Here is a 72,089-nt window from a genome sequence, read left to right as displayed (position 1 = left end):
GTCTGACTTTTATTTAACCGAAACGTTTTAATTTCCGGCAGCGGAACTGGTTATTTTGTACCACACGGAACAAGTAGCGTTGGGGACGGAAACCAAATCTGTAAACAAACGTAACGTTTGTTCGCTAGCAACAGTTTTAGTTGGAAGACGTAAACACGTGCTAACTACTGTGGACTAAGCTCAGACAAGATGTTTAAAAACACGTTTCAAAGCGGATTCTTGTCCATTTTATACAGCATTGGCAGCAAACCACTTCAGATATGGGATAAAAAGGTGAGTAGCGATTCAGAATGAATGCTATGATGTAGCTTCCTTAGCTAGTCGTGCTAAAGCTATCTAGCGTTATGTGTCCCAATGTGTCTGATGTGTCTGGGGCTTAACATTAAAGCGGATGATATTAGAACTCATCTCTGGTTAAGTGTTTTGGATGCAGTGTTCAAACAGCTGCTTGAGCTTGTGTTAGTTAACGTTACATAATATTACATTGTTAATGTGATAAGTGGGGTTAATCTGCTCCAGCAAAGAATAAATTAAGGTAAACTCCCTGATTAAGTTATTAAATGACGTTACGCCAGCTCTCTTCCCAGTTTACTTTACCATTTCCTGTTGTTGATGTTTTGAAACTAAACACAGGTTACCGTAGTGATCAAAACACCAGTATTGATCTGGATGGAATATAGGGGACTTATGGCGCTGATAGAATATGGAAATGTGTGCCTTTTCAATTTAGAAAGCACCGAGTTCTCACTGATTTTTAAATATAACGTTAGCGTTAACTATAGCAGGATACTCGGTGGGCCGAAATGCGCTGTTGCCAAGCAACAGGTACACAGTAGTAACAGTTGGAGGATAACATTTGTTTAAGACTGTTTGTCAAAAGTGTGAGGCTCGTTAACACCAACCAGACAACAAGATGTAAAATGTTTTGGCTTTATTCCATATATATATATAATATACTATATAGACCAATACTAATAATATTATGTTAAAGATTAAAAATATGATCAGCTGATAGTCATTTGTAACATAAACGCATTACATAATTGACCAGGACATTTTACAGTCAGAAAATAAACTGCTAAAAAAACAACAACAACAACAACAACAAAAAAACAGCTATTTCTTGTTATTTTTGGCCAACATATACACCAATACAAATCTATCTGCATAATAGGTCATCATTGATTATATCTTTGACGTTTAATGATGGGGACAGCCCTCCTTTACCAGTGAGATATAGCTTGATTTCTTCGTATAAACCTTAAGAAAAACAATATTTCTGTGTGTCCTTAGGTGAGGAATGGGCATATCAAGAGAATCACAGACAATGACATCCACTCACTGGTGTTGGAAGTTGAGGGGACAAACGTCAGGTGAGTTTGTGTCTGTTTAACTGATTCTTCAGCTCAGGTGAACTCATTTAAGCTCCAGTCACCCTCATTCATCCCCCTTGACTTTTTATTTCTTCTACTCCCTGCAGTACCACGTATATAACATGTCCCGCAGACCCCAAGAAGACATTGGGCATCAAGCTTCCTTTTCTCGTTATGATAATCAAAAATCTCAAGAAGTATTTCACCTTTGAAGTCCAGGTAGGGTAGGCATTCCTGCAGATACAAACGTGTACTCATGCGTATATGCACACAACATCCAGTACATTTGTGTTAGGATTCATGGTCACTCATGCTTTCTTCCAATCGTTTTCAACTTTCAGGTGTTAGATGATAAAAATGTTCGCCGGCGGTTTCGGGCGAGTAACTATCAAAGCACGACTCGAGTGAAGCCATTTATCTGCACAATGCCTATGAGGCTGGATGATGGCTGGAACCAGATTCAGTTCAACCTGTCGGACTTCACCAGGAGGGCCTACGGGACCAATTACATCGAGACGCTGCGTGTACAGGTTAGTGCACAGAGCTGTCACCAGATGCTACTTGCACTAGTTAACTCAAAGATCCCCTATACTAAAGATGGCACATTTCAAGCAGCGCCAATAGTATGAAACGGTACACACTTCTGTCTCCTAAAGGGGCGTGGCCTCGTTTGAAAGTGTAGTGAACGTTGTGTGGATGGATGGATGAAAAGTTGTATTTGTATAATTTATTAGTAATTTCTTTTGCTAACGTGAGATATTTACACAGCTAAAAGACATATTTAGCATCACAGAGATTAGTTTTGTTTGGGCGTTCACGAACGTTAGCTTATCTGTGTTGCCAGATCTGACGAGAGTTTGGTACTGAGACAGAAATAGGCCTGGAACAAAGTACATTTTCTTCTGATGTGTCCGTTTTGAAAAATGCCATTTTAGTGTCAGAATGTTCTGGAGATCTGTGGCTTGTGAAAAATGGGTCCAATATTTACTTTTTGGTTAATATGGGGCAAAATAATCGCTCATAATCTACGTTCACTTCTCCCATTGGAATCAATACACTCAGGACCTGCCGCCAGTCTCCTAAAGAGGCGTGGTTGTGGCGGAGCCCATGTGACACAGATACAGGAAACTACCCTGAGTTGGGGCGTCTCGGTTCTAAACCGTCTCTGGTTAATTGTAATCTCTACAGTGAACTTCTAAGACTGTAACCACTTTCTGTTGCTTATGTTTGACCTCTTTTTTCTCAGATCCACGCTAACTGTCGAATAAGGAGAGTGTATTTCTCAGACAGACTGTACGCTGAGGACGAGCTCCCAGCCGAGTTTAAACTTTACCTGCCTGTCCAGAACCAGAAAGCGAAGGTGAACGCAAACATGCACTACATATAACCACATAATTATGTTGCACGATACAGTATTTTTTACAAATGGAAATATTCTATCTTTGATAGATATTTGCCTAACACTTGTCCGTTTGTGTGTGTTTCTTGCAGCAGTAGAGATTCTCACCCTGCACTGTTCCCCCAGACCTGATGTGGAGTTTAGCTTTCAGATTCTCTGTGTGTAGACATACGATGAACTTTAAAACTTTGCAATATTGTAATTTTGAAACTATGGCTTTTGAGTGCTGTTTTATGTTGCTCTCTGCACAGTACATTTTTTTTTTTTAATGGACTTCTCTGTCCTCAGTTTTCAATGCCGACTGAAGGGGTTTAAAGATGATAGAATCCGTTTTCTAGACACAATAGTGTGCAATAATATGTGCCCAGGGAATTCAGGATACTCCTCTGTTACCTGCTAATAAAAATGAAGGTGTTTTTTTTTTTTTTAAATATAAAGAAAAATAGACGAGTCATTCATCAAATATAAATAATCTTTATCAATTGACACAAATCAAGTGAAAGGCTATAAAAGTGATTTGCATTCCCAAAACAATGTTTTACTTTGGATTGCTGTGCACAGTATGAACAGATCAGTAATACATTCATTTTACTACATGTTGCATCACACAATCACCCCAAAACAACTAAAGACAGTTCAACTTTTAAGGCTGCATCTTAAGCATTTTTAACTCGTATTCCAATAGCAGACACAGTGCAGTAATATGTGAAAACAGGAAGTACTAGGCTTCAGACGAATAAAATAAAATAACACAAAACAAATGAACCAGGAGATGCAACATATTCTCAGAGGAGTTTTAATAGTCCCATCTCAAGCTGAGGTGATGATGCTTCAACAGAAAAAGTATTGCTTTAAAGTTAATATTGCATTTAACTGCGAGCAGTAAGTTTTCAGTTGCCAAGTATTTTAAAATTCAATATAAATGCATTGTGAATCTATTTGCTACATAGAATAAGGTTAAGGAAGTATTTGGCCTCTGTCTTTTTCATGTAAAACAATTGGTATATGTTTTACATTTTGAGTTTAAACTTATTTTTACAGCAGGCACTTGTACATTTCAATAAGGAATGCCAACACATTCTTCTTGATAACTGGTGTTATTCTTTAACAACAATGTTTTCCCTGAAATGTGATCAATAAGGGGGAAAAAAATGAAAAGGCTCCAATTTATCATGATCAGTCTAACTGCCACTGTATTTGGAAAGCAGATCAACACATAAAAAAGTAAAATAACACAGTCTAACTATTATATGGCAATAATCATATTGGCATCTTTTAAATCAGGTCAAACCAAGAAATCTAGAATTGATATACTGAAAAAACCTGTGGCATGAAAAGGTTGTTTTAAAACTCATTACCACCGCAGCTGCTTTGAATCAAACAGCTCAATTTCAGAATTGAGCTAACCTTATACAACAACAAAATGTCAACAAGGTAATTACAAAACATACAAATTATTTTAACAATCATATTTTCCTTACACGATTGATATAACTTAAACGAATACATTCATAGAACTCTATTGCTTTAGTCAACAGCATGCATCTCTTTAAAGTGCAAAAAACATTCATTGGTTCAAATCAGTAAATCAACTATTGCATTAAATCATTGATATAAAAATAAAACACAGCATAAATTATAATTTGGCACAGCATAACTGCAGACAGAGTATAAAATACACCATCTGATAAGTCAAATCAGAACACAATAAAGACACTAAAGCAAATAACAGACAAATAACGCACATGTAGCATGTCCTGTTACACTAAGAGCTTGCATTGATGATGTTTGGAGTTGAGAGACAGAAGAGGAGAGGCTGCCTGGAGGTCCACGACTGTACAAATAAGGTCACAGACTTTTGCAGTTCCTAAACTTTTTTGCTTATTTTCCTTCAGTTTCCTGTTTTTAACTATTTTTGTTTACATATCCTTTTATTATAAATTTCTTTATACTGAAGAACTGCGCTGCATCAAAAAGAGGGATACAGGATACATATGCAGAATGTACGTTTAAAAAACTCTGTGGTCAATTTGAAGACCTGGAGACAACCTAAATTGCCATTTTTAAGCCTTAGCTCAGAGAAACAAACTGTCTGGCTTCATTATTTCTTTGTTGTCTTTGGATACATGAAGAAAAGAAAAAGACTTCACAACCACTGTTATAGGAAGAACATTTTCACATCAGCTCTGTGGAGGCAGGATCCTCTTCTCGGCAGTGGTTCACATTTGTTGCACGAAAGGGTGCACATTTCCCAGAACTTGAGAAGTGCTCAGTTACACGCAGTGTTTCCACTTTTGAATGCAGTGAATTGCTTTTAAAGTTGAGGAAATTGCACCTAACCTTTGTTTGAGCTCATGAATCATCAACCACCAATATTGACCACTTTAGGAAACCTTAGCACCACACATTTACTTTTGTTTAGCTTAATTTGCTTAAGATAAAATCATACTTCTAACAAGAGGGATCAATTCCAATAACAAAGATCCAAATGCTATTTCACTTTGGGTCCAGGATCGTTTGAAGTTGAAACGTCCAATGCTAGAAACTGATATTAAGAGTGTGTGGTGATGGTGGATCTCGAGGCTTGCTAATACAGGAGGCTGACTACATAGGTATGTTTGTCCTGTTAAAGTGGAATACCACTTTAACCCTTGTGTTGACCTCGGGTCACATTGACCCGTTTTAAATTGTTGTTTTATATCAGAAAATATGGGACGTAGAAATTAAAACGTTGGAAAAAGCAAAAACAAAATGTTTTTTTCAAGGTTGAAGGGAAGACAACACAAGGGTTAAAGAAAGCACTTCTTATGTTACAATCATTTCCTGACAATACTATGGTTAATTTCTCTTTAGTGCAAAAATCAACAAGTCAAATTCCTGCTGTTGCTGCTTTTCACTGACAGGATCATATTAGCAGGGCTTTCTATTAAAGTCACTTTAACTTGCTCGCCATTCACTTATTAAGTCGTCCTGCAGGCTGGTGTGTGTGGTGGTATACAACATGACTTGTACATGTTTGTGTGTGACTGTGGGAACGTGTGAGTTTGTCCGGTACTACGTAGTGCTCCCATAATGAATGACATAGTAGTCATGGACGTACATCAACACAGCGACAGGCTGGCCAATGATGAGTGACATCCACACAGCGGCATTGCCATAGTTGCCATTCAGGAAACGACCCACAAACCAAGCCAGAGGAACCTGAAGAGAAGTTCAGAGGTCAAAGTGTGTTTGTCTACAGCAGAGGAGAGAAAATGGACGGTTCAATATGTCTTACCTGAGCCATCATTCCCATAAAGGCCCACAGTCGGAACATCTTCAGAGGAACACTCACCAGGTACTGAGGAAGAAAGACAGAAATACAATGAATCAGACACAGAACTTTTAAAAAAAATATATTCAAAATGTGTAAATGTAAGGAGGGAAGAGCTGCACACTCATAAACCAGATGCAATCTTTTTATTTTTAGCTTCAGCAATCAATTTTTTTGACTTAGATTGTTTACCTGCAAGCCAGCACCTCACAGCTGTCAGCTAATAACTGTCCAACAGGCCACTTAATGTACAGACATTAATTAAAAATGACAGCTGTTTTGAGGTTGAATTAGCAGATATGTAGACTTTAGTAGTTGTTTCGTGTCTCATAGGAAGACTTAATGCTTTTGGTTTACCTCGTGGAAGAAGGCAGACATCAAGAAGACGGCGGTTTGAGCCAGAAACTTGTTGACCCCCTTCCTCAACATCGGCTTATAAAAGTGTCTGTAACACACAATAACACAGTCCGCACTTTGATTCATTGATCATTGTACTTTGGATTTTATTTCATATAGACTACAATGAAAATGTGAAGCCAAAACATCAAATGGTGTCAATGCTGAAAAAATAAAAATGTGGTGCTCACCTCAGACACCACTTGTGAACTGGGATATTCCAGTTGGCCCAGAAATATGTGACAGTCTCAGAGTTCCTGAAATGAACAAAAATGGTACAGTTTGAGAATTTGACTTCAAGACCACCGGGTGTTCTGAATCATGACTACATATTTAAATAAATACACTTTTATTCCTGTTTGATTTGTGACACATGGTCTGCTTAAATTAGGGGGGATCACAGCTGTAAATGTGTTTTTTGTGTAAATTACCCTGCAGCTTAAATGGGACACCCTCAACATGTGTGCCTGTTTTTATTAGTTGTGATCCAAATGTTTAGCTGTGTTTCTTTACATGTGTGCATACTGTATTTGTGTGTGCAACTGCACATGAATGGCATGTGATTAAATGTTCCTTCTACTCACCACCAGTCTTTGTAGAACTCTCTGTCTCCAAACTGCAGCAGCTCTGCCACAAAGTTCATAGAAGAGTGGAAAAACCAATAGAAGAATATTAACCATATCAGATGGTTAGGGACCTGGGAGAGAGAGAGAGAGAGAGAGAGAGAGAGAGAGAGAGAGAGAGTGTCAAGGTAGATTTTAGGAAAGTTGTCCAGGTTGGTAAGGTCATACTATGGTTGCCATGTTGCTACCTCCCCTCTAATAGGCTACACAAAGTCCTGATACATGAGACAGTTATCGGGAGACAACTTCATAGTTCAACATGCAATAATAATAATAACATGCAATTTTTCATTTTCTTTATTTATGTTTCATTATAAGGTTATTGTAACCCATATCGAATATGCTGTCACTAAAGGGTTAACTATTTGAGTGTCAAATTATATAATGCCAGCAGAGGGCGGGCTAGCGCGGTTGTTAATCCGTCATGAGAGATTCTTCGTAGTATGAAGTTGCATTAGAAAAAAGCTCTAATTCATGTGGCGAAAATAGATCGAAATAAAGCGAGATATCTAGTCAATTCTTATCAGGAGTTGTGTGGATAAGATAATATTTTACTAGTAACATGAGGACTGTATTGTGGGAGACGTTTTTTTTTTCTGTTGTGTTCCACCTTGTTTTCCTGCTGAACCCTCAGGTGAGTTTCTGTTGTCTCAACGTGCTCATTAACTTACCGTATTGCTAGCTAACCTGAGGTGATGCTATCACTGAACAATTTTAGGTTTTAAGATCTCATGCTACTTAAAAAAAACAATCGGAGTGACATGAGAGTATTGTAAGATGTTTATATATTGCACTTGGTTCATAAATCATTATGTGTGATTTTTATGTTTTGCTGAAGAGAGTATTTATAAGTACTGTGTTCTAAATGTGTTTTTTAGTGAAGTGAACATTCATTTCATGTTTAATAGCATACATTTCCTCATATGTTATGATGTAAAAAATGCATTAATCCTTTAAGAAACATCATTTATTGTAAGAAAAGAAATGTGGAAATGCTATCGTTTAATTTTGTACCATGTTTTGTCTTTGCCAAGGCAAACTATGGTTTCTAGTCAAACAGACTTGTATGGAGCATAGTTGTAATGTGATTTGAACAGTTCTCTAAACCATAGCTAATGGTTTTAAATGTGTAACTGGTTTATTGAGAAAAGAAAAGTAAATGAGGTACCATATATGGAAAATGAGATAGAAATGATTATTATTGTTTGTTTTTTAATCTATTCTGTGCTGTTATGAACAGATTGTGTTTTGATCATGGATTTAGTTTGGTTCCAAACCATGCCGACTTCGATGGCGAGCCTGTCCCAGTGAGCAACATTCTGCTGTGTCGGATTCTCTTCTGCGGAGTGACTGAACTGATTCGCATCCGGATTTCGAATACTGGATTCCAGATAAGGAACACTTGAATGTGTTTTTGGTTTACTACCCGGGTAGATTGACTTTTTCTATTTTTCAAGGACAATTTATTTCAGTTTTCCTATTTATTTTTTACGAAACGAAAGAGCTTTATTTTATTTTGCAGTATTTTCTAATGCAAGGTAGAAATATGTTTGTGAATAGTGTGTTCCAGTGATTGTGAACCTGCCAGCCGTTCCGTTTCAAAAGTAACTCTACATTACATTACTACATTACGACTGGACATAATTGTGTCTAGTGTAGCTAGAGAACGTCACGATACTCACAGCTAACTTTAGGAGGCGCTCCACCATCCTAGAAAAGTCCATTTCCTGTGAAAGACACAAACAATGACATTTCCTCATTAACGATGTTATGCCCTTAAAGCTATAGTGCGCAACTATTTTATATTAATGAACGTCTGTTCAAGCCATTGCCAAATTAGTTGATACAAAGCTATTAAGCCTATAAGCTCCACAAAACTCCCCCTGTATTTCTCAGTATGGCTATGTTTACAAAAGGGTGTAGTCCAGCGACATTTGCGTGCATCTCCGTGTCCTCCTTGATTACACGTGTTAAGCGCTACTAGCAACTGCGTGGAGGAGGGGTGGGGGCGGTGCGCGATCACCGAAGGCTTGCATCATGTGGCTGCGGCGACAGTGTTGTTGTCATTACTTAAAATTCCTCATGGGGGTGACAGAAACTACACACTATAGCTTTTAGACAAAATCAATTATAGTCTATAATCCTTTGCTTCTTGCTGTCATGAGAGCTATTTATCTTCATATACAGTACAGTTGTGTGTGTGTGTGTGTGTGTGTGTGTGTGCACGCACCTGAAATGGTTTCATTGAGTTCTGTATGGTGGGAACCATCCACTGAAAGACGCAAATGAAAATTGCTTTGCATTGTTTGAGTGGTGAGATTTAAATGACTGTGTTGAACTTTGTGTTTTCAATGTGTATGTGCAGAGTATATTCTATGTTCAACATACCTGCTGAATCAGTCCAACCAACAGCTGAATGAAGAAAAGCTACAAGAAAGAGCGAGTCAAAAGGAAAAAAAAAAGTAACATGCATGTCTGTTTTCCACCATTTCAGTTTACATCAAGAACATATACAATACGTCCCTCTTACCATTTCAAAAAGTCTTCTCATCAGGAACCTTATGCGTATTCGAGGTGACCGTGGGAAGTTGAGCTGATAGCAGAGAGTTGGGGCAAAGACAAAGTAGTACATGTCTAAAGACAAACAAAGAAACAAAATGTTAATTAAGGGTTATTTATCATTAAATTGTTTTTGTTTTTTACAAGTTATACAGGCGTCATTGCTACCTCTGTGGGTGAGGTTGCCTGGGTAGGAGACATGAGTATGACCTGCTGAACCATTGGATTGCGCCACAGATGGACCTGAAATGCACATGCATGCAAAAAAAAATGGAGATGGTAATGAACTCACTTTACGTCTTTCATACACCTACCATACCCTTGTTTTTCTACAACAAGCCACCAAATTACATTATAAATACAAGAGACAAAGAGCATGTTGGTTTTCTGTGTGTGTTGTCGATTTATTCTAGCTCCTACAGCTAAGAGATAAAGCCATCAAGTTGCATTAAGGATTAAAAAAGCTTCAAAACACACTAATACCCCTTTCACACCAATGGTTCAATCAGGGTTATACCCAGGTAGACTGTGTGTTTGAATGGGGTAACCCTCCTCGATCTACTCAGCTTTGCGACCCAGGTAGCGAGCTAGGTTTGATCAGGGTAGGCTAGGGTCGATTTTAATGAAGACATGAGTGAATTGCACACAACCTGGGTCGCTAACAGCCGAGGTGGGACGAATGATGTGATTGGTTGGAAATGACAGTGGGGCAGCTGTATGTTCGCCGCACACTTTGAAAAAACAACATACATTTTGTCTCACTGTGATTTACGCTGAGTTTTCACCATAGACTGTATAAAACTAGGATTTTAATAAAATAATAATACATTTAATTTATAATGCACTTTTCATCAAAGATCTCAAAGTGCTACAGGTTAGAAACAAAAAAGATAAGCAGTTTAAAATACAAAAAAAAACATTTAAAGGGGACCAAAAGCTTTGCTAAAAAGAAATTTTTTTTTTTTAAAACAGTCAGTGGATTGAGGTGCCCTCAAGGTGTCAGGGAGGGCATTCCACAGACGTGGGGCAGCAGCACATAAGGCCCTATCTCCCATTGTCCTGAGTCTGGTTCTGAATGGAGTGGAGGGAGCGTGTTGTGTTTTGTGGGTTGATAAGTTCTTTGAGGTGGGGGGGCATGTCCATGGATGTATTGATGTGTGAGGAGGGAAACCTTGTACTCAATCCTGGTGGAGACGGGAAGCCAGTGGAGTGAGTGGAGAATGGGGGTAATGTGCCCATGTTTCCGCACTCTCATCAGGATCCTAGCTGCAGAGTTTTGGATGTACTGAAGCCTCTGCAGACTCTTTCTAGGAATCCCAGTGAGCAGTGCGTTACAGTGGTCCAGTCTGGAGGAGACAAAGGCATGAACCAGCTTTTCGGCATCTGAGAGGGAGAGAATGGGGCGGAGTTTGGAGATGTTACGGAGGTGGTAGAAAGAGATCTTGCATAGGTGATTTATATGGGCTTCAAAAGTGAGTTGGGAGTCAATTTTTACACCAAGATTTGTGACTGTTGATGAGAGGGGGATGTTGGAGTCAGAAAAGGTGATGCTGGTTATGGATGGTGAGTTGGTCTGGTGAGGAGTGCCAACCAGGATGGCTTCGGTTTTGGAGCTGTTGAAGGAAGTTGTGCTCCATCCATACCTTTATCTCCTCCAGACAGGTGGTGAGTTTTGATGGGGATGACTGTGAGGGTGGGGTTTCAGCTGTGGCATTTACATAGAGCTGTGTGTCATTGCCATAGCAGTGGAATTAAATTTTGTGTTGGTTGATGATTTGGCCAAGGGGGGTGAGGTAGAGGATGAAGAGGATGGGGCCAAGGACTGACCCCTGGGGGACACCGCAAGTAACTGTGTGTGGATATGATTTGAACCAACTGAGGGCAGTGTCATTTAGTCCAGTGGTGAGGTGGAGCCGGTTTAAAAGAATGCCATGGTCGACAGTATCAAATGCAGCAGAAAGGTCCAGGAGGATGAGGAGGGAGGGAGAGCCAGCATCGGCTGATATGAGGAGGTCGTTTGTGACTCTGACGAGGGCAGTCTCGGTTCTGTGGGCAGAGCGGAAACCTGACTGGAATTTTTCAAAGAGGTTATTATGTTTGAGGTGGTGCTGAAGGTGGGTGGCAACTGCTTTCTCAAGTACTTTTGATATGAAAGGGAGATTGGAGATGGGCCTATAGTTGGATAGGACTTCCGGATCAAGAGTGGGTTTTTTGAGCAGTGGTCTGATAATGGCATTTTTTAAGACGGGGGGAACGTGACCAGTTTGGAGGGAATGATTTATAGCAGCGGTGATCAGGGGACTTAGGACAGTGATATGGGTTTTTACCAGGGAGGTTGGGAGAGGGTCCAGGGGACAGGTGGAGGATTTCATCTTCCTGATGATGTTCTGCACCTCTTCTGATGAAACCTCAGGAAAGCAGTTTAGGGGTTGGGAGACGGTATATGTTGGGGGAACAGTTTGGGTGGGAGGACCAGAAAGGGCAGAGCGAATAATAATTTTCACAGGAAGCTTCAACAACAGCGGAGCGGTTCAATTTATTTCCGAACAGTCCACTGGCAGTGGGTGCCCGGATGTTCACTAGTCTGCTGGCAGAGCAGTAGCGGAGTTTTTACAGGCAAAACTGCCTGTAAAACCCAGTGTTAGAACTTAAACGTATGAAAATAAGTTTTGTTTAATTCTCCCAGCACTAACTCGTACTTCCTCTCTCTTGCACGAGACGCACGTCTCTAGCCTGCAGTTCAGTGCGGCTGCTGGGTAGTGCGAATCTCTTTTTTAAAAATGAGTCGTGAAGCAAACAGCAAAGCCCAACTTTATTTTTAATGAAATCAAACAAAGAGAAATGTTCTCCCCTCGTATTAAAATAGTCAAAAATCGATAATAGAGTAACCTAATTACTTGTCCAGCTAAGCAATAAATATGCAGAGGAGGTCTAATAAGTGTTTGATGGTTATTTATTTGGGCTTTAGTAATCACTGCAAAACAATCAAAGTAAGCTTTCTTTCCAGACTGATCTCATGAAGTGGCGAATGCATGACACGCCAATTCGTATGCCATTTTGGCATGTTATCAAGACGCATAATCGCTTTTTAGCGTGTTTATCAACGCCGTTTGGCCTCCATTGACTTACATTACCTTGCGATTGCGTGTCAATTTACGGCAAGTTCTCCTGAGAAAAGAACGGTAGCGAGTAGTATGAAAGGCTGAAAATCTGCATAAGGAGGTTGGTCGGGGTGGTGGATAAGTCAAACAACACAGGACTTTCACCCAGGAGACCGGGGATCGTGTCCCGCGTGTGACGTTTCCTAAACCCAACCGTCCCGTTCTTCTTTTACTTAACCCAACCGTGCCGTTGTTGTCCCGCGTCCCGTTATTGTTTTCCTAAAACCAACCGGTACAGCGTAGACATACACGCGGATAGTTCACTGAATATGACGTATAAAGCCCCACCCATTTCTAGCACTAAGGTAATTGTTATGCATTGCTCCCGGGTTGTGACCCAGGTGATTTCTGAATTGTCATGACCAGGGATACACCCACATTGACTGGCTTGGTTTGAATTTCCAAAAGGAGGGTTGAACCCTGATCAGACAACCATAGCCCAACCCTGGTAGGTGGTGTGAAAGAGGTATAAGCTGTTCAAAACACACCACTTTATTTGCCAAAAGCTGCAGTTTTTCATGTCACCACTAGATGGTAGTTGCAGCATAGTAATAAAAAACAACAATATAATCCTGTTAAGTGTGCACTAATATTTGTGTGTATGAGTACATTTTTAAAACTTTATTTCTTTAGCCATGTTAGGCTTACTGCTAATCTGACCTGTTGGCCACTAAGCAGCTCCATTGGAGCAACTCTGGGGTTAAGTGCCCTGCTCAAGAGCACCTCATACCTCTGCCCTTGTACTGCATGTTACATGTGTGTGCCTACTCATAATCTAGATAACATTCCATCAACAGTTTGTGTGTGTGTGTGTGTGTGTGTGTTGATATACTTACATGAGTATGACCGCGTTAGTCTCTTGGCTTTCGCTTGTCTGATTTCTCGACACCACCTGTTGGTGTCTTGGTACGAGTACAGCTTGAGAAACAGCACTGTGTAGATTCCTAAGGAAAGCACACCACCCACTGACACACACACACACACACACACACACACACACACACACACACACACACAGGCCATTAACAAGGAGCAGTGAATGACAGATAAAAGGAGCACTCTGGTATGTGTGCGCATGTAGATAGATTGGCGTTAATAGTTTTTAAATAGTGATTTTTGTCATTTTCTTGTGCTAGCATCAAAATGCACATGCATTCATTCGTAGTTGAAATGCTTCATTAATGGCTAATAAAAATGCCATGTAAACAACATGTATATATTTAGTATGTACCTGGGGTCATGGAGGTCACAATGAGTACAGTGGCTGAAGGGAAGATCAACATGGACGTCAGGTTAAAAATGTGAAAAATCAGTCCTGTCATTTGGGTAATGGTACCCTAGGAATGATGAAAGTGTAAAACAAGTAAGAAAATTGTCTTGTCACTGTAAAACATTTGATCTGTGACTGTGGATATGCTTTCATTATTTTTTCCTTTAACTAGAGAATCACAGTTTTTTCACTGTGCAACACTAGATCTAATGTGCTTTTTACAGGTACAATATTACATTTGTGAGAGGCATTTAAGAGGATATGTAATCTAATCTGAACCCTGAGTGATATTCTAATCAGAGTTAAGAGTAGGTAAAAAGAAAGTGCTGTGATGCGGAATCTACCGACAAGAATCTAGGATGTGTAATGCACATGCTTCAGGTAAACATCCTTGATGGGAGATCCCTGAATAATACATTAAAAACAAACCTACACTCTCATCAAACGGTGCAGCAATATTTTCCACAAAATCCCTAAACAACGTTATGTCACCCTTCCAAATCCAAATTAAGGTGGAGGTTTAGTAATGCATAAGCAAAGCTTACAAATGCAAACAAATTTAAAAAAAAAAATAAAGCAAAATTTGCAGTTTCCACAATAGTAAAAGAAACTGTGTTGCAACTAGGAGAATGTATACAAATCATTGTAAGCACTCACCACAGCCAGACGCCTTTCTGTGTACAACGCTGCTAAGATGAACACATTCGACACTGAAACACAGAACAGTCAAACATGTTGACTTTATTTTATTACTCAGTGTAACACCATTAACCACAGAAACTGATAACTGGTGGTGAATACTGATTTTGTTGAGCATGATGGTCCACAGGCAAGTGGTCCACAGGCAAGTATTCAGCTATATATATATATATATATATATATATATATATATATATATATATATATATATATATATTCTCCAAATAGCAGCATTTTATTCAGATTGATTGTTCTACCATTACCCTGCAGGCCAGTGCCTGTCCCTGCTGAGGACAACTATGTTCATTCACCTTTGCATCAACTTGTTTTACTGCTTTGATGAAGCCAGTTGTTGCCAGAAAATAGACAATGTTAGGAGGCAACCTAAATATCTATCAATATTTACAACAGCTGTGCTAGAATGTTCAGGAAAGGAGCTCACGCAAAAAAAAAAATTCTATATGCTATCTTTGAGCATCTGGCTTATCATGGCTCATCTGCTATAACATACATATCAGTTCAACTATTTGGCACATAGAGAGGCTATAAAACATGTTTTATTACAGGCAACAACAACGCTTTGTGTTACAGTGATAGAGACAAATGCTTCCTGAAGTACAGGAATTACAGGTACAACACTTGTTTGTTAATCCTGAGGTCACAGAAGGACAATTGGCTGCGAGTCATTCAACATCTGACATGAGACATTGAGGCAGTAAAATAAATGCTCCATACCAATAATGAGGCAAGCTGCCGGCCAGCTATAGGGGTCCTTCAAGAAGAGAGACACTACTTGGATAGGGTCCACCAAGATACCATACCTAGAGATGAGAAAAGTAAAATTATTAATCCCAGCAGGCATCATTTTTAAAATGTTTTGTTTAGATAGGAGGCTGAAAATGGGTATGTGATGTTGAGTTTAAAGTTGAAGATTGGTGTGGTCATGTAAATCAGTCCCTCCAGGATTTCGCGATCGCGCCAATTCACGCGAATTCAACCAATCACCGCGAATTTGGTGCGACTTGCAATTTTGACCAATCACCGCAACTTTTCCGCAAATTTGACCAATAACCTGTGGTTTCCCGCGACTTCAACCAATCCCAGCAGTCCCACTACCGTCAGTATGTGACTCTGAGAGCCAATGACCAAGCGGGAGAGATAACGGCCACGGGTTGATCATTTCCTTGTTTCTGATGAAGACAAGACGTGTGTGACTGACTCGAACATCTCACATTTACCAACAAAACATACAGCGAAAGACCGTGCAAAACATTTCAGACCGTCCTGCCAACCTGTATACATTTTAACATTAATGTACGCTGTGACGTTTTTTTTCACTCTAAAGTCGCTGAAAGCTGCTGCTGTTTCAATCCTGTCGGCTCTCTGCAGTGGGCGGGGCTGCTCAGTTCCTCCCCGCGACTGGCGCGCGCCAGGATAGTTAGAGTAATTTAATTCTCCCCAAAACAAGTTTCCTTTTTATTTTTAAAGTTTTAAAGAACTATAAAAAAAAAAAGTCACTGTTTCCCGATACTTCATTGCAACAAACATACAAAAGACATCGCAACTTTTATCGCAACTTTTTACCAAAGCTCCCGCGAAATCAGGCATTTTGGGCGGCAACAATCTCAAAAAAAGGCCGCGAAATCCTGGAGGGACTGGTAAATGCCTGGTGTGGTTAAGGTTATGGCAAGAAACCTCCCTCTGTTCATAACAACAGTGTGAGCTATAACAATGGGAGTGAACCCCCCATGATTGTCAACTAACAAAGAAACAGTTTTCTATCTAATTTAATATGAAATTATAATATTTCAGGTTATACCTGGACACACCATGCTGGCACTTACTTATGTCTCAATTCTGTAGTATATCTGTTCCTTTCTCTGAGTTTAAAATTAATGTAATAAAATAGGGAGTAATAGTGAAGTAGAAGATGAGCAGAGATGGCCAGTTGTATAACCAAATGGGAGTGAGTTGTAACAGCACGTGCTTGCATATACATTACATCAATGTAAGTTTGTGTGTGTAGATGCATACTTACTTTATAATGTTTTCTAAGAAGAGGCGTGCATTACTCAGCACCTGAAAGAGAGGACAACAGGAGATAATGAGTTCACAGTATCAACAAGGCTGTTTTGCATCTGGCCAGTCACTTAATCTTGGCGTTGTTTACCCAAATATATTTCAAGCTCTCTGCTAAAAATCTGGTTTATCATTTTCTCTTCCAACTCTCTAATGATTAGTCTGCAGATTTTAAGGTGTTTGTTTGTATGTGTGAGTGAGTATGTATTCAAAGCAAGAACAGGATGTTTACTTTTAAAAACAACTGTGACTTTAGATAGGGGGCAGACAGATTAGGGCTGTACTCCATATTCAGAAAAAAGTGGTCTGGGATTGCCTCCACACGGCTCTCACAGACCGATTCCCCAACTTGTGGAATACAGCGAGTTGTCACGGCCCCCAGCGGCTTATACTGAGGCACAAGGCACTAACATGCATGCGCGGCCGGACCGGTATCAAAACAAATAACACAGAAGCTCAGACACACACACACACCACACTTGATACCCGTCACACCCTGCTGTTACAGGCTCACTCTGTTAAAAAGTGTCAGGTAAATTATGTTTATCATTATATTGTGTTAAAGTTCAAGGTCTGAGTACAGCTTTAACTCAGCTATCAGTTATCGGAGTTTTCTGAGATAAAGCTCAGCTTTTTTTATTTTGTGTTCAGTGCATGAGTTAGAGAGACAGTGAAGAAAATGAGGACAGTGAGGGTATGCCACACGATAAGGTCATGCAGTAGTGATTATGTGGCGCCTCAGCCCACTGGCCTGCCAAGATCTTGCAGCAGTGTGGTTTTGATTCAACTATGTATTTTGTCCAAAGCAGAAACCTTTGCCTAATGAACCTTTAGCATGGACAAGAAAGGGCCATCATGTAGAACACGATTATTGGGACAGTGGCCTGTCTAGAGCTTTAATAGAGAACATTGCAAAATCGAATTTTGCAATAAATGTGTCTTAAGAGAGAGGTCAGTGTGCAAAGTCAGATACACGGCAACCCCATGGGAGATGGCAGCAATTCAGTTTCTGGCTCAAAGACACTTCAGCAGGGGGTATATTAACTGAACCCAGGCTGCTGGGTAAAGAACCATTTCTGTCTAGCCGTAATTGCAGTTTTTCTGCAATCTGTTATCTGTCCTTATAGTCAGTAATATCCATTGCATTGTTTAAACTCAGGAATGTTATCTTGTATGAGTAATCCAAAAATGTCTTTTTTGATTTGTTGACTCACATTTTTTAGCAGCCACAGATTAGAATATTTATATTGTCTTTATACTCATTTAGTATTCCTCAGTAATAAAACTAAGACATTAAAATAGTTTTTTTCTTTTCAGTTTGAATAAAATGGCTCATTTAATCAAATAATAGCCAAGTAATATAAAATGTACAATCTATAGACAATCTGGAATGTCAACAATTATGATACTGCAAGATGAAATATGACGATAAAGTTTCAGTAATGAACTTATGTTGTGTCCTGTGGATAGGAGAGACATGTCCGATTTGTTAAGTTTAAAAATAGAAATAGTTGCATGGGTTGGCTGAACTTTACCCTGACATACAAAGCTAACCTAAGAAAACTGGCGCCAACAAAAATTGCATTATTAAACATTTTGCATTGGCCGAGGTCTTCTGTTTAGAGGTTTTCTTTAGACAAACAGCAAAGACTACAGCTGCATATTTGTTCTGTATCTCCATAGTCAGTTTGTATTCATATTACAAAAAATATGTATCTTTATACACCTTGGTATAATGTATTATGTGATAACAAACTTCCAGTTGGCTGATTTACTTTGCTATGCGCTGTCCTTGTGGTCATTTAAGCGGCTCACATGGTCTGTTTGGCTGTACATCAGAGGGAACAATGGTATGTCTGTACCACACTCTGGGATTATTTTTTGCCCGTCAAGGATCAACATTGTGTCTTATGCCAAATATCTTCACTGTCTGACTACATCTTTATATCATCCAGCCACACTGAACAAGGTTCAGCATCTTAAAACACTAACGCTTTTGTTGATTCACTAGCACAGATGTTTTAGCACCAATTTAAATCTGCTTAACATTGTGTGTGTCTTGCTAATAAGAGCTTTAAACCTTATTCCTGTAGACCAAGGACATCTTGGATGCTATATGCCTTTGTCATATGTTAATACATGCTAATACTGGCTCGTGTAAGAAACAGGAAAACATTTTCAAAAACCAGATTAAAATCAAGAGTGCTTCCATGAACACCCGCATTAAGTCAAACCCGCATTAAGGCAAACCTTTCATGGATTTCCCAGTTATGAGATGGAAGCATCTGTGATGCATGCAGCTTACACTTTTATTCATCCTCCAAACAACTTGAGAAAGTCATGTTGAACAACAACAACAACAGCCTGATATCAATCACAAACATGTACACAGCGTAGCTGCTCTAAAGGCAACTAGTGGTTTATTTTTATTATTTTGCCGACTACCTATATTTCAAGTTTGCGCATGAGTTGAATTAGTAATTCTAAACACTTGGCTTCAACATTCAAAGTGTAAAAATTAAGGAAGTATAACAATACATCTAGCTGACGGTCCTGGTTATCGAGGTTAAAGTACACAACTAAGCTTCTAAACACACACGCACGCACACACGGTTCCACTTCACACTCTTACAGCCTAATCCTGAAGGCTTCCTAAAAACAGTCTGAACTGAGCAGTGTCAGCCATCTCTGGTGACCATAAAGTAAAAGATGTGCTCGTCAAAATAATATGAACTTTCAAAGATGGAATTAATCGTGTCACAGAACTGAAAAATTAGGCTTGATTTGGAAAAAAACTGAATTGCACTACTGTTGCTGCTTTAAAGTTATTCTTCTCAGTATGTACTACTAGCAAGCTCACTGTAAGATGTATATGCATAAGCTGTCATGCACACAGGGGCTTTATTCAGAGCTATAAATAAAAAAGTCCCTGCTCAAAGAATCGTTGGGTTCATGTTTTATTTTACAATTTCAGAATGAGAAACAACTTAATTGGCTGAGCTTGCTGACTCTGCTTTGAGCAGAAGATACTGTAAGAAAACATCCATCAGGCATGTAAGTGATGTTAATCGTTTATTAAAACATGGGACTATTAAAACCAAGGATTTAAAATAAAACCATATAATATTAAATGGATATGGATCAAATTAAAGAAGACACTACAAATCCAACACTTTTTATGTGTTCACAGATTCTTCATGCCTTTTCACCCTATAATCTATACTCCAGCAAATTTAGGGATGATAGAAAATTCTCTCACTGCATTGATATTCATAACTCAGACAACATTGTCTGTCACTTCAATCCTGGTAATATTCACTATAGGTATACCTGAACCACAAGTACAGCTGACAAAAAGTCCATAACTGAGTGTGTGTGACAGTGAGAGACAAGAGGAATATGCAACTGGTTCATAATAATCCCTCTATTTTCTGATAATTTACAGAACAACCGATGTGTCGATATACAAAAAGGCCACAGACACTGTAATTTGAGGCAACATCAAGACATGAAAGAGAAAATTATAAATTGCATGTTATGTTTTCATTCAGTATTTTGAGTAATTTCTTTGCTCCAAGTGTCATGGTCTTTATTTCTAGTGGTATATAGTTTATGAAAGTCACAGTGCAGTACAACTGTCCACTCTGAATGGACATGCAGTTTTACTCACCAGCATGACAACACACCAGTTGAGAATTCCTCTGTAGTTGCTGTAGCCACTGGCTGAACTTAAGAGAGACTCTTGGAGGACGTGACAGCTGCATGGTAACAAAGTCAACAGTTTTATTGATTTTTAGGACTGAACAAGCTCTTTACATTCCCTCCCTACTGAGCAAATTACAGATTTTACTAATTTGACATGACAGAGTTGAGTACCCACTATGCAATGCAGCACACATTTATATATGTTTTCATGTTGCAGTACTTTCAAAACATTAAAGTGTATTGCGTACTGTGGTAGCAATCAATTCCTAGCCCTACTGGCTTTTAAATAAATGAATCACATCCAGTAGTCTAATGCTTGGTCCTACAACTGCGCCAGGCAATGAAAATTCAGGTATTGGCCTGACTGCTCAAAGGGCATTGTAAAAAAACTGAGGCGCTTCATCAGGCAAGAATGAGTAGACCAAAGAGCACGGAGTAAAGAACAAACGGTTAGAAGGAGGGAGAATTGGAAAATAAGTAAGAGGAGAAAATTGTATAGAGAAGAAACAGAGGAGCAAGTACAAAGAGAAGAGAAACCGTATAGAAAAAAAGTGGGGATAATGTAGTATTAAACAGAGAAAGGTGTACAAGGAAGATGGGGTGTAGAGACAGGGGTGGTTTGAGTGGAAGTAAGGAAGGAATGAGCATTTAGAGCGAGGAAATAATCGAGAGGGTTCCTCACTGAGTGCCAGGAAACACATGGCAAGACTAGACCAGCAGAAGAATGTGTACACAGAAGAGGTAGTGAGCAAGCACAGGATTGCAAAAGCCCATGGTTCACAGTTGCTGTAATATAGGAAACACTTTGTCACAAACACTATAATCATTTTATTTCAGCATTCTGGTGTTGCAGGCAGGGTCACCTTAGTGCCCTTTATACCAATCTTTATATATTTAAGTCCAAAAGTTTGTGTAAAACGCCAGCCAGACTCTTGGCAGCTTACAAAAATAAGTTTCACTCGTATAGAAATGTTGTCAAAGGCAAAGACATATCTGGCGAAGTGTTGCGTTACCATAAAATGTTGAGGGTAAAGGTCAAGCTATTGTCTTCTTTCACAATGTCTGTCCTATTCTCTTGACATGTATCCAAACTTAGGGCTACACCCTCTCTCTTTCACAAAGTAAAAGTCTCATGTAAAGCAAGGCTGCTGAAATGACAACACATGTAAACAAATACACATGCTATTTAAAGGCTTGATATGTATATATACCAATCTTTCATGTATGATTTCTATATGACCTTGCTACTACAAATTTACAATTCTTACTCAAAGCCTCAAATTCACAGTTGTGGCAGTTTTTTTTGTGCTTAAATAAATACCAGTAACATGTTAGAAACGTTTTATTTTATTCAAAAGAAGGTGTTGGACATGGAAGGTAAATTTCCAATCCTCAAGGAAAATTTAGATTCTATAGAAGTATGCAGTTATTATTATCTTGGTTTTCTGTCACTAAACCTGAAGAGTGCTTACAGGACATTGAAGTGGCCCTTTGAGCCCCATTTGATCTAAGGACAGCTCTGACAGCTAACCCCCGGTGAAAAAGGCAATTAGTTAAAGAAAAAAACTGATTTTATACAAATGAGTAATGTTAACATCTGGCCTAAATGACACATACCTACTATGAATACAGCAGAAACATTAAATGTTAATCTAAAATATAGCTAGTAAGTTTCTGAAATCTCTTTTTTTAGTTCCTGTAATCTCATTACCGTAACTTTGCGTACGTGACATTGCAATGTACCATTTATAAAAAATAAAATAAAAAAATAAATAAAAACCAATGGTTACCTGAGTTTCTCGTTAATATCTTCCACCAGACTCCTCTGTTTTCTCGTACGGTTTGCGAGCTGTTGCTGCTGTCCTGACATCCCCATCTCTCTGTCCACCTTCCCGTTGTTACTCGCATGCCTAGGCACCTCGTCTGTTTTGGCTTTAGCGGGATACAGTGGCAGTTTCTCTCCGGCATCGTGCCCCTTGCTCCCGTTGGCTTGTTTCACCGCTCCGCTGCCACCTCCGCCGGAGATGGTCGTCCTCCTCCGGCGGGATACGGGCCCTCTCATCTCGGCTCTATTGCTCATTTCTGCGGCTTCAATCACACAGCTTTTACCTGCATGGCATCGCTGGTCAATTTGCTGTCACCTGTTTATCTGTTTCCATCCATAGGGTTACATCAAGAGCTAACGTTAAATGAATAGCACCAAGTCGTGTCAGTGCTGGTTATGATAAGATGTTTCATCACCACGTAACAGCTCAAGTTGCAATTGTTATTAAGGTTGCCAGGTCTGTGTTTGCAACTGACATCCCCCTATCGAGCAGATGTCCCAATCCACTTCCGGATTAGCTGTACTACAAAAACTGACATTTACTGGGTGAATTAATGAGCATATATCATTGTAAAATCTGAACTCGTAGCCATAACAAAGATGTAGAAGATTAAAGACATTATTCTATTAACCATCAACAACTACAACAGTAATTATTTGACAGTTAAATAGCTTTACAGGACAATATACCTGTACTAATTTATGTGTATGTACATATAGTTTAATCTATTTTTATTTTTTAATTTTATTATGTATTCATTAATTAACTCATAAACCAACTGAACACTTTAAAATGTATACAGTTTAATTAAAGAAGATTTTGTGGAGTCCTGGAAAAATTGCCCCAAGGTTAGACTCTCAGACAGCATTACTCCCAACACAAACTCCACTAATCAATAAATGAGAATGAGATTATGAAAGTTGCTAATAGATTACATCGATAGACAGTGTAGAGCAGTAGGGGCACAATGCTAAAGAGGGGGCAGTTACGGTTCCTATTCCACATTCCAAACCCACTAGTTAGTCCTATATACTTTGAAGAAATACTTACTTAAAATAGGCCTATGTGTTTATTCCCCCTAGAATCCAGTCAAGGTATTCTTGCAGTCTGGAGAAGAATGTCTGTCTTTATGTAAATGTGAAATTAGTTTTAGTATAGTGTCAAGGCGGGGTTTGTATGCAACCAAGCCTGACCTGCGAGGCAAAACTCAGGGCAATTTACGTTTCTGCTACCGCTTCTGTAGTCTGTAGCCCTGTCCCAATTCCCAGTTTGTGCATCCCTGATTCCTCTCCTCGATTCCTCTCCCCGTGTCTTAGTCCCGCCCACAGGAGATCCGAGCCGAGGAGTCGAGGAAGAGCCTCGAGGAGAGAGGAGTCGAGGCAACAGGCATTTATCAAACACGAGACATCGCTGCCTCGGAGCCGTCATTAAAAGCCACGTCAATTAAATATGATATGCAGCAAAACTGCATCAGCTGTCCATTGTTTTGTCATACGCTGCATTTTATGATCTCTGTCAGAGGAGCAGGACCATGTTCATGACAACTTCTATGTACTTTGAGTTCAATTCACAACGTGACAAAATGTGATAACAATGTATGGGGTTGTACATTTTTATTTGTTGTATTTTACACACACACACACACACACACACACACACACACACACACATGGGCCTATATATTTATAATAGCCTATACCGAATCCGCCTGTAAGCTTAACATCTTCCACCTTCCACCTTCCACCCACCTGACTGAATAATTTTCTTCGATTTAGAAACCCGCATGGACGTTTAACTGGCCCTCGGCAGTCCCTGCAGGCTCCGTTGATTTTTAAATGATATAGGCTATTGTATTGATTTAGCCTGATGAGTGTTTTCTATAACGATTTAGCCTACTTTAATGATTAGATATGCTGCTTGTAAACGTTTCCATGCTCGCAGAAATGTCACTGCAGCTGATAGGCCTATCGTCGGATATTTAAGCAGCAAAACTAACTGTAGTTATAAACTGGACAGAGGAAACCGAACTAGACCTTTAGATTCTGTAATCTAAAGTAATCCTAATAAAGTTGCTGCTGTTTCTCAAGTGTCTCTCAGACGCACTTACAAATGAAGCTGTCTGTCCGACAGCAGCTCAGCTCTGCTATGTTCACATTTTAGAGAACGTTAATAATATTTTCCTCGTTGATTGCGTATTATTTCACCCACCCGCTATTAATCAGAATGGTAATTTGTATGATCTGACAGGCCCGATCCGTAACGTTAGATTAACCACAGAGCCGCGGATATTATCTCTTTCTCCCCTTTTGTCTCTCTCTCTCTCTCTCAGTTCGCTCTGTCATGCCTCTTTGTTAACATGCCGCGAGGATACATCAGTGTGTCCTCGATTATAACTCCTCCGAGGAGCCTCCTCGATGCTTGATCCTCACTCCTTGATGTGCATTTTAGGAATTGGGACGTCCTTCAACATGGCGCGCTGAGAATGATTCCCGGGTCACAAGCTGGAGGATTGAGGAGTCGAGGAGGTACAAATTTGGGAATTGGGAAAATCCCTATGTCCTAAAATGACCCGACAACTAGTGTGCAGAAGCAAAACACTGAGAGCATTGATTTCACCTATATCAACAACATGGCTATGCTTACAGCTTTAATGTAAGTAGGCATACATGTAATGCAATACAATAAGGTCTTCACAATACAGATCCCACCATTGCACTTTAATAAATTCTAATGAATTAAAATTAACAAAAATAAATCAATACAAAATTGAAATTACATATATATATTGGTATTCCGTATTTAAACTGGTATTATGGTTTTGTTCCACATGTAGGATTTTGCAACTGTTCAATATCCGTGTTGTTTTCTTTTCTCGTTGTGTATACATCTTATATTATTCACACTCAGAAGAGAAAAAGTAGTGCACACAATACATGCACTATTGTCCATTATATCCTATTGACATAGTATTATTTACTTTGCATCACATCGTACATTTTACTTTGTCATTTTATCTCATTTTGCCTTTTATATGACTAGTGCCTTTATTGCTAAATTGACCTGTTTCCTCATCCAGTACATTCCATTGTACCGTTGACCATGTGTTAACCTACAGTACATTATGACAAAGAAATTATATACTCATATCATATGAAATAACAACTGCCATATAGCGCTTTACTGTCGCCTTGTGGAAACAGGTGAACACATTCAGAGTATGTAATTGTGTCATGGAACACATTTCAATCAAGTGAATGCGTTTATAACATAAAATAAAACAGTCCATTATTCCCAGAATAATGACAACAAATGAACTACAAAACTACACAGTCAAGTCAGCTTGCAGTGCGTCGACGGGGAGCCAATGGCATTCGTGCGCTGTGTTGCGTGTCATATCTGCCCAATTGGAGCGTAGCGAGATGATCTCAAGTTAGTATGATTCTTTCAGGGACAGCTGTTGAGAGGAACGTTCACGTATAGCCAAATGTCGTCAGTGTTTTCACCTGTTTAGAGACATACTTTTTTATTTCTTAACTTGCCTATGGCACAACACAAACGTGTTCATTCGGAAGTCAGCTTTTAAAGGGATGAAAAGGCTAAAGAAGAAGAAACAAAACGCTGGAGTTGGAGTGAATGGGAATGGAACTGTCACAAGAGGTAAGCACAGATAGTTAGCTAGCTAACTAGGTAGTGTTCAATAAACGTACACTAGACATAAATACCGATTTTACAGTCTATGATACAGACTAGCCACACAAACCAGCCTGTATATTTACTTATATCGATCTACAGAACGTGTAGCCTACAGACAGGAACTTAACCTGTCCAGTGCAAAATGCCAGCTAACTTAATACTATCACTGCAGCCAGCTCACAGTCACACAAACTACAAGACACGAATCACAAGTTGTCCGCTGTTGTCCTAACCTGTATCGAACCGCCAGTTGTTCTGTTCTTTTTACACGTTTGTCAAAGTAAGCAAACGTCAGCTACTTATCTACCAGTGGTGATTGCGTGGCAGCCTGTCAGCCAACTTGGCAATTTGTAGTTAAAGCTGTTAGCCAGAGAGAGAACGATGGACATGATTATGTCATTATTCACTGTAAAAAAACAACAACCTGCCATCACTTATGTCATGTCACTATAAACACTGGACTTTGGTTTAACCCTTTCAACCCAGTCATTCAAACACTTTATTTTGAATTTGATTCAAACTCACTGCATAGCACGTACATAACTAACTATGGTCATATTTGTGACTCATTATAACCAGTCATTGTAAGGCATTGTTTGCATGAAAGGCACTTAATGGTGTGTGTTCCACTTGGTAGCCTCTATTTATAACACCAACATGATCTCTCGTCTCCCTCAATGTCTTCTCCTTTCCCTTTTACCACATCATCTATCCATCATTCTTTCCTCTTTTCATCCCTATGTGTCTCCTTCCTTCTTTTTCTCTGCCCTTTACTTTATCCATGCACTGTCTTATTTTTATTCCTCAAATATTTCTTTCTGGCTCTGTCACACCTCCTCCCCATCCCCTCCTCTCTCATCCTATTACCTTTCTCTCTCCCTCCTCATTTTTGTCTCTCTTTTACAGAACCACATTGTGGAAGAAAACAGAAGTTGGCTGAGATTCATCAGGCTTTGATCAGGTTAAACATATAATTATCAGCTACAGTTTGCTTGTTAAGGATGCTTTCTCTTTCTTCTGCCCTCAATGGCATCCAGGAGGACATATTCAGTCATTTTTCCTCCCGGCCTACGAGTTTGTCACATTCAGTCCAAACACCCTCTGGACTGCTGTTATGTTTATTTGTCTTATTTATTAAATGGCTACAAATTAGCTATCTTGCTAATCATGAGACCCTATGATTTTTTTATGAAGAATGGCTGAGAAATACTGAAGTACAAATACATAGCATTTAACAATTATGTTCTAGTGATGAAATACCACTTAATCCTTTTTTAACACAATACCCTATGTAATACGGTTTGCCCAGTAGATACAAGGTTCTTACCCCACAGTAGCTTTCCTTTAAAATCTGCCTTGATATGCCAACATTTCTAGAAATCTATAAAGTTTTGACAGTTTCCATCATACAAAATGCCTCCATTAGCACCAGAGCAATGAGCCACAGGATGTTTTCCCAAGTGGGAATAGCCCTCTCTCTGCTGCTCGCTGTTCCACAATTAGATGGTATGCATTTATCCGTAGACAGTGACCTTCATCACTCCCTGCTATGCTAATTTCACACATAAAGATTACTCACATGTGCCCAGAGGAATAGTGTGATGTGGATCATGAAGACATTAGTGTCAGAAGCCATGTGGGACCTGGTTGGGCAAATGGCTCAGAAAAGCTCATGCAGAATGGAGCATTTTGTGAATTCACGTTTAATTGCAAAAGAACAAAACAACCGTTTTCTTTGTCCATATAACCTAGGCATGTGGACACGTACATGCTGTCACATTGTCAATTGTCCAATTCTGACTTTTGAATGTGCAGTGATCCAGTGGACATTGAGACCTTGAGGAGAGCAGCAGCCAGTAAGGGAGGACTGCTCACTGATGAACTGAGGAGGAAAGTCTGGCCCAAACTCCTGAACATCAATGTGTATGATCTACCACCTAAACCTGGTTAGTAGTTGATTGATACTAAAATTTACTGGGTTGATGTGTGCTATATAATACTGTTACAATTACTAATACTGACAACAATAATAATAACATTTCTTCTGTTGTAGGTCGAGATGTGAGGGAGAACCACAAGGACTACAACCAAGTAGTCCTGGATGTCAGGAGGTCCATGAAGCGGTTCCCTAAAGGTGTGTGTGTGTGTGTGTGTGTGTGTGTGTGTGTGTGTGTGTGTGTGTGTGTGTGTGTGTGTGTGTGTGTGTGTGTGTGTGTGTGTGTGTGTGTGTGTGTGTGTGTGTGTGTGTGTGTGTGTGTGTGTGTGCGTGTGCGTGTGTGTGTGTGTTTTCTTATTTAACTATATTTGTGGGGTCCAAAAACCGGAATACAGCTTTGTGGGGCCAAAATGCTGGACCCCACAAGTTTTTAAAGGGCTGTTTGAGGGTTAAGACTTGGTTTTAGGATTAGGGATAGAATTAGGTTATTGTGAGGGCAAGGGTTGAGGTTAGGAATTTAGTTGTGATGGTTAAGGTTTTGTAAGGGGCTCGGGAATGCATTATGTCAATGACGCGTCCCCACAAAGATAGTGAAACACACTCTGTGTGTGTGTGTGTTAGCTCACAGTGCCATTGATCAAACTCTACCCCCGTACTTACAGCAACATGCAGATATCTGGCAAGGCTTAATAATTATTGAAGTATTGAGTAAAAGCTGCAACAAGGAATATTCTTATGTAACAAGACGCCTGTGTTGTCAGCCAAAATCACAAAGTTGGGAAAGCAACAAAGTGTCTTATCTAACCGAGAAGCTGTCAGTTCAATCCCAGTTAATTGTGATGTTGACTATATAAAGCTTTCTGCCAGGAGGAAGCAAAAAAATGTTATTTTTTGGAAAAAGTTACTGACTAATTTAGTTTTGTTGGTCTCTGTCTGTATACTAAGCGGCTACATTAATGCATCATTTGTCTTTTTGCTGTTGCACTTTTGTGTATGTGCATAAATATGTTTTCAGGTTGTACTTTTGGGAAGTTAAGCTTGATGTTTTATGCACATGTTGTGCAAGGGAATTATGTTGACCTTATTCACATCACAAATGAGCAGTCTGTGTAAAACCCTGGTTATAAGCACTCACATAACCTGTGTTGACCTATTCACTACAGTGCTAGTCTATTACAACGACATTTCATTTTTGGGATAGTTCCAGTGCCGCCGGAAGTTCCGCCAGATGTTCCTCATTTTCGGCCGGATGTCCGTCACCTTCCGCTTTCTTTGTGTTGGCATTCTAAACTCCGGTGGATTTATTAGGACTATGGTTAACTGCTCCTCAGATCTCTGCAGTGTAAATCCAGACAGCTAGCTAGATTATCTGTCCAATCTGAATTTGCTGTTGCACGACTAAAACAATGTGCACATGTTCCACCAAAACAAGTTCCTTCCCAAGGCTATTTTGCAGAGGCACTGTTGTTGCGTCCGGCACTTAGTGCCCAAGACGATTGGGTAGGTCTGGCAATGCGAGACTACTACAATGCCAATCACAGGCATTTCCCAGTTGTTTTTGGGTGTGTTATTTTTTCTATTAACATTGTATTTATGTATGATCTCCCTCAGGTATGCCAGCCACAGAGAAAGCCATTCTTCAGGAGCAGCTGATTGACATCATACTGGAAGTTTTGAAATGCAACCCTCAGCTCCATTACTACCAAGGCTACCATGATGTGGCCGTCACTCTGCTGCTGGTAGTTGGGGAGCGAATGGCCATCGCCATGCTGGACACTCTGTCCAATCACCATCTCAGGTTGTATATTCTTTTCTATTTTTTTTTCTCCACAGGACACAATTAACTAACTATATTACAAATTATTTAGCAATAATATTTGTACATCAAAACGTTTTCTCTGCCTGACTGTTTTCTCTGTCTGTAGGGATTTCATGGATCCTACCATGGACAGCACTAAACACATTTTAAACTATCTGATGCCTATATTGGAACAGGTTGATACAGAACTACATGAGTTCATGATCAGGTAATCTCTCACACACACACACACACACACACACACACACACACACACACACACACACACACACACACACACACACACACACACACTACTGTACTGCTGCACTGAACACACTTCTAGCTGTTTTTAGTAGAGAGATACACACTCAAATTTGAATGTACTTTTTGTAAGTTGCTTTAAACATGGTAATGTAAGTTAAAAACACTAGAGGGCATCACAATGTTGATTTTCACCTGAGAGCGTCACAGAGAGACAAACGTGGAATGGTTTGTGTTTGAATTGGAACTCAATCTCATTGGGGAGTTCTCGTGTCAGATGGTCCAACAGCTGTTTCAGAGCAGTTTGTGCAAGGTGTGCACCACATTTACTTTTATTTGTTAGGTGTAATTAGCCAAAACATGATTCATGATCTTTTTGCAGTTTATTGAAACAACTAGCTACTGTAGGTCAATGTTGGGATTTGTAGTGAGGACTAGGATTTGGGATGTTTGTGAGTCATGAAATGTCCTCAAAGGAATTTTTATGTATATGTGTGTGTGTGTGTGCGTGCGTGCGTGCGTACATGCTTGCCTGTGTGTCTACAGTAACTTTGCTGTCTTGTTGCCTGTTCATAATTGATGCTGTGCTGGCATCCTCCATATTTGCAAATTGCCCATCTACTCACAAACAGAAAAAGCACAAAAAAACAGCAGGATAAACAACACCAGACTTCAAAGTTTGGAACGCTCTTTTTTGTGAGCACTTCCACTTCCCCTTACCTGCCTTCTTATCTTTGCCTCCTTTCTTCTTTCCCCTTTCTCTCTCTTTCCTAGTTCATTTTCTCTCTTTTATGTCCCTCTCATCACATATGCTCCCAACCCTTTTCTCCCTCTCCTTACCCCACCCCCTGTCCATCACTCCCCCTACTTCTTTTCACTTGTCACTCCGTTGTACTTATCCTTCTTCCTCCCTGAGTGTTCCTATCTAATATTCATCAACAACCTCTAAGAGTATCCAATTTACTTGAGACTCTGTCAAAAAAAACTACCTATTTATTTATTTTCTACATATTCTTTTTCTCCACACAACAAAGACAGAGAAGGGAAGGGCATAGGAGGGATATAAACAGTATGTGAAGGTAAAGAAAATTTACCTTCCAAATGTTTTTTTTCATATAGCCAATTCTTTAAAAATCTTGCACACCCCAAGGTTTTATTACCTTTGGATTAAGCCTTACAATTTATGACAAGTTCAGTTTACAAATCAGACAATCATGTTGTATGATGTCTTCTGTGGCTGTAGACGAGCTTTGTCAAGTCTGAGAAAATAATAATAATAATGATGATGATGTCCTCATCCCTGGAAAATGTGGAGAATACACATTTTAAGGGAAAACCTGTGTTACAAACCTTTTTGAAGACATGTTTAAAAAATGTAGTAGTTTCTCAGGGACGGTCTAACCAAAATCCATTTGAGATAGATTTCGGGAATCATTGGATCCAGCGGCAGCGTTTGAACCATTCTAGGGATTAAAAGTCAGGGCATCTCAGCTTCTCTGCTTAGACATTTTTATTTTCTTTTTTGGCTAAGGTTAACTGGATCACACCAGTTTCTTTTTTATATTTTATCTAAGAATTGCTTATACTGTACAGTACTCCACACCGCTGGGTGTACCATTAGTTTTCCAAATTATTTCCTACCTTCCACGCAGCCATTGGTTTTCATTCATTTTGATTACAGTATGAAAATTGACTTGGAGAGACTTGCTCTTTGTGATGGATTGTGATGTGATGAAACCAGTAGGTGCCTAGAAGACAGGAAAACAGTATAATCTTCCCACGTTTTCATATTATTGCTGAATATACTGTATAATAAATATATAAGCTAAAATTGTATTCGTGATTTTATATTTGCATTTGTATTCATCGCAGTAAGGCTTTCCTGGTTAAATAAATGTTAAAAATAAAGCATTGCGTCTCTGAGCATGTGTGTTCCTCTGTTTGTTTACGTTAACATCTCTTTATAAATTTGTCGTTTTCTTTTAGAGCGGAAGTGGGAACCATCTTCGCACTATCCTGGCTCATTACATGGTACGGCCACGTGCTGTCAGACTTCAAACACACCATGAGACTCTACGACTTCTTCTTGGCCTCACACCCACTGATGCCCATTTACCTGGCCGCTACGGTAAGAGGGGATTTGGTAAGAGGCAGTGACTTTGTTTTGTCAGTAATCCAGGACACTCACATGTGAATACATGCTGACACACACACACACACACACACACACACACACACACACACACACTTATGTACTCATGCACACTGTGAGGCAGAGTACTGTGCAGTCACTGGACTAGTTAATTAGATACCTCCTAATGAACAGATGAGAGAAAGAAAGAGGGGTACAGAGGGAGAGATAAAATGGGAAAGAGAGGGAAAAAGACGAGGACTGCATCAGGAAACAGAATGACAAGGAGAGCTGACTGATGTTTGACTGAGAAGGATAAACAGATTACAAAGGAAAAGCATTTTCATATTTGTGACTTTTTTCACTTGGTACTCTCTAAAACTTGTCCTCGTGGTGCTCAAACCAACTGTTTTGGCAGAAATGTTTACTGCTGGAACATTTATGTGTGCATGTGTGTTTGTGGAAATAGGTGTTAATTTGAGTGTGGATAGACCTTTTTGCATGTTAATTAGCATGTACTATTGTGCACGTTTTTCTCTTTTGCAGTTGAGGATCTTAGTGTGTGTGTGCGTGTGCTTGTGCGAAGGGGCTGGGCAGAGGGAGAGTTCTGTTTGAAGTGTGTGAAACAACAAAGCAGAAGGAAGTTCATGTTTCCTCCAAGGCTGAGTACAGTGCACAGCATGAGGGTTAACTCTTCATCTGCCTATTTTACTGTTAAAGCGCTCATTCTGCCTCATTAGTATCACTAAAGGTACACAGTGTACAGTATGTAGACTCTAATTCATGTTTGCTCCAAGGTTACCCAGAAAAACCTTTAACCCCTCCTCTACTCCACAGATTGTGTTGCACAGAGAGAAGGAGGTAAAGACGACAGAGTGTGACATGGCCATGGTCCACCACCTCCTCTCCCGCATCCCCCAGGACCTCCCGTATGAGCTCCTGATTGGCCAGGCCCAGGACCTGTTTGACCAGTACCCTCCATCTCTACTGGCCAAGCGGGCAGCACTGCAGTCTCGCAAGAGGTGAGTGGACAAGAATTTAAACTAAAAATTGTTAATAATAATAATGTTACTACTATGCATCCATATAAGATGAATGAGGTGTCATACTTCAGTAATAATCATAATTATGAGCACTTTAATCTATAAATTTGAGTTTTTCCTTACCAAAATCGAAGGTCTAAGGATAGAAGGTGTAAAGCCCACTGTGCTCTATAAATAATAATTGTTGCATTCTGCTCAAGCAAGTGGGAAAAACATTTAATAAAAGTCATGCATGTCATTTTTCCTTTTGATATTTACTCGAACTGTTTTGCTTATTTTAATCATCACTTAATCGGTAAATCAGTTTTTGGTTAATGAATCACAATCTACCATTTATTATTTTCAAATGACTTGCTCAGAGAAATCCAGCAAATGTTCACATTTAAGACGCTGGAAACCGTGGATATTTGAAAATAAATGACAAACGATTAGTCAGTTGTCAAAATTGTTGTCTGAAAGTGATCCGTCAATAAACTCAATCAATTACTTGACTAATTGCTCCTGCACCTGCACTTTCTGTGCTCAAGAATTTCAGAACACGTGACACTAATACAAAAGTTTATAAAATGTTTTGAGATGGTGTATTTGAGTGTGATGTAAATTACAGGTGAGGGTTACTAAGGAATTACATCATGTAATTCCTTAGTAGGCCTCTCATATACTGCGCTGACTTCCAGACTCAGTGGTGCTGCTTCCATGTACAGGCCATTTAGTTTGTGTGTATGTGTGTGTAACCAAGCATGAGACCATTTTTCCAAATTTTGTATTATCGAGGAGGAAACATTAGATTCACAACTACACTAGTCTCTCCATCAGTCTCCCTCTCTTTGTCCTTCAGTGTTACTTACAGTCATTGTTCAGGAGAGGAAGTGACATCACTGACACAAGGCCTTGACTGAAAGATGTCCCATAATGCATTACTCCCATAGCTTCCTATTTACAAGAACTACTGAGTTAGCAGATCTCTCAAATTGTCTTCCCCCACCTGTCTTTATCCATCAGTTGATCCTTCAATCCATCTCTTCACGTCATTCCAGCTGCCTATGCTTCACCTTAGACCTGACTCTGTTCTCCATCACCGACTAACTCTCCCCACCTCCATCTTTCCATCCTTCTCTTCCTTTGTTGTCTGTCAGTCTGTCCATCAACACCTTCCAGGCGTTTCAACTCTCCACCCTCCACCAGAGGCCCGACTCAGTTCTCCAACGCCTCACCAAGGCCCAGGGCTCCACCACCTCCAGACACGGTAAAAAATAGGAACTGTAATCTTAATACTGACTCTGAAGAAGGACTGCACACGTACAGACAGTACAGACACACGTGCAGATGAGTGAAGTGAAAGTAAATTATTTTGGATGCTCTTTGAAGTTGGGGAACTGGGAGATTGTAAGAACAAACATTTCAAACATCAAAATCGCTTGATGGATCCACAGTTCTTAACATTTTACACATGAACACAACTCTTCAGAACAAGGCAATAAATATGTCAACCCCACAAACGCAGCCCCCTTTGGGCCAATCAATAACAAGTAAACAAATGATGTAGTACCCCCATCAGACCAATCAAGTGCAATATGCCAGAACAGAACAAAGAGATGCGTTATTCCCGTCGGTTTTGTGAGAATCTGATCAGTGGCTTCTGACATATTGTCTGTGATGTACAGGCAATCACAAATATGCTTTAACATTCCCCTTGGGCCAAACAATGTAATATTAAAATTGATGCACATCATTCCCTGCAGTTTCATCAAAATTCAATTAGCAGCATCCAATATGAGGTGTGTAACGGACCGAAAGAGCACCTCCTGATTTCACTGTGGCAGACAATGAATCGGAGTCAGTAAGAGACAACCTGCTGTCTAAATGTTAGCCAACATTCATCACTTGTTTAACTTTAAGTGGAGTTTAGAACTCGTTGGGCCTCTAGGTAATTAAAGTGAGAGTACTTCTTAGAACAGATGATGGAGCAAGATTGGTTGTTTAATACTTTTGCCCCTCTTGTCTGTACTCCTTGTGTTTTGACATCCCTTGATCCCCTTTTTGTTTTCAATCCCAGTAACAAAATGCAGCTTGATCCTCCTTTTGGTTCAGGTTCCAGCATTATGAATCCTCTTGACCCCTCCATGTCTCCACTCCTCACAGTCTGACCCCTCCTTCCTGTTCTGTGCTCGTAGCCTCTCGACACTCAGGACTGGAAGCATCTTTGCCCCGAGACCGTGGCCAGCTGTGGGGGAAGGGGAACGCGGTTGTGAAGATGGCAGTGTGGGGGCTGTCCGCTACGCTCGGGGCGGCCGTGTTTGCTGTGGCTCAGACAGCTATGGACTGGGGACCTGAGGTGTTACTCCAACTGTTCTGACGTGGCGGTGGGGATTTAGACACACACACACACACACACACACACACACACGGCAACTGCAGACACATATCTGTTCTTCAGATAGATAACAATAAAAAAAAATTACACACACAAACAAAGACGGTGAAGACTTGAAGCTTGTCTCTCCTGCTGAGAGGAAACGTTGCAGGATAGTAGGAGGTGGTCAGTTATCTTGGTGCCAAACAGGTTGTTGCTACTCAACCACATTGAACATATGTTAGATACTAGCCAGCCTCAGGATGTGTGTCAGCAGGTGTGTTGTCTGTGTCTGAGTGGGTACCCCAGACCTTATACCACATGTGAGCATGGATGGATAACTGAACAAGCCTACCAGGGCCTCTGATCGCTTAGCCCTTTTGGGCCAGAGCCTCTGTATGAAGTGACTGTTAACAGTTTGCTTTAAAGGGTCATGGAAACCACCACAAATACCCACAAAACAACCACAAAGAGATGCAAAGTGACCACAAAGAGACACAAAACGACCACAAAGAGACACAAAACAACTACAAAGACCTCCAAAATGACCAAAAACGAGACGTTAACGCATTTTTTGCAGTCGTTTTGTGTCTCTGTCTGGGGGTTTTGCTCCTACATAAGAGGGGTGGGGGCTTTTACATGTTTGTACCCAGGGGCCCATTGCCTCATTAGCCATCCATGCATGTGAGACACTAACACATCTTGCTTTTTCAGGCTGTTGCTCACACTGTACCATCGGTGTAACATTTTACACGCGTCTCTGTGTGTTTGCTGTTAGCTGATTATTTTGCTGATAACTCGTTTTTAGACTGTCATGCTTGTTTCGTTGCATTTCTGTTGACAGTGTTTTAGTGCGCTTGTTGGATCAGCAGCCATATCTGAGAGCCAAAAGTGCCCTTAGCCAGCACGATAACACATGAATACAAATTATTAAAGAGCGGTGTTTTCTGCTGAAAGCTTCCAGTTATGAGCAAAGAAGGAGAGCAGGGGAAAAATGGGAAAGGTGGAGGGAGTGATTTTGCCTGTGAGCCACTGGTATTAATTACTTTACTCCAGGTGTCAGCGAGTTACATTTACAGTCCAGTTTGATGCACAAGATGAGTTGCTGCTGCCCCAAAATGTAAACATTACACATGGTTAGCATGCTGCACTCAATGCAAGCAGTGGGCCTTTTACAGATGCATTTTGCAGGAGTTATAGAAATATGTATTTTTTATGTTTTATTTTTTTCTGAAGCAGTTTTCTGGCTGTTGTGGTGGCCTACCACTGCTGAATGAATATGGGGAAGAGACCAGTACTTTTACATTCTTAAAATATTTAAGAGGTTTGGGTTTGCATTAACATCCACACTGAGCAGTCCTCAACAGAACTACAATACATGGACTCAGTTCTTCTCCTTTATTATATTTCTGTTCAGCATTTTACAGCTACAGTGATTAGTTTAACATATGTGAAATGGGGTTTTTATTTTTTCTTGTAGTGAAAGAAGTTAACTACCTGCATCACACACCCTATACATATTGTTGGACCAAACGTAATCACTGAGTTTGAAAAGTGAATATTAATAATACAGGCTGTTTCCAACTGAGGTACATACATATTTACAGGGCACAGGGGTTTCTCCAAACAGCAATTCATGCTCTGTGTGCCGAATATTCTGAAATATTCATCAGCTTTTACCAGCATGTTGCCGAGTTGCATCTGTTAACACAACTTCACTGGAGTCAGAGCACTCTCATCCCTCCTTTCTCCGTCATCAGATATGAATTTTTGGCATCTTTGCAGGAAGTCAGATTGGATGTGAAGTTTACCCTGTTGATTTTAGTTGCTCTGTAGTGTATGAATTCACTGGTTTGTGCTTTTATTTGGTACGAAATTACTGTACATATATTGTACAAATATAGGGTACTCCATTTCTAGCCTCAGGGCGATCTGAGAAGTATTGCAGAGCTGAGTAGTTAACAAACTGGTCAATCAATCTATCACTCCATTAGTAGTTAGTTTCAGGTGTTCTTCAGAAAATGCCAATTGCTGCGATATTGATTGGTGATAATCATTCAGTGATTTTATTAGAGAGTCAATAAACCAATCAATGGCCTGAAACTAAGGTAGTCAGCTGGCCTGCAAGCCAGTTCAGACATCTAGTCAGTCAGTAAGCTGTAGTGGTTGTTCGAATAGACCTCTGCATGTTCCACTTTTCAGTCTGACAAGCTGTACATCATTACATGTGTGTGTGTGTCCGATGTGATTAATTGCAATAACAGGCTGGGCATCTGTGTTTTTGTTTTTGTTCGGGTACTCGAGGTGCCTCAATATAAACTGTCAACAGTCTATTTATTTTTAGAGCAACAATCTGATTGGCTTTTTATTTAATGGTTGAAACATTTAATTGAATTTTATGAATGTGTGTTTGTGTGTGGGGCAGTAAAAATGATTATTATGGTTTTTAATCACCAGTCTGAGGTTTATATTTTCAAAGGTGATCCAGATATTTTACATATAAAATACTGTCTTTATGAATCGCGCTAGTTAGGCATTTTTGGAAACATGCTTGATTGTTGTCTTGCCGAGAGTTAGATAGTTAGAAGATTGATACCACTCTACGGTCTAAATTAAAGTACGTTAAATAAGCTACAGCCAGCAGCCCGTTAGCTTAGCTTACCACAAAGACTGGAAACAGGAGGAACAGCTAGCCAATAATAAACAAATGACATTGCAAAGGGAACATTTACAGCCGTATGCTGCATGGTTGGCATTGATGTGCCTCTTGCTCTTATTACACAAACTGCTTGTTCTGCAGTGAAGTACATTCTGTTACCACTGGCTGTACTTTTAAAGTGATAGTATGCATTTGTGCATCTATGCTGCTTGGAAACAGGTGATTGATATAAAACTGTTTTATTAATTTTGAAAAAGCAGATTTTGCATCTATTCCTTGCTTGCACTTGATTGAAGACATAAAAATGCAGGGAAAACCCCCTTTGACCAGGGTCTTTGATCTTCAGACAATAGTCAAGAAGCAGTTGTATTATTATTGCAATGTAGAACAACACACTCATACAGGGAGAGAGTGGTGGTGGTGCCAGATCATAATGAGGATTTAATTCCTGCCCCTGGCTCTTGGCGTGCTTAAGACACTTCTCTTTGTTTTTGTTTTTTCTCACATTCACACTCAAACACTTACACCTGCACTGGTCTCACTCTGGCAGAGGCATTATATAAACTAGATAAATGATTGTAGGATGTTAGTTGGGTTTAATGAAACCATCCAAGATGTAAAAGAAAGAAAATGGATGCTGTCAATTCCATGTCTAAAGTTGACTAAAGAGAAAAGTTTATTTCCAGGTTTAGGGCCGTAAAAGTCATGAAAAACTCTTCTAGAAGAAATAAATGTAGAAATAGAAGTGCAATGATTTACTTGTATTAGCTCTGTTGATAGTAGTTTAGATATTTCACATTTAATCAATGCTTTTTTAGTTGCATTTCATTTATTTTGTTGTCTCACTTGATGTCAGCCCACATCTGAAAAGATTTTCAAGGCTATTTTGAACTCCATCTACTATCAGTTCTGTCAAATCTATTTGCCACATAAGCAAACAAAATCCCATATATGAATCATTACAGAAAGTTTTAATAATTTGAACAGATCTGCTTAGGTTTTAAGTTGATTATGAAACAAGTGATACATCTTTTGAAACATATTTAGAAACATTTTGCTGCTGTTGAATGAAAATCGAGGAATAGGATTTATTTCATTAGGTGGATGCAGTGGGTGTAATTTGCAACTACTCATTGGGTTTGTTTTTAACCTAAAACACACTTTGTGTAAATCTAAACAACTTGAATTTCATGCCAAACTATGAATTCACGTTGGTGTGATGAAGGCCCTGGAGTTGAACTCCCAGTGAGCTTGTGAGCCTCTCATGACTGCTCTGTCATCCCCTCAGGTCCGAAATTGTTTTCCCCAAAGATTTAATTGCACCAAATGCTTTTACAGATAATAATGTAAGCCCTTAATTTGTGTGTGTGTGTATGTATGATTTATGTGGGCATTTGTTTCTCATATCATGAGTACCAAATATTTGGTACAACCATCAGGTTGTTTGCACCTTGTACTTATATACTGTGTTTATACTGAGATGTGTCTTTGACATTAAGATGAAGCTGTTTTTGTCTATGAGGTAAAACAGTAAATAAGTGATAAAATAAATAAATTAAAAAAACCCACTTCTGGTTACAGTGTGAACGTTTATTTTTGACCTTGGAAACAATAGTTTGACAAAGAAATCTAAACTCAATGTCTATTTACTAGCAATCTTAGGAGATATTTTGTCACATTTTTTTAACTGAACAAACCTCATTCATTCCCTGGTTGCAGCTTCTCAAATGTGATGATTTGTTGCTTTTCTTTGTCTTTCATGATCGTAAACTAAATGTCTTTCGGTTTGAAACTGTTGGTCAGACAAAACAAGAACTTTTAATCCATCACCTTCAACATGTGGACAATGGAAATTGTTAGTTGCAGTCTTAAAGCATGTTGAGTAATTTGAAGTATTCAACCACTGTTTTTGTCACAATGCAGTTATAAAGAAAACAAGGACATCCCCCTTTGTGTCTATTTGTACTGTACAGCTGTTATCTTTTCATAGGCTCTGTTAAACTGGCCTCCTTGAAGAAGTGTGTGTGTGTGTGTGTGTGTGTGTGTGTGTGTGTGTGTGTGTGTGTGTGTGTGTGTGTGTGTGTGTGTGTGTGTGTGTGTGTGTGTGTGTGTGTGTGTGTGTGTGTGTGTGTGAAGGTTGCACATCTGTCCGTCTTACCTCCAGGGAGACGATTAGAGAGAGAGCAAATCGGAGACATGAGGTGAGGCAGAAAGGCGAGGGTTAAAGAGAAGCGAGGGATGAGATGAGGGAAAGATTTACAGTATACTGTAGAAAAAGACATCTGGTGGACGTGTTTGATATAACTGGAAGGTAGCTTAGGTGCAGTACCTTGAAGATTTCTGAAAAGATGTAGTAGAGGTGAGTGTGGGTCAGATCAGAGTTGAGAGCAGATGTAAAGAGGGGTGGTTTGAATATATGCATGTTATAGCCCTAATTTCAATGCTAAATGATGACCGCGATCCCAACACACACACATTGACACATGTTTCTCTGAACCCCCTCACCCTAAACATCACTGAAGATTTTCACATCTGTTGGTAAACCTTTGATTCTGACTTTCTGTGAGGTTGCATAAGCCCAGCAACAGTCTCTGTGTGTGTCCGTGTGTACTTTAGCTTAGAGCACACAATTGAAAAACAAAGGAACAGAGTACAGTTTGGTAAAGAAATATAGTGTGTGTGTGTGTGTGTGTGTGTGTGTGTGGCATTGGGCACACTGGGGACAACAGCTGCTCCAGGGGTCTGTCTAATGTTTTTTTTTATTTTTATTTTTTTTATCCCCAGACACACAGACATGCACTAACACAACCTCAGTGCCACCAATAACAGGAGCAGCAGCACCTCGACTTTCACCGCTGACTTTTGTTTTAATTCATTCATTGTACTCAGTTGTACAAACTAAATAAGTTCAATGTTGCATGTTTTGTGTGTGTTTTTAATTGATTAAGTTGATCTTGTCCCTGTGGTCTGTAGCCTTGGAACCGTGCCAAACCTTTAATTAATAGGCTACATGGCAATGTTTCAAAAATGCAATGCAAATCAATGGTAATTATCTTGAGAAAATTGGCATTTGGGATGATCACAGTATGCACTAAAGCCAGAAACTGATTAACTGAAATGTCTCACGTTAATATCCCTTTTGCTTCTCAAGAAACAGACAGAAAGGTATAGCTTCTTAGGAACTCATATCTTTGAGAAAATACTCGAATACTATGTTCATGTCATCAGAGTTAATGTAATTACCAGTTTCCAACTTGTAACATTCACTTTAGCACTCACGTTGTAATTGCAACTGGGATACTCCAATTTGGTGGCTAATAATCTATAATTGCCTTTAGCTCTGCTTTTGCTTTCCATCTGAAAAACATATCTTGCTCTTAAGCTGCCAAATGTTCCACTATGTTCACCAGCTAGTTGCTAACTTTGTCTGTCTGCTGCTGGGGTGTTTGTGAAGTGTTGTTTTTAGAGCCTTTTGCTGAAAACAGTGGCCTGCTGCTGCCTGAAACGACACTGTTGAGTGCAGTGAAAGTGAACCAAAAATAAGTAGAATTTCAGGCTGTAAAACCAAAACGATGAGCTGAAAGATGCTAAAACACTATGTAGAGCTGTGAGAGAACTATGTATGCTGAGAGGAACTGCAGAGTCAGTTAACAATTCACTGTTGAGCTACCTATTTCACATTAAAAGCAGTCATTTGATTCATTGTTAATAAACAAATTGTTTATAGAAGATTGGATGAAGGTTGCTTCTGGTTTCTAATAAATATTCCACTTTGGCCATGAGAGAGTGTCGTGCCTTCATCTCTTAGATCAACAAATCAAAGATTGGCAGTACACTGATACACTTGAACATTTTGACCACATCACGTTTAATTTACAGTGAAGCTGCATCAATCACAACAGCTTATGAGACAGGATTTGACCGTGTGAAGGCACAGTCAAACACACACATGCATACCAGACACAAACTCTTTGTCTGCAGCCCTTTTTTCCTTCTCTATGCCTCCCCTCCCACTCAGCCCTTCACTTGTCATGGATCAGAGAACATGTCCCAAAGTGCTTTACAGGCAACACACGTGCAGCAGGTTCCTGCATGCTGATGTGACTTTACAGCTTCGCAGTAACCTTGTACAGTGTGTGTGTGTGTGTGTGTGTGTGTGTGTGTGTGTGTGTGTGTTAAAATCCAGCGGTGACTGCACAGACTGTGTTAAGGTCCGTCGTTAGCGGTGTGGCTGTACCTGCTCTGACATTGTGTGTGAATATTTCAAATGGAGCAACCTCCCATGTTACCTTGAACACTTGGTGGTGGGAATGAGATGTATGACCCAATGTTTCTAGATTTTGACACTGACTGGCGAGTAAAAGGATGCTGAGAGTAAAATGACACATACATCTTTTTATGTAACATCAAGTAAAGGAAGAACAATTGCTAGACGATGGTAAAGAAAGTGTTAGCATCATATTCTCCTAAATTAATTCTCCTTCATGGCTTATTAAAACCGGTGTCTTATTTTTTGTAGTTTTGGCCTTCATGGTAACATTGTACTCACCAAAGTACTTGTTGAGATCTGCAGGGATGTCATTTATCCAACTTTTTCTCTCTTGGTACTGATTCTGATACCTGAACTTAGAGTCTGAACTTAGAATCTGCTGATACCAAGTGCTGATTAAGTACCAGTGCTCTCTTTTTTTTTCTAAATGTAAGGCGTGGAACTAATTCAAATAATATTTAAGAAAGGTTACATGAGGCCTTTCATTTCTGTGATGCTTGGTTATAAACAGAGTTGGTGGCCTGCCATTAACGTCATTGATATCTTTTTGAGCCACAAATGTCAATCTGGTAGTGCTTCAAGTTACCAGTTAGGAGATCACCAAAGTCAGGATTCATCCTCGGGAACCATGAATGGGTGTACCAAATTTCATGGAAATCTAGTTGTTGAGATATTATGGCTAGAAAAAAATAATATTGAAGTACCAAGCGTATAGAAAGAAAGCTATTAAATTAAAGCAAATACATTTAGGATATAAGCAGGCCTATATAAATATTAAAATACTGTAGTAAATTAATATAGTGAGTTGTGAAATAGATTGATGGGCAAAATTACAAAAGTAAAACCAAATTTGTAATAAACCAGAGTTGAAAGGTTTCAGAAGCATCCAGCAGGTGTGATTGTTCAAAGTGAAGTATCTATTTCTCCCTGTAACAAAGCACAGGAAGTGTCATATTACTGTGAATCTCTAATAACCCCGGGGCCTCATTAGGCCCTAAACCAGGCCTGGTCCTTACAGCTCTATTAATACCTAATACTCATTACTCTGTATGTGCGTTTTGGTGGGCATCTGGCTGGACACTTGGGACTGACCTCCTGTGCTTTTCACACATGACCTCTCGTCCTCTCTGCCCCTTGGCCTCCCATTGGTCCCAACCTCTGCTGACCTCACCTCTGTTCCCATGGACACCAGAGGAATTAGGACCAGCCCCGTCGAGTCTTGGTCTCTCTGAGCAGGTTGAGATAGTTTAGCTTTATGGTTTAAGGGCCTTCACATGCTTCTTTAGACGTGCTGTTCAAAGAGTTGGAAAGTGGTCAAGTCACCCAATTTTTATTTCATGTCCACTTTTCACAGCAGTTGGCCAAGTGCACATATTTTCTCCGCATTCTTTACGTTTATATCATGGGTCTGCAATGTTTTTAAAGCCAAAGACCCCTTAACTGAAAGAGAGATGGAGCAGGGACCCCTAATATTGTATAAAATGAAGTTGCATATTAAACTGGGCCTACAATAACATGTAGAGCGGCCTAAAGTCTATATCCACGACGTTCCCGGGATTATTCCGTTGCCGACGGAAATTCCGCCGTATTTCACTCTTTTCGGCCGGATGTCCATTACTTTACGCTTTCTTTGTGTTGGAATTTTAAACTCCGGTTGATTCATGAGTACTATGTTTAACTGCTCCTCAGATCTCTGAGAGATGTTTTTAAAAGTGCTATATAAATAAAGTGTTCCTTACTTACTTACCTACTTACTGTAATGGAAAATGCTCGTGATGTTCTATATTTGTGCTATGATCAAGGTTAATAAAGGAACATGTGAGCCAGAGCAGCAGTGTGGCTCTCTGATGTATTTTAAAGTGCTCATATTATGCTCATTTTCAGGTTCATAATTGTATTTAGAGGTTATATCAGAATAGGTTTACATGGTATAATTTAAAATTTAAAAAACACCATATTTTTGTTGTACTGCACATTGCTGCAGCTCCTCTTTTCACCCTGTGTGTTGAGCTCTCTGTTTTAGCTACAGAGTGAGGCATCACACCATTCCATGTTTGTTGAGTCACACATGCGCAGTAGCTAGGTAAGCACTACTAGCCAGTCAGAAGCAGAGTATGAGGGCGTGTCACGCTAGCAGCTAGACGAGCATCATAACGTGTTACAAAGTAACGTCTCTGAAGTAAAGGCTGGACTACAATAGAGCTGTTTGGAGCAGTTTGTGAACAGAGTTTTCTGTTGGAGATGGTAAGTGCCTTTGGGGTGGACTTTGGGTTTTTTCACTTTGTAAACTTATAACGTGCACAAAAAAGATATATAACACAATAAAGGAAAGGGAAAAAGCATAATATGAGCACCTTAATAGCTTTTGGACAACAATTGAGCTCTACAGCACAGAGGAAGATAAGGTTTTGGGTGTACAGACAATAATTGTTAGTAACACCAATTCATTGCTTTTAGTGTATTCATGGGATTTGTTAAGAGTATTGCCTGCCTTATGTTTAACAGACGCTCTGGGTGTCGTCCATCTCTGTGCTCCTTTAATGTACAACAATAAACGTCCTACAAAGGTATTAGAAAAGATTCCCCCGGTGAAATATTCACATGATCTTCGCTAATGTGTTAAAGAAACACTAGCTTCACTTCACACGTCACACAGGGTATTTCCCAACTTGATGTTGTTGTTGACTGGTTTTGTGGTATTTCACAGCAGCTGATCTTTTTGGCATTTGGATATAGATTTTGGCATTTGAAAATTTCATCCTGTTTCTCTCGCTGACTAATTTAAGATGTGTCATAACTAAGTCGTGATGTCTTGTTCTTTCAAACTAGCTCTGGTTTGGGCCTGCTCAGCCTTCATCCATTCTATCAACCTCACATAATCTGACACACACACACACACACACACACACACACACACACACACACACACACACACATTGTAGAGAAGAGGCTAACAAGACAGGGCGAGTACATTTTACGCTTGAATTGGATCTGTCTGTGTCAAATGTGTGCACGCTGCTGAGAAGCACATCTTCAGAGGCTGTGAAAAAAGTTTTATGGCGGGAACGGATCAATCTGTCTTAAGTCGCAGGGATCTATCTTATGTCCTTCATTTGAAAATGCCTGGCAGAAAAATGCGTAGAGCTGGCAAATGTCAACAAGCGTTCAGTGTGTGTCTGTGTGGCTGTTTGTGGGTGTAGTTCTACCACAGACCAAGAGGGTGACTAAGTGTGCATCTTTTCTCTGTGTGTTTGCGTGCGTGTGCACACAAGTGTGTGTGTTGTGAGAAATATGAATTTGTTGGTAAATGTCAAGACGTTGGCTGTCTAATGGCTGAGCTGACAGATGATCCATAAAGCTATAAAGTGATTGGTTTGGAGATTTCATTCATTCTAATGCAACTGTCATAGTGGAGGAGTGTGTGTGTAGTTTGGGTGAAATAGAGTGAAGCAGTGCAGTAGTGTAGTTGCATTTTAATTCATCTAGAAAGGACTTGCTTGTTGCATGTTTGTCTCTTTATTGTGTCAGCTCTTCTCACTAACTTCTGTTCAGCCTAAGGATCACTGAAAAGATTTTAGGAGTATGTTGACAAATATCTGCAGAGATACAGTAAAGCTAGTTCTGTATTGCACTTTATCTTTAAAGCTCCATTGTGTAATTTTTTGAGTTGATTCTTAGTAAAAACCCCTTTGTTCTTTCACAAATACAGTCAGGTCCATAAATATTGGGACATCGACACAATTCTAATCTTTTTGGCTCTATACACCACCACAATGGAGTTGAAATGAAACGAACAAGATGTGCTTTAACTGCAGACTTTCAGCTTTAATTTGAGGGTATTTACATCCAAATCAGGTGAACGGTGTAGGAATTACAACAGTTTGTATATGTGCCTCCCACTTTTTAAGGGACCAAAAGTAATGGGACAGATTAACAATCATAAATCAAACTTTCACTTTTTAATACTTGGTTGCAAATCCTTTGCATTCAATTACAGCCTGAAGTCTGGAACGCATAGACATCACCAACTGTCTTCAGTTCCTGCTTGTTCTTGGGGCATTTTCCCTTCAGTTTTGTCTTCAGCAAGTGAAATGCATGCTCAATCGGATTCAGGTCAGGTGATTGACTTGGCCATTGCATAACATTCCACTTCTTTCCCTTAAAAAACTCTTTGGTTGCTTTCGCAGTATGCTTCAGGTCATTGTCCATCTGCACTGTGAAGCGCCGTCCAATGAGTTCTGAAGCATTTGGCTGAATATCAGCAGATAATATTGCCCGAAACACTTCAGAATTCATCCTGCTGCTTTTGTCAGCAGTCACATCATCAATAAATACAAGAGAATCAGTTCCATTGGCAACCATACATGCCCACGCCATGACACTACCACCACCATACTTCACTGATGAGGTGGTATGCTTTGGATCATGAGCAGTTCCTTTCCTTCTCCATACTCTTCTCTTCCCATCACTCTGGTACAAATTGATCTTTGTCTCATCTGTCCATAGGATGTTGTTCCAGAAATGTGAAGGCTTTTTTAGATGTTGTTTGGCAAACTCTAATCTGGCCTTCCTGTTTTTGAGGCTCACCAATGGTTTACATCTTGTAGTGAACCCTCTGTATTCACTCTGGTGAAGTCTTCTCTTGATTGTTGACTTTGACACACATACACCTACCTCCTGGAGTGTGTTCTTGATCTGGCCAACTGTTGTGAAGGGTGTTTTCTTCACCAGGGAAAGTATTCTTCGGTCATCCACCACAGTTGTTTTCCGTGGTCTTCCGGGTCTTTTGGTGTTGCTGAGCTCACCGGTGCGTTCTTTCTTTTTAAGAATGTTCCAAACAGTTGATTTGGCCACACCTAATGTTTTTGCTATCTCTCTGATGGGTTTGTTTAGATTTTTCAGCCTAATGATGGCTTGCTTCACTGATAGTGACAGCTCTTTGGATCTCATATTGAGAGTTGACAACAACAGATTCCAAATGCAAATAGCACACTTGAAATGAACTCTGGACCTTTTTATCTGCTCCTTGTAAATGAGATAATGAGGGAATAACACACACCTGGCCATGGAACAGCTGAGCAGCCAATTGTCCCATTACTTTTGGTCCCTTAAAAAGTGGGAGGGACATATACAAACTGTTGTAATTCCTACACCGTTCACCTGATTTGGATGTAAATACCCTCAAATTAAAGCTGAAAGTCTGCAGTTAAAGCACATCTTGTTCGTTTCATTTCAACTCCATTGTGGTGGTGTATAGAGCCAAAAAGATTAGAATTGTGTCGATGTCCCAATATTTATGGACCTGACTGTATGTATCATGTGTAATTACTTCCACCAACTAATCAAAGTATTCTTGTAAGCGTAGAATCTGCCTTTCAGAATCATTCAGAATACAAAGGAGCGAGTCGCTCGAATGACGGCCGCCATGTTGCGCCTCCATCTTTAAAATACATTAGCCAAAGATGGACATACCTCCGCCTTTTGCGCTTTTACACTCAGTGGCACCGTGACAAATGCCAGGGAGGGAGGGGGAGAAGATTATTCGCGATTGCTGGCAGATTTGAAAGCCTGTTGAAGATAGAGGATCAAGCCTATTCTCGTGGACATGTAACTGAGTCGCCAAGGAAGTTAAAAAGAGAATTAAAACGACAACGCGACAGGCAAAGCAACAAGACCAAAGTTAATATTGGAGTGGCTTTTCCAAGATGAAAAAGAGCTCATAAGGAGCAAGGATTTTAAAAGGGACACCAAAGTTGCCTGCTTCCTTCTCAAAAGGTAAATCTGCCTATTTGTGTAAATTCTAAGTTATATAGTTGCTTGGCTAACTATAGCTTGGTTGTGCATAATGCTAGAACAACGTCTAGGATACTTTTCCTTGCGTCAATGATGAAAAAGGATTGTCTACCTTGTAACATAAACGTAATCATATGTGTCGTGATTTCCCTGGCAGACAACTCACGTCATGTGCAGTTGTAACACAGACTAGCTACAGCTAGTGTAAACGATGGAGACACTAAGAGCTAATTTTGGTTTCATTGACATTGTTCATACTGCTCAGAGAAATGTATTAAAAACACAAACCTCCGTTGCTTCTCTCCTACGCTGTAAACATTGCCTTACACTATTAATCTCGTACAATATACAGAATAACGATAGCACTGATACTTTACTAACATTAGCTTGCATATGTTTGGGAACCTGATAGCTGATGTTAGCAATGAAATCGTACCAAAATAACGTAAAACTATTATTACACTGGAAGGAACACTCACGGACGAAGTCATACTTTTTGGAATAATACAGCCACCGTAGGAGTTAGAACACGCTCGGAATGGGAGGGCCTAGAAAGTAATATTCATTTGGTTGTCATATACAATTTCACCGCTAGATGGGAGAAATTCTTACACAATGTAGCTTTAAAGATGATGAGAAGCAGGTAATAGGCATTGTTCTAAATGTTAGTAAAGGTATGGTTGCTGATAAAGTTACATGATCATATATCATACAGACTTGATTAGGTTAGTGGGACCATATACAATTTGAGAAATGTTGGAATAGCCTCATGTAAAGTTATTGGTCCCCCTTTACGATTTTCTTTTGTAATTTGTTGCACTAATGATGAATATTGTTTTAGGAATCAACAGGCTGTACAATGAAAACCAGCACACACAAACTAAAAGCTTTATTTTTTGGAGGGTGCAGGCTCACAGAACTGACTTTGGTCCAAATCCTACTTTGGACTTTTCATATTTGACAGGGTCGGTCACCCAAATCACATAAAAACATGTCAATACTGCCCTCCTGTCGTATCTATCCATACAGGTAGTTTTACTTTTATTTGCCCAGATTTTCAGATATTCATTTTTTAGATTTGTGCCTCCACCCAATACAATTGAGGTGAATGAAATTCAGTTTGGTGCTCACAACATTTAACTCTATTAACAAACTCAAACAATAATGTCCCATTTACTCTGGATAATCCACAGACCTCACTGCAAACAATCAGTTTAGTGGAACTACTCTCTAGAAGTAATAGTGCCTATTAATCTGTTGCCAAATGTTTTCTTTGTGGATTATCCAGAGAAATGCTGTTCCTGTAAGGAGATGCATGCTGGACTTTTTAAAGTGCCACTTTTATGAGGAAAACAAGCTGAATTGCATTTACTGCCATTGTATTGGCGTGTTGGCAGAAGTCTCAGAAGTGGGTATCTCAAAACCTGGGAAAATAAAACCCAAACTATGCATGGGTAGATACCAGGAGATGTAAGTTAGAAAATATTGAGCCTAAATACTGTCACTAATGGGCCAAACTCCAAAAAACTTGTGTTGTCCTTAAACCTCAATCACAGCTGTTTGCTAGAAGCTAGCTCTTTCATAGACTGTGAACTGTTTACTTCATAATCATATTTTTGGAAATGAAACCTTGAAGGAAAGACAAAAGCAGCAGGTGTAGAGTGACACTGGTGCTACAGCCTAAAACTTGTATGTAGCCAGCAGCTCTGCTGTGGTGACTCTTGACTGAAGCACCCTTGGCTTTCAGCAACTCTGCGACTCATTTAGTCTCTTTTAAGGACAGCCCTTCTGTCAGTACAGACTTTCCCTCCTTTATGAACCACATACAGTCAGACCACAAAACAAATAATGTGTTTTGTGAGAGAGTAACTCCAAATCTAATCTCTTGGTTCAGTAGTTATGCTACACTGACCCTGTAGCTGCATTACGCCATGATGCTTCACGCCTCGTTCTTTATTCTTGTACAGAGCGGAACCAAAATACTGCTGCAAGAACCGATTTAAAGCTCCAGATATTGGTATCAGCTCTGTCAACAAAACAGACGAGACGACAGAGGATAAAAGGACATTAAACCACCTCAATACAGGCCTGGATAAGATCTATCAAAATTGGTCTTTTTATTAGCGGCAGGCTAGACACCAAGACGAAGAAAATTGCAAATCATTACTTCTTTCCAAGCAAAGAAATCACTGTTACCGTTGTACTAACAGGATTGTGCGTGCGTGCATGCGTGTGTGCGCAAGTGAGATCCAAAGCCTGTGTGTGTGAGATCCAAAGCCATAAGCCCATATCCATGACCACAGATTATGTTATAAATAAGTGTGTCTGAGCGTGCACAAGTCGATGTTTGATTACGCTGTCACAACTTTTGGACGTGACATTACGTAAAACTCATTCCACCGCAGATCCACTTGGAGCTGGAATTGACTATCAGCTTAAGTTGCTTTCCGCCACATATTTGAATGTTTGTGTTTACAGCGGTTTTAGAAATGAAAACTGACAAAAAATCCTTGTGTTGGAGGACAGAAGTCAAAAACACACACTTAACACACACACACACACACACACACACACACACACACACACACACACACACACACACACACACACACACAGAGTAACCCCTCCTTCCTCCCACTATATTGAGGGATGGATCTACAGTATCAGACTATTTATATAGATTTCTCTTCTTCTCCTACATATCCTCTCTTTTTTATCTATGCACTGTCAAAATAAGCAAATTATTAATTATTAATCCTTATAAAAATAGATTAAAGGAATAGTTCAAGATATTGGGAAATACTCTTATTTGCTTTCCGAGTGTTAGATGAGCAGATAGATTTAATCTGATGTTTGTGTGTTAGCAGGTGTTCAAACTGTAAGCATCACTGCGTTACAAACAACACGAGGGGCTGCATTGGTACCAGTGAGACATAAACTATGACCCAACAAGACCAGTTTGAGATTTACGAGTTGGAAGGCTAATCAGACGGCAAAACACTGCAGAGGTTTATGACACAGGATTTTATCACAGTGGCAATTATTGTATCTTTTGGTGCGATGATCGTGAGCCAGGGTCAACTTTTTCTTTTTGCTGGATGCGTCCAGTCTTTATGCTAAGCTAACCACGCACTGACTCCACCTTTGTAGCTACTTAACACAGAGACATGAGGTAATAACAATCTTCTCATCTAACTCTCTGAAACAAGGCACATTTTTCCGAAATAATCCTTTAAAACAGTATTTCTTTTGACTGAAAATATGGTAGACAGAAGAGGATATCAACTTTTTTTTTTTATTACCGAAAGTGAATATAAAAAAGGCAGAAATGAGCTATAAAAGTAGTTTTTTTTTTTTAAATAATAATGCTTTAAAGGTTTATTAATTCAGAATAAACAAAAGAAACAGAGTCACATTCAAGCAAGGGTTCTGTGCATTAGCAAAAATCTACTTTATATTTTCACTTTTGAAAATATGATCATTTCCAAATGCCATGGAAGGATTCTTTTGATGTCTTTTCTCAATTATACATATTCACTCTCCCACTCACTCACACCTCCTCTCCATCATTCCCTTTCATCTGTATCTCAGCTTTTTCTCTCTGACCCACCGCTCATCCCTTTATCACCACCACCGAACACTCAGTAAATCAGCAGTCATTTAGTCCTGCCTGTTAGCTGCTTCCAACATATAGGTTTACCAGGTAAACACATAAGATCATAGTAAACTGATGCCGCGTCCTGAGAGGAAGCAGATCCTGTTACACGTGACCTCCGCTACTCTCTGACTTCCCCTGCTGGTCGCCTCACATTCAACATTCATTCACCTGATACCATCGACCCTTAAAGACGGCCCGGGATTCTTTGGTGTCAGAGGAATCTGCAAACAGCACTGAGAGATCAATTCACTCTGAGTGTAATGACTATTGATTCTGTAGGAGCGGAGAGACAGAGAAGGAGTTAAATGTATTTAGATAAAATAATGCTTTGCTCTCTCACGCTACGCTGACATTCTCTGCTGGTGTCGGGTGAACCAGCAGAGGGCTGGATGTGCATCTCAAGTACACACGCACACACACACAAACACAAACACGCAGGCTTTCACACATTTATATGTACATACTGTTGTGTTTCTTTGCACACTGATACACACACACACTGCCACGTGCAACTGGTGTACAAGTATAACATTTTTATACCATAGTCACAAAATACTTTCTGTATCCACTTTCTTTCTGTTAAAACTGACACTTCAGACACAAGGTACACATCCATCCACCTGTTTTTATTCACATTTACGCATGCAAATGTGAATAAAAAGGCAACATATTGAAGAAACAGAATAAAAAAGAGCAGGTTGGTGTATGTAACCACAACAAATCCAGGACCATTGTTGCATGTCTGTCACCATAGAGGCTAAAAAAAAAACAACCTGTGACGCGTTGTTTGTTAAAAGTAATTTGGTACAACTCTGATTCTGTTGATAGTATTAATTTAACCTAGGATTGCCCAAATTTGACCAGTTGAAAGCACTCCACAGAGTCATGATTTGTAGGTGAGTCACTCTTTTTCTGCTGCTGTGCATCCTTCCTTCCTTCTTCTCTGGAAATTTCTTCTAAAGTGTAATCACAGCCAAGAAATTCGACATGTGTTAAACGGTTGAAAGACCTTTCAGCTTCATGAGCTGTCTTCTTCCCTTCTGTGTCTCTTTAGCTTTTTCTTTTTACCCAGATCTCCCTTTTCTGTCCCCCCTTTTTTCTTACGAGTCTGTTACAAACCTCTCTCTCCATTTGTCTCTTCCCAAGAGCAAAATCTGCCGACTCACCTGGTCTCAAAATTGAGTGTGTGTGCGTATGTGTGTGTGGCCCTGACAAGCTTTGTTGGGTCATGAATCTTTTACCCCTACCAGTCAGCACATATCCCCCCCCCCTCTGACAGACACACAGACATGCATGCACAAACACACACACACACACACACACACACACACACACACACACACACACACTTACACCTGGCAAGACAAACAGCTCCTGGCGGTGTGTTTCGCTTTGGTGATCTGCTATATGTTAACTTTGTTAGAGACGCTTGTAAAAAGAGAAATGGAGATTGAGGGAGCTGGTAAGGTAAAATATAAGGAAAGAGATGCAGAGATGGGAAGAGAGAGTGAAAAGTGCAGAAAAGAGAGAGAGAAAATTCTTGTGCGCTGAAGAAAGAGAAGGAGGGAAGGAGAAGGGGAGCTGGACAGGAGAGAAAGGTGTGAGCTTATCTCACTGGCCAGGCTTTAGCGAGGTCACTCTGCAGACTGACTGAGGAAGGAGGATGTACAGAGGAAGGAGGTGTAGTCACTACACAGAATGACTCAGGAGAGAGTGAGTGAGAGTTTAAAAGAAAATGCCACAAATTCAAATAGGCTACTTGTATCTACAGCGGAGATGGACAAAATGTGGTAAACATCTCATGAAAAAGGACTCAAGTACAAACTGTGCTACAAAGGTTGAATGCTAATTTCTGGCCTTTAGCTTTCGTTGCTGAGTTTTTAAATCAACATGAGACAACAAACTCCCAAGTTCCAGTTGCATCATACTGAAAACAAAATTATGTTTATATTCTACTAATCTGCAGCAGCAAATACATGCCCCAATTATGTTTTCTATCAACATAATGAAGGAATGTGTGACTTGAAGCCCGAGACAGGACGTGCATCAACATTTAAGTCAAACCTAGCTTTTTCTCTAACCAAAGTGCTTTTGCTGCCTAAATTCAGGACTCAGGATGTGAACCCTGCGCCTCAAGTGTCAAACTCCTTTGCTTTGTACCCGCCTCCAACACAACCACCTTCCTACAACTTGCAAAATGTCACTGGCAAAACAAATTTGTAGTATATAAATATCATTTCTAGCAGGTTGTTAATGATTACTGGCATTCAACCTATAGGTAATACACTTTTGTAGAGATGTTTCCAATAGTGTTGTATAGTTCAAAGTGTTTACATTACCTGAATGCTGCCTTAACTAAAAGTGCAGATGTCTCCCAAAACTCATAAATGATAATGTCGAACCTTTCCATTAAAACCCTTAAAAACCCTCCAGTGAAAACAAAATTAATTTGATATAATAATCTCCACTTGTGGTTGAGACAAAAAAAAAAAACGTGAAATAAAGGCATAATTCACTGTCAACCTGCCTTGTCCACTTCTACTGCAGTCAGGAATGTCCTGTGCTTCCCCAAAGACTTGGAACAAAAGCCACATACAGTAGTGTGAGTGGAGGGTAACATAGCGATGAGACAGTGACACCGTCTCCGGTTGCCCAAATTACCATACAAAAATGCCTTCACATAGTGTTGTTTCTCACATGTTACAGAGATGACAGAACCACAAAGATGCAAGCTGTTGCTACACTGTATTGCTGTCTATAGGTACAATGTTGGTGCAGAAAGTGTTAGGCCTATATGTGCTTGTTTTGCAACAGATTTGTTTCCCCCAAATGACCAAAGAGCAGATTCAAGAAGTATGATTTGTACTTCAGCAAATAGATACTGTAGTTTGAAAATTATATATCCAATTACATTTTCCTGTCACTCTGATTTACACATGTTTAAATCTTCTCTGGGGCTGCCAATTTAGGGTACAGGTGTGTGAATATTTTCTTCGAGGTAAATGCTATCATGCAAGTTTTTGCTGCAGTGATATGTTTTATATTTAAGTGTCTCAGTGGCACATGAGGCTGGTTCTATTTATTTCACACTATATGTTCCGTGCCTTCTCTCATCTTTCCTGTCACTGTATGCTGTCAAACACTGAGGAAATACCACCAACAATAACAACTCCCCTCCCACTCTTCTTCTAGATAAAGCAGAGAAAGATTAAAAACATCCAAATGGTCCTAATGCCTTATAGTTTTGCCTCTGAAGGTGAAAAAAATGGCAAAAAGACAATCTGACAGCCTTACATGGGAGAGTCCTGAGTAAACAAACACTGATCCAGAAAGCGCTGATCCAGCCTTTCCTGGGCTCCCTCGATGCAATCGCTCCCCTCCTCTCTTCATCTGTTCATTAAGGTCAACCTGATTTTTTTGGTGAGAGTGGGGAGAGACGGTGAGGAAGAGGAGGAAGATGAGATGTAAGAGGATTTTGAGCTAATTAGGGGAGTAGGAGGCGAGAGAAGAAACAGATGAGAGAGGGAGAAAGAGAAAAGGAAAGCTAAGGGGGGTAAAATTGGGGGGGAGAGAGAGAGAGAGAGAGAGTCCCCGAAAAAGAAAGAAAGAGAGTGGGCAGGTGAATTTGCTCAGTTAGCTCCCTGGTGTTTAATATCACTCTCCCACTCTTTCTCTCCCCCACTTTTGCTGTCGTTCTCACCCTTACTTCCACCTCCCCATTCATTTATCCTCCTCTCCATCTCTCTTTAATATCCCCTCTTTCTTCCCACTTCCTTCTCCCCCTCCATCCCTCTGCTCCTCTTTCTTTCCCTCTCTGTTTCTCTCAGTCGACTGATTTTCTCTGTTTCACACCTCTGCTATCAGAGGGGACTGGACAGATGGATGCAGGTGTGTGTGTGTGTGTGTGTGTGTGTGTGTGTGTGTGTGTGTGTGTGTGTGTGTGTGTGCGTGCAAGTGAGGCAGGAAGAAGGCAGTACTGCAGAGGCAGAAGAGCATGACTAATCCTCAGGACACACACGCACACGCACACACGCACACACACACTGAAGTTGGCACTCTCATAAACACCAATTTCCCGGTGTTGTGCTGACCTGCCAGTGCACTTAGCTCATGCCCAGGTAATTTTTCATTCACATTGACCAGGTGCATAAAGATGGCAGCCTCTTGAAAAGGCAGTTTTCAATCCTTTCTGCCCATCCCAACAGTGCAATTCCAGCATTTTGTCCAAACGTGCAACAAGATTCCAGTTTGGAGTTTTTATGAAATCCTAAAGATCAGTGCAGTTAGCAATTCCCTAATTACTAGTCTCTCTTTCTTTTTCTGACAAAATATATATTGTGTTAGGAATAACTTCTGGGCTGTAGTGGAAAAAAAATGTAAAGGGTGAGTAAAACCTTAGTCATCTCTGCTATACTGCATCGTGGGTGCAGTCAGTAAAGCCATTTGAGATATACACAACCTACCTTCCTACCTACATATTGTGCAGTACAAGGCTTGAGACTTGCTAATTCTCATCCACACCTCTTTATACAAGGCTGCAAACTAGACCGTGTATGCTGCAGATTTTGAGAAGTGGGTAATCAGTGAGTATTACATCCCTAAATAATCCACAATAAACAGTAATAGAAAATATTGTATGATGTGGGCCCTGCAAAGTATGTTCTTTTTCCACAACCGCAGGGGTCAGAGTGGATTGTCATAGTGATATACGGTCTATATTGTGCGTATAGACCATATAGCCTCAGGCCAGCATATTGTTTTTGTTTTCTTTAAATCAAAACCTCTTGGTTGGCGTTTATCTGTCAACCTTAAAGACCCTGTTTTCTGTGTGCCCCACACTGGTTTAAAGAAGGTTGGGCTCAGATGCGAAAAGGTGATGTTATGTACTTCCGTGCACCAATCAGGACATAGAAATATTTGAATCAAAATCTGATAATAGTTGGTGGGTTGTTTGCTTGTTTGCCAGGTTTCTGTCAATCAAACCACACCCACGGTTTGACTCAAGTAATAAACAAGCATGTTTTAGTCTTAATTTTAACTTTGAGATTTGAAACCATATATTCAGGGGCTTTCATGTATACACTATCATCTACTTTACTACTACAACATGTTAGATACACTGTAACATGGTAACAGATAAAAAGCCTTCTATCTAAACTTTTGTTTTCACTCCTATTTTTTACAAATTGAAATTAAAGATCTAATAAGCCTCTTGTCTGTCACAATAATCTATCCACCTGACAGGTATGGCATATCAAGATGCAACAGCATCATCAACAGTATTTCAACTGATGAAAATTGTGAACAATGATAAAGACATTACTGCATGTCAGAGCTGTGCAGTTATCTCAAATTAATGCGCATCCCATGGCCAGTCAGAGCCTGCATTCGCTAAGTCTATGGTAAAATATGGATGTTGAAGGAACACGCTGACTTACTGGGACTTTAGCTTATTCACCGTAACCTCCAGAGTTAGACAAGTCGAAACATACCCTTCTCATCTCCGTGCGTGTTGTAACTCTGTCTGACGCCCCCAGCGCTAGCTTCACTTAGCACAGATCCTGGAGGTAACCAGTTCCAACTAGCCTACTGCTCTGAATAAGTGACAAAATAACGCCAACATGTTCCTGTTTACATGTTGTGATTTGTATAGTCACAGGGTGTACAAATAACTAGGTCACTATGCTTTTACTATCTAGTAATTGTTGACTCTATTCAGGGGTTAAATTGGGATTTGTTATGTGGGGGGGGGGGGGGCTCTCCCTAGGGGGGTCCGGGGGTATGCCCCATGGGGAAAAATGTTGAAAAATAAACCATTAAATCGCACTTTAATGACAGTTTTGTGCAAACAAATGGAGAAATCAAGTCTTAGATGATATGTGCAAAACTGCAAGGTTAAGAGCCTATACTTTGTATTGTTGTAGTATCAACAGGTATTAGGGCATTTAGCATTTACATTCATTACTTGATTACACATTGTATTACCTTGTTATAATATAAGTGACCCATACAATGTGCCAAACATAATGTGCCACATGAGACAGTGCAGCATATGACAGTAGCAACAGCTGAGAAGATTTAGGTCTGTGGTGACCAGGTCCACCTCATACAAACTTACTTCTCCCATTCTCTCTCTTTACTAGCCGCCTACTACAATACACACACACACACACACACACACACACACACACACACACACACAGCGCCGAGTGGGGCTCTCCGACGGCGAGGACCAGTTCCCTGGCTTGGTCAGCGACATGAACTTGTAGCGGCTGTTGGAGCTTCCGAGCACCAGGCTTCCACCGCTGCGAACAGGGTTTTTGGCTTTAGGAGAAGGCATTTTACCTGTTAATCCTACCGACGTAGACACTTAGGCGTTATGTAGCACACAATGGTGAATTGTCTGCAGTGCTGCGCGGGTTGTTGCCGTGTTCCAATTGTTCTCATCTCAGCTCCGCCGAGACAAAATAGACATGCCATTTCAAAAATCTTTAATTTATTTTCAGAAATGTGTTTTCAAAAGCATCACTTTCATCAAATTTTATGTGACATATTTCCAGTAGGCAATCCGGACACAAACAAGCAGGCCGGGGCTGAGCCCCGGCCCAATTTAACCACTGACTCTATTACTCCAATTCTGAGCGAACTCCAGGCGAACTCTGTGCTCCTCACCACAGGGCTTCAGGTGCTGCTAGCAAATCACTCCGCCCAACTAGCAGAAGTAGCAGTGCTTCGCCTTTCTGAGAATATAGTTCCCAGTATGTTTACGGTTAGAAGACGGCTGTGTCTCATATGACCTAGTTATTTGTACACCCTGTGACTATACAAATCACAACATGTAAATAGGAACATGTTGGCGTTATTTTGTCACTTATTCGGAGCAGTAGGCTAGTTGGAACTGGTTACCTCCAGGATCTGTGCTAGGCTTAGCTAGTGCTGGGGGCGTCAGACAGAGTTACAACACGCAAGGAGATGAGAAGGGTATGTATGGACTTATCTAACTCTGGGGGTTACTGTGAATAAGCTAAAGTCCCAATAAGTCAGCGTTTTCCTTTAATATTGAAATTGCATGGACAGAAATGTTAGCACTGAAATGAGGGCCAGAGCTCCAGATGCACTTCTGACTGTGACATTTGGACACGTGGCTGCTCATATGCCAACCATTCTGTGCACATTTTATCAACTTAAAGGTACAATATGTAACTTTTCTGCATTAAAATGTCTAAAAACGACCATACCTATGTTATATATTTTTTTGAGTTGTGTAGTTACACTATCCCAAATGTTTCCACCAAATGGCAAACCCAGAGAAATCTGTTATTTTATTTTCAGACACGTCACGTTTCATTTAGTCGGCCGTCAGTGGCATCATATAACGTTTCACCATCTAGTTACTCGTAACTTCCGTCAAAACACGGGCACCCAGGTGCTACTTTTGAGAGTAATTGTAAATCGTACAATGTCACAGAAAAATACTTGTAACACTGCTTTTTCTGCAAAAGGGATCATTTTGTGATTAATTACATGCCACTTTGCAACACAGTAATACAGAAGAAACCTTATTTATTGATACATATCAGTATTAATCCAGCTTAATGTTACTACAATGTATGTGCTGGTTGACAAGTAGCTAACATTAATGTTAGCTAATGCTTGGTGGATAACATTATAGGGTTACAACATCGTTCATCACTCATTAGTAGTATGATTGTTTTGACCATGGATAAAAGCAGCACTGCGCTAACCCACGAATAAGTTACCTGTGTAGATAGACGATTAATCTAATGCTAATTTAGCCAGCTAGCACACCCCGCTCTGCCTACCTCACTCCCCCGGCACAAAGAGACTTCATTCGGGATGATAGCTGACAACACAGCCGGGACATGTAGCAATAGCTAGTTACAGTTAGCCCCAGCCGGTGCCATGTGCTTACGACGCTAACGGCAGTTTAATGAAGTGTCTCTCAGCCTCATTGAGTAGCTAGCTAGCTAGCGTTACAACAAACCCCGTCCGCCCGGTAAAATCCAAAAGGTGACATTGGCAGGTGAAATATACTGTGATAGTATGGTTTTAGCTGCTGGCTAATCATTAGCCAGCAGCTAAAACCTGCTAACGTTAGCCACTAATGTTAGCTTGCTGGCTCACTAGCTAACTGGTCAGCTAGCTGCCAATACAGATTGAATCAAGAAAAATGTAATTATGTTGGGGAAACTGCAGCTATTTTATTAGCATGACATGAATAAATGTTACTAAACGTAGCGTGAATAAACTTGAATGGGTAAACTTGTCCGTGAACAGCATTCTAATCAACGATAGCGCTTAGCAATAAAAACTCCCATAATTCCACGCCACTTCCCAACGTCATCAAACGTCTGTGTTTACCATCCATTGTTTTGGTTGAGAGACCCCTAGCAGCAGAAAGTTACATATTGTACGTTTAAATGCATTTTTAGCAGCATGGGCGTTAATCAAATACAAAATCTGATTGTAGTTTAGTTTATTTTTGTCACTCAGGTTAGTTCGGTTTAGCTTGGTTCAGTTCGGTTTGGCTCGGCTCAGTTTGGTTCACTGTAGTTCTGTTCATCAGTGTGAATCAGTGCTGTTGATGTTGCTAAACTCATCTAGTTGTGAAGTGTAGCAGAATCAATTACACGGCTAGATGCTCCCAATTAGACTAGGCTGATCAATGTCAGCCAAGATCACTGCATAATCTCTCTCTCCCTCACACACACACACACACACACACACACACACACACACACACACACACACACACACACACACACACAAACTGCATAGATGATTTGATAATTAAATCAATCTGAACAACTAGAGCTTCACTAATGAAGCAATGATCTCAGATGAAATTCATCTGGGGATCATTGAGGGAAAGAGAGTGTGTGTGTGTGAGAGAGAGAGAGAGAGAGAGAGATTGTTGTTTTGATTTTAGTTGAGATCGCACTTTTTCCCATGCAAAGCATAGTGCGAGACGGACAGTCAGACTGGTTAACTGGGATATATATTTTTAGAGGAGAAATCCCCTATCCTGTTGAATGTTCAGGTCAGTTTTCTAATGTGAGTTCACCTGAGAAACCTTGTATACCCAAGGACCCAAGAGATATAATTTTGTCTTTCATTATGCAGCTTAATTTCCTTGTAGAACTTTATGAGAGTGCCAATTCAAGGCCACTGATGAAAATATCAAACATGTCTTCTAACAAATGGGACATCCCAGATGAGGTCAGGGGTAATTAAAGAGGCGTGTGTCGACCTTCTCACAGCAGGACGGCAACAACGCTTCTTGATGACTGCTGACGTGTAAATTCATGAAACTGATCTGGGTCGACCAAATGAGCCATCTCAATGTCTAGTGGGCACTTGTCCCGAGTCAGACGAATCTTGTGAGCTATACAGCACAGTACCTCTCCAGCTGATGCAGGTAACAGTATTTTTTGCACACAAAAAGACATCGAAATTCAAACATCTACAATTCCATGACAACTAGAAAAACTCCCAGATATTGTAATAATATCAGATGGCCTTGTGGTGAAATTGTTTTGTTAAATAAACATCATCATGACATCCATTGCATGTCTGTCCATTGTGGAAGAGGAAGTCCTAAGGGCAGAGTGTGTCATTTGTATTTTGATGCATTTGTATGCTGATGACTTGCAGAATTCATTTTTTCTTATTTTCTACCCTTGCAACCATCTCTCTACTACTCAAATCATCTTGCAACCTCTTGTGGAGCTACCACCAGATTGTGATCCGCTGTCTTAATGGACTTAATTATAAAAATGTATCCAGCAGCATCACTGCAAGCTCATGTCATGACCTGTAGATTAACGAATGGTGTCAAGAAATTAATTCTCTTTTAAAGGGACATTTCACCGCTGGAAAGATGAATATGTATTAAATTGGGTCATTTATGTAGTAGAAATGTGCATTTTTTTTTAGAAGTTGGTGCCTTCTAGACTGAGAAAATCCAGAAAATGTATTTTTGGCTCATGTGGATGAAAGACAACAACTCCCAGAATGCACTTGCTTCGCTTCTCTACGAGGCTACTCCCAAGCCAAGCCTACCGGTTACAGACATAGACAGTGAAATTGGTTACAGGGAGGCAGTCAGGTCAAGTGTGTTTTATTGTCATTTCAACCATATACACGAAAAACGTTTCACCGTGGCTCAAGTGATGTTATACATTTAAAATATATAAAAACGACATACGAAAGCGCTTGGTGGGATGTAAACAACGAGTATAAACACAGCCGTGAATTTGCGTGGAATGTAGAATGGTCGGCATTTAACAGTCACAAACTCCACCAGCGGTGTAGTACCAATGTATCCCGGTGGTACACGTGCGGTAGTTTGAATGCACATAATTCATTCGTAAAAAAGCTTAGCTTCAAGATGGCTGACACTCGACTCGCATCAGCTAGTGACAGTCCCACCCCCTATGGGCGGGTTGAAAACATGCAGAACTAGCTGGCTGTCGTCCATAGCCTCTGGGCAAAAATGCCTCTAATGCCTAAAGTCGATGACGCTAAATGACGACTTTTCATCAGAGGCTTTTTTCCAGACCCACAATACAGAGAAATCTAGTCTCAGGGGGACTTGAGGGGGGGGAAGCACGGTCATTCAAAAATACTACCGTGTTTCCACTGATACAAAGCTTAATGCTAATCTGTGAAGTATCCCTTTAAGTACGGCTTTTTGTTCACTACTTGTTGGTGACACTCAGTCTTTCTCTCTTTGTGGCGTGTGTGTGTGTGTGTGTGTGTGTGTGTGTGTGTGTGTGTGTGTGTGTGTGTGTGTGTGTGTGTGTGCAAGCGTGCGTGCATGCATGTGTGCATGTGTGTATACTCTGATCTTAGCAGTGACAGTTTGATTAAACCAACAGTGATGAAGTCACTCTGCTGCCTGGCTATGCTCCAACTCTGCGTGGTGCCTCCGTTTTGTGTGTGTGTGTGTGTGTGTGTGTGTGTGTGTGCGTGCGTGTGTGTGTGTGTGTGTCTATCTACAAGCTTGTGTTAATTGCTAATCACCAACGTGTGGGTTTGCTTTCTTTAACATGCTGCTTTAGCCCAGAAAAAAACAATTCTGATTAATCACATGATCCGTCACCCCGGCGATATGATGATTAACGACATGATTCATCACCATGGCGATACGATGAAAATAAAGCCATTAATTCTACTGATCAGATGACAGAGGGGTGGTGATGGGGGTGAACGGGACAAGACAGGCAGGGTGTAACACAGGGAAATGTAAGGAGGCACAGATAGAGAGTATGAAATCTGAGAGAGTGTGTGATGACGGGAATAGAAAGATAAAGAAGCATGGAGAATATGTGAAGAAGTGATAGAATGAAGAAAGAGATTGAGGCAGATGATAAAATAAAATATAGGTAGACAAAGAAATAGAGGACTGGAGGATTTTAATTGGAAACGTCAGTCCCTCTCTCTACTCAGGACAGGATGTCACATCGCCAACTCTATCGTATCTGCAGACATGAAGGGAAAGAGAAATGGTGGAAATGTCATTTTTAACAGTAGACTGATCAAGTCAGCCCCCTCAGACTCAAACAAGCTGCTTGTATCTTGGTGGTGTGCTCTTTAACTGCCTGCTGGCCTTGGGCTAATAATAATTTAGACAGATTTAGAAGGAAAGTGCCATAAGGTTTGGTAAAAAGCTTGGATTACACTGAGAAATATTTCACCAGTGACACTTAAAACATCTCAAAATAACATGTCCAAGAAAATAAGTGGTAACTGAGTGAATTAATTTAAAAAGTAAAGCATGTGCATTTTCATAAACTGCAGTTATATTACTTCAGCTGTGCCAATCACATTCAGTCATCCTTTTTTCAGTCAAAAATAATGTATTTAAATTGTGTTTTTTAGATGTATTGCTAATAGTTTTTTTTATTATTTAAAATACAGAAAGTCGAGATCTGTCTTGGATTGACAGCAACCTGCAGTCTGAGCTGTGTTATGGGAATGAAAAAAAGTAATAAAACTGGTGTGTGTTGTTAGCCGTGGTATTAATGAGTGAGGACCACACTCGCATCTAAACGGACCGAAGTGACATTTGCACTTGAATGTTTATTTGGTCTGGTATAAGTACAGAGCCTTGCTATTGTTTGCTATAATATTGACTTGACCCTAAGTGTCCCTGGCTGAATTGCATTTTTGCATGAAATAAGGTGACTTGATTAGACATCTGAATATTTGTTTAGTTGCGTTTAATCTGCTGAAAGGACCAAAAGCTATTATCATGCTTTATTGGAAGTAGTAAAAATGCATTTTTGTATCTGATGAAACCTCTCCTGCATGACTGGAAATCCCTCCCTCTATTATTTAAAGTGAACATGCATGACCTGCATTTTGAAAATTCAGACACTGAATCCATAATAAATAAATGTACCATATAGTTAGTGTCTGTGTGTCTTACTGTGTGCAGTCTGAGGAGTTTGAGTTGGATTTAGTGGATAGATGGTGTACATCCCAGACTAAATACAAGCGTTTTCAAACATCAAAGAGTGCCAAAGAGTTTCATCAGTGCTCTTTTCAATGGAAACTTTCTCTCGGTCAAATGGGGAGTCACAGAGTTTCATTATTATTGGTTTTAGCGGGGGTTTACTATTCAGACCTAAATGATGCTGCCAAGAAGTGTTTATTGTGGAAATGTGTGTGTCTCCTGCTAGGTGTGGAAACACCAGTGTGCATCCATTTTGTGATTGACATGAAACCAGATTGTTTTTGGTGTTTTCTGACAGGTGGCTCTGGAAGGACAAGGGACCTCTGGGTGTCATGCTGCTCCATTGGTGTGCGTGTGTTAGAAAGTGAGAGAGCAATATGAGTTAAGGTGTAATGTGCAACTGAACGTGGCAGGATGAAATGTGTTCATGTCTGGCATATCTCCTGTCTCCTGTGTTTATTTACGTGTGTGTGTGTGTGTGTGTGTGTGTGGGTGTGGGGCACCATGTGTACAGCATGTTTGTGTGCTTGTGGTGTTATCACACCTGCCTCTATATCCCCCATTTATGTCTTTTTGGAGGGAGGCTGGTTTATTAGTTATGCTTTCTCCTCTTGGACCTCAGAGACATACAGCATGTTTCTCCTTGAACACACGCACTTTGATCACAATAAAGTGTGTGTGTGTGTGTGTGTGTGTGTGTGTGTGTTTAGTACTTCTGATATGATGCAACACTAGTTTTTATGGTCCAATAAACACTCGCTTGGGGTGCTAAAGCATTAGCAGGCATCTTTGTGATCTAATTAAATACTGGACACACAGCACTGAAACTGCCATCAGCCCTTTTTGTTACACAACGGTAAGTTAATCAAGAGGCTCATTTGGTAAATAATCTGTGTTTGCCTTTGAACACACTTTGAAAAAAAAAAAGATTGTGGAGATAGAATCTGTTTTATTCGTCTCTAATTATTTCCCTCTTTTGTTATTCTCTTATCCTCCAGTGTTTGTTTTCTCCTCCCATCTTCTCTCTTTTCTTTTTCATTTCCTTTCATTTCAATTTTTCGATTCTATTTATTTCTCCTTTCCTTTCCTATCAGCCTTCCTCTCTCCTACTCTCTTCTTTATTTTGTTTTCTCTGCTTTCTTTTCTTACCTCTCGTTTTTCCTCTCCTCTCATTTCTTCTTTCCTTTCCCTATCCTCTTTGTTCCTGTCCTTTTTTGGGTGGTGGAACAGCTGGAGAAGATGTTGGCAAATGCAATCGAAACACTCTTATTGGGGAGTTTCTGGGTGTGTGTGTGTGTGTGTGTGAGAGAGAGAGAGAGAGAGAGAGAGAGAGAGAGAGAGAGAGAGAGAGAGAGAGAGAGAGAGAGAGAGAGAGAGAGAGAGAGAGAGAGAGAGAGAGAGAGAGAGAGAGAGAGAGAGAGAGAGAGAGAGAGAATATACTGACCCACTTTGTCTGCCATGCAGCAGGAGCTTGTGCAACAGAGCAGGATGTGCATTTTTTAACAGCAACAGTCTCCTGTGCTCTGCACCGAACACAGCACCTGTGTGTGTGTGCAGCCACAAAGATCAAGACCATCAGGCTACATTAGATTTGTTTATTTGGTGTGTTTTTGATCTTTTCTTGATTTGACACCCATTTGTCAATAAAGCAGCGATTGCTGTATTTGCACTGACCTGACATTTACATACTTTATCAGCCAATGTAGCTTTAGCATTTTAATAGCTCACATTACATATATTTATATATTTTTAACTTTTTATCTTTTATATTGATTTTTCTAAAAATGCATTTTTTGTATCTGATGAAACCTCTCCTGCATGACTGGAAATCCCTCCCTCTATTATTTAAAGTGAACATGCATGACCTGCATTTTGAAAATTCAGACACTGAATCCATAATAAATAAATGTACCATATAGTTAGTGTCTGTGTGTCTTACTGTGTGCAGTCTGAGGAGTTTGAGTTGGATTTAGTGGATAGATGGTGTACATCCCAGACTAAATACAAGCGTTTTCAAACATCAAAGAGTGCCAAAGAGTTTCATCAGTGCTCTTTTCAATGGAAACTTTCTCTCGGTCAAATGGGGAGTCACAGAGTTTCATTATTATTGGTTTTAGCGGGGGTTTACTATTCAGACCTAAATGATGCTGCCAAGAAGTGTTTATTGTGGAAATGTGTGTGTCTCCTGCTAGGTGTGGAAACACCAGTGTGCATCCATTTTGTGATTGACATGAAACCAGATTGTTTTTGGTGTTTTCTGACAGGTGGCTCTGGAAGGACAAGGGACCTCTGGGTGTCATGCTGCTCCATTGGTGTGCGTGTGTTAGAAAGTGAGAGAGCAATATGAGTTAAGGTGTAATGTGCAACTGAACGTGGCAGGATGAAATGTGTTCATGTCTGGCATATCTCCTGTCTCCTGTGTTTATTTACGTGTGTGTGTGTGTGTGTGTGTGTGTGTGTGTGTGTGGCACCATGTGTACAGCATGTTTGTGTGCTTGTGGTGTTATCACACCTGCCTCTATATCCCCCATTTATGTCTTTTTGGAGGGAGGCTGGTTTATTAGTTATGCTTTCTCCTCTTGGACCTCAGAGACATACAGCATGTTTCTCCTTGAACACACGCACTTTGATCACAATAAAGTGTGTGTGTGTGTGTGTGTGTGTGTGTGTGTGTGTGTGTGTTTAGTACTTCTGATATGATGCAACACTAGTTTTTATGGTCCAATAAACACTCGCTTGGGGTGCTAAAGCATTAGCAGGCATCTTTGTGATCTAATTAAATACTGGACACACAGCACTGAAACTGCCATCAGCCCTTTTTGTTACACAACGGTAAGTTAATCAAGAGGCTCATTTGGTAAATAATCTGTGTTTGCCTTTGAACACACTTTGAAAAAAAAAGATTGTGGAGATAGAATCTGTTTTATTCGTCTCTAATTATTTCCCTCTTTGTTATTCTCTTATCCTCCAGTGTTTGTTTTCTCCTCCCATCTTCTCTCTTTTTCTTTTTTCATTTCCTTTCATTTCAATTTTTCGATTCTATTTATTTCTCCTTTCCTTTCCTATCAGCCTTCCTCTCTCCTACTCTCTTCTTTATTTTGTTTTCTCTGCTTTCTTTTCTTACCTCTCGTTTTTCCTCTCCTCTCATTTCTTCTTTCCTTTCCCTATCCTCTTTGTTCCTGTCCTTTTTTGGGTGGTGGAACAGCTGGAGAAGATGTTGGCAAATGCAATCGAAACACTCTTATTGGGGAGTTTCTGGGTGTGTGTGTGTGTGTGTGTGTGTGTGTGTGAGTGAGAGAGAGAGAGAGAGAGAGAGAGAGAGAGAGAGAGAGAGAGAGAGAGAGAGAGAGAGAGAGAGAGAGAGAGAGAGAGAGAGAGAGAGAGAGAGAGAGAGAGAGAGAGAGAGAGAGAGAGAGAGAGAGAATATACTGACCCACTTTGTCTGCCATGCAGCAGGAGCTTGTGCAACAGAGCAGGATGTGCATTTTTTAACAGCAACAGTCTCCTGTGCTCTGCACCGAACACAGCACCTGTGTGTGTGTGCAGCCACAAAGATCAAGACCATCAAAAAAAAAAAAGGCTACATTAGATTTGTTTATTTGGTGTGTTTTTGATCTTTTCTTGATTTGACACCCATTTGTCAATAAAGCAGCGATTGCTGTATTTGCACTGACCTGACATTTACATATTTTATCAGCCAATGTAGCTTTAGCATTTTAATATCTCACATTACATATATTTATATATTTTTAACTTTTTATCTTTTATATTGATTTTTCTAATTCTTATTTTCACTCTTATGTAATTGTTATTCTTTGTTGCATCTCAGCTTGTTAGCCCAGCCTGAAGAATATGCTGCCCTACATTTTTACTGCAAATATTGTGTGAATCTGTATGGAGCATATGTAATTGCTGTTTAAACAGTTAATGAATTCTTGATAACCCAGTATAACTAATATAATGATCAACATGTTATAGTATCATTCAGGCTGGTTTTAGTGTCAATGTTGAGGCAGGCAGAGAGGCATGACACAGCATGATGCAGCTGCACTTAGGTGGTTTAACTGAAAAAATTACTTTAATATTTAAAGTCGCTGCTACAGTTTGTGAAAATAAATGATTTAACACTCACAGTGCCATCTTGTATGTGATCACACTTTCTTCATGCTCCCCTCACTCAGTTACTCTCAATTTCTCCATCTTTCTCTCAAAATGTGCTTCATTGGCATGATGAGTGCCAAAGTACAATACATAAAAATACATTTAGGAACCACCATTTACTTTTAACACTATGGAAGCCCATTTCTTTACCTGGAAATAATAACAGGAGTGACAAAAATGTTTAAAACGTTACTTTTGGAGATATTTCATGAATCACAACATCTTTTAATTATAAATGATAAACTTTATTTAAATTGCATCTTTCAAAACAACGTTGCAAAGTGCCTTACAACAGAAAAAAACAACAAAAACAAGCACATACAAACAACATAAAATTACACTAAAAAAACAAAAACAAAAAAACTTTGGGCTAACATTGATCAAAGGTGTTTTTTATAAAGATATGTTTTAAGGCTTTTTTTTTTAAATTGCACCTAACTTTTACTTCTTTTCCTTTTCCTGGTGCAAATGCATTTGAACAGATATTGATGCATAGCAACGTCTACAAGTAGTACAGTACATGCATGCATATAAGGAACATGAATACACACGTAATATACCCATACTGTATATAAATACATGCACATTTGCATACATGCATGGATTATTGTACTGAATGAATACACATACATTCACAGGCCCACACACACACACACACACACACACACACGCACGCACACGCACACACACACACACACACACACACACTACAACACACATGCTCTAGGAAATGAGCTAATCACACACTGAGTCATCAAATGAGGATTACTCTTCTTCTCTCTTCTCTTTTTTTGTTCTCTCCTCTTCTTTTCTGATAGTTGAGAGATGGATGGGTTGGGTTGTTTTAGTGTGTCGTACAGTGCTGTAACTTGCTTGGTAGACAAGTTTTGTAGTTTTTTTGATCGCTTTGGTACTATTATTACTATTATTGGATTATTAATTGTGGTACAATTTCATAACTCAGTACAAAACTCCAAACTCATCACACTTGTAACACAGTCTTTCATTCAAAACTTGTCATTGTGCATTTGTGAAATGTCATGAGAAGATATGGTTTAATCACCAAAACACACACAACATATTGATATCTTTTCATTTTAGTCGTTTTAACTACCAGTGAATCCAGTGGCAAACAATGCAAGATACATGTTTGTAGTGCTGAAAGTAATATGCTACAGTAGTGTAAAAGACAGATTACAATTTTCACATTAGGTAATACACTTAATTTACCCAACATTTACAGAATATATCATTCCTATGTGATATCAAGTTGTGATCAATGAAGACATCCTCTACAATCATTTGGACAAATTTGTTTTTACAGTATTAACAGTAACCTCTCTGGCCTCTCTGTTGGTGTCCATGCCCACCTCTCTGACGGATCCCTAGTCCACAAGCTCATCTTATTTCTTGCTGTCTATCCTGCTCCATCCATCCAACCATCTTCGTCCGCTTATCCGGTATCGGGTCGCGGGGGTAGCAGCTCCAGCAGCGGACCCCAAACTTCCCTTTCCCGAGCCACATTAACCAGCTCCGACTGGGGGATCCCGAGGCGTTCCCAGGCCAGGTTGGAGATATAATCCCTCCACCTAGTCCTGGGTCTTCCCCGAGGTCTCCTCCCAGCTGGACGTGCCTGGAACACCTCCCTAGGGAGGTGCCCAGGGGGCATCCTTACCAGATGCGAAGGAGCAGCGGCTCTACTCCGAGCTCCTCACGGATGACTGTGCTTCTCACCCTATCTCTAAGGGAGACGCCAGCCACCCTCCTGAGGAAACCCATTTTGGCTGCTTGTACCCTGGATCTTGTTCTTTCGGTCATGACCCAGCCTTCATGACCATAGGTGAGGGTAGGAACGAAAACTGACCGGTAGATTGAGAGCTTTGCCTTCTGGCTCAGCTCTCTTTTCGTCACAACGGTGCGATAAATTTAATGTAATACCGCATCCGCTGCGCCGATTCTCCGACCAATCTCCTGCTCCATTGTCCCCTCACTTGCAAACAAGACCCCAAGGTACTTGAACTCATTCCCTACCTGGAGAAGGCACTCCATCGGTTTCCTGCTGAGAATCATGGCCTCAGATTTAGAGGTGCTGATCCTCATCCCAGCTGCTTCACACTCGGCTGCGAACCGATCCAGTGAGTGTTGAAGGCCACAGGCTGATGATGCCATCAGGACCACATCATCTGCAAAAAGCAGCGATGAGATCCCCAGCCCACCGAACTGCAACCCCTCCCCACCCCGACTACGCCTCGATATCCTGTCCATTATTACTACAAACAGGACTGGTGACAAAGCGCAGCCCTGGCGGAAGCCAACCCTCACCTGAAACGAGTCTGACTTACTGCCAAGAACCCGGGCACAGCTCTCGCTTTGGTCGTACAGAGATTGGATGGCCATGAGAAGGGACCCCCTCACCCCATACTCCCGCAGCACCTCCCACAATATCTCATGGGGGACCCGGTCATACGCCTTCTCCAGATCCACAAAGCACATGCAGACCAGTTGGGCATACTCCCAGGCTCCCTCGAGGATCCTTGCGAGAGTGAAGATCTGATCCGTTGTTCCACGACCAGGACAGAATCCGCATTGTTCCTCCTTAACCCGAGGTTCGACTATTGGCCGAACCCTCCTTTCCAGCACCTTGGAGTAGACTTTACCGGGGAGGCTGAGAAGTGTGATACCCCTGTAATTGGCACACACCCTCTGATCCCCCTTTTTGAACAGGGGAACCACCACCCCGGTCTGCCACTCCTTAGGCACTGTCCCAGACTTCCACGCAATGTTGAAGAGGCGTGTCAACCAAGACAACCCCTCCACACCCAGAGCTTTAAGCATTTCTGGACAGATCTCATCAATCCCTGTGAGTGACCGAGGAAGAGATAGAGTGTCCCTGCCCGGAGGAAGCCCGGGGCCCCCGTCTGGAGCCAGGCCCAGATGGAGGGCCCGTCAGCGAGTGCCTGGTGGCCGGGCACAGCCCGAAAAAGCATTGTGGCACCTCTCTCTCCATCCCATGGGCCCACCACCTGTGGGAGGAACCAATGGGGTGGGGTGCGCTGCCACATGGGTGGCGGTGAAGGTCAGGGGCCTCGAAGGACCAGACCCGGGCGGCAGAAGCTGGCTCTGGGGACGTGGAATGTCACCTCTCTGTGGGGGAAGGAGCCGGAACTTGTGCGGGAGGTGGAGCGCTACCAGTTGGATCTGGTGGGGGCTTACCTCAACGCACAGTTGAGGTAAGGTTCTGGAACCATACTCCTGGATAGGGGTTGGACTCTTTTCTTCTCTGGAGTTGCCCAGGGTGTGAAGCGCCGGGCGAGTGTGGGGATACTCACAAGCCCACGGCTGAGTGCCGCTACGTTGGAGTTTACCCCGGTGGACGAGAGGGTCGCCTCCCTACGCTTGCGGGTTGTGGGGGGGAAAACTCTGACTGTTGTTTGTGCATATGCACC

The 72,089-nt window shown here is 40.4% G+C and overlaps 3 protein-coding genes across 8 annotated transcripts; 2 read left to right on the top strand and 1 right to left on the bottom strand.

Moving 5' to 3' along the window:
* Window position 1: 1 nt before the first annotated feature.
* On the top strand, window positions 2–2,987 carry cfap20 (cilia and flagella associated protein 20). 2 transcript variants are annotated; one of them, XM_078267930.1, is made up of 6 exons: window positions 2–273; window positions 1,294–1,373; window positions 1,481–1,592; window positions 1,715–1,903; window positions 2,620–2,733; window positions 2,868–2,987. In XM_078267930.1, exons 1-6 carry the CDS (start codon window positions 190–192, stop codon window positions 2,868–2,870), a joined length of 582 nt encoding a protein of 193 aa, XP_078124056.1. In that variant the 5' UTR covers window positions 2–189; the 3' UTR covers window positions 2,871–2,987. The 2 variants fall into 2 exon arrangements, with proteins under 2 accessions (XP_078124056.1, XP_078124054.1); XM_078267928.1 differs by having other exon boundaries at window positions 25–273; window positions 2,865–2,987.
* A 243-nt stretch (window positions 2,988–3,230) lies between these two features.
* On the bottom strand, window positions 3,231–22,852 carry dgat1a (diacylglycerol O-acyltransferase 1a). The gene is made up of 17 exons (XM_078267922.1): window positions 22,368–22,852; window positions 20,543–20,630; window positions 16,832–16,872; window positions 15,529–15,614; window positions 14,752–14,804; window positions 14,056–14,161; window positions 13,661–13,789; window positions 9,832–9,906; window positions 9,635–9,738; window positions 9,493–9,531; window positions 9,335–9,376; window positions 8,787–8,831; window positions 7,066–7,178; window positions 6,673–6,738; window positions 6,443–6,530; window positions 6,050–6,112; window positions 3,231–5,973 (listed from the first exon to the last, which is right to left on the bottom strand). The coding sequence occupies exons 1-17, from the start codon at window positions 22,655–22,657 to the stop codon at window positions 5,827–5,829; spliced, it is 1,575 nt and encodes a 524-aa protein (XP_078124048.1). The 5' UTR covers window positions 22,658–22,852; the 3' UTR covers window positions 3,231–5,826.
* Window positions 22,853–25,825: 2,973 nt separating this feature from the next.
* Window positions 25,826–42,078, top strand: LOC144529008 (TBC1 domain family member 20). 5 transcript variants are annotated; one of them, XM_078267924.1, is made up of 11 exons: window positions 25,827–26,060; window positions 27,003–27,057; window positions 27,912–28,042; window positions 28,150–28,230; window positions 29,644–29,830; window positions 29,958–30,059; window positions 32,081–32,237; window positions 33,063–33,247; window positions 34,405–34,514; window positions 35,443–35,631; window positions 41,065–41,154. In XM_078267924.1, the coding sequence occupies exons 1-10, from the start codon at window positions 25,991–25,993 to the stop codon at window positions 35,622–35,624; spliced, it is 1,260 nt and encodes a 419-aa protein (XP_078124050.1). In that variant the 5' UTR covers window positions 25,827–25,990; the 3' UTR covers window positions 35,625–35,631; window positions 41,065–41,154. The 5 variants fall into 5 exon arrangements, with proteins under 5 accessions (XP_078124052.1, XP_078124050.1, XP_078124051.1 ...); XM_078267926.1 differs by lacking the exon at window positions 35,443–35,631 and having other exon boundaries at window positions 25,826–26,060; window positions 41,065–42,078; XM_078267925.1 differs by lacking the exon at window positions 41,065–41,154 and having other exon boundaries at window positions 32,081–32,222; window positions 35,443–38,313.
* Window positions 42,079–72,089: the final 30,011 nt, after the last annotated feature.

The sequence above is a fragment of the Sander vitreus genome, chromosome 14, assembly GCF_031162955.1.
Source record: "Sander vitreus isolate 19-12246 chromosome 14, sanVit1, whole genome shotgun sequence".
NCBI classification, from domain to species: Eukaryota; Metazoa; Chordata; class Actinopteri; order Perciformes; family Percidae; genus Sander; species Sander vitreus.
Note: the sequence above shows the minus strand (reverse complement) of the source record. Positions and strands in the feature narration are given on the sequence as shown.

Excerpts from the sequence above, each read along its gene's own strand:
- cfap20 (XM_078267928.1), top strand. The coding sequence starts at position 190 with ATGTTTAAAAACACGTTTCAAAGCGGATTCTTGTCCATTTTATACAGC. Across the intron at positions 274-1,293 it reads TTCAGATATGGGATAAAAAG|GTGAGGAATGGGCATATCAA; the intron begins GTGAGTAGCGAT and ends GTGTGTCCTTAG. Across the intron at positions 1,904-2,619 it reads TCGAGACGCTGCGTGTACAG|ATCCACGCTAACTGTCGAAT; the intron begins GTTAGTGCACAG and ends CTTTTTTCTCAG.
- dgat1a (XM_078267922.1), bottom strand. The coding sequence starts at position 22,657 with ATGAGCAATAGAGCCGAGATGAGAGGGCCCGTATCCCGCCGGAGGAGG. Across the intron at positions 6,531-6,672 it reads GTTCACAAGTGGTGTCTGAG|ACACTTTTATAAGCCGATGT; the intron begins GTGAGCACCACA and ends TGTGTGTTACAG. Across the intron at positions 5,974-6,049 it reads TTATGGGAATGATGGCTCAG|GTTCCTCTGGCTTGGTTTGT; the intron begins GTAAGACATATT and ends ACTTCTCTTCAG.
- LOC144529008 (XM_078267924.1), top strand. The coding sequence starts at position 25,991 with ATGAAAAGGCTAAAGAAGAAGAAACAAAACGCTGGAGTTGGAGTGAAT. Across the intron at positions 30,060-32,080 it reads CTACATGAGTTCATGATCAG|AGCGGAAGTGGGAACCATCT; the intron begins GTAATCTCTCAC and ends GTTTTCTTTTAG. Across the intron at positions 33,248-34,404 it reads GCACTGCAGTCTCGCAAGAG|TCTGTCCATCAACACCTTCC; the intron begins GTGAGTGGACAA and ends GTTGTCTGTCAG.